The sequence below is a fragment of the Carcharhinus amblyrhynchos genome, chromosome 29 (assembly GCF_965287045.1).
Source record: "Carcharhinus amblyrhynchos chromosome 29, sCarAmb.v2.hapA, whole genome shotgun sequence".
In the NCBI taxonomy this organism is placed as follows: domain Eukaryota; kingdom Metazoa; phylum Chordata; class Chondrichthyes; order Carcharhiniformes; family Carcharhinidae; genus Carcharhinus; species Carcharhinus amblyrhynchos.
Window position 1 is genome coordinate 9,745,610 of NC_137352.1, and position 72,089 is coordinate 9,817,698.

The window sequence follows — 72,089 nt, forward strand, 5'->3', positions numbered from 1 at the left end:
GAACAATGAATTTATACAATTACACTCTCAACCCTGTTGAGAAAGCCACGATATGAAGATGCCAGCGTTGAACTGGGCTGAGCGCAACACTAGGTTAAAGTCCAACAGGTTTATTCCAAATAAATAAAATTTACCTGCTGTTGTGAGACTTCTTACTGTTGCAGAAAGAATGGATTCAGTTCCCTGAATAACTGAAAGTCTGATCCACTGTGCTGTGACTTCCACCATTCTGTTGTCCATCACTCACACTCATGCTGTCCAACACTGCAAGGACAGCACAGTGGTCAGCACTGCTCCCTCACATGTCAGAGGCCCGGGTTCGATTCTGGCTTTGGATCACGTCTGTGTGACGTTTGCATGTTCTCCCCATGTCTGTGTGGATTTCCTCCGGGTGCTCCGGTTTCCTCCCACATTCCAAAGATGTGCAGGTTAGGTTGACTGCCTGTACTAAATTGCCCCGTAGTGTCAGGGGGATTAGCAGGGTAGATGAAGTGAGAGAAATTTCTTCACTCAGAGGGTGGTGAATTTACTACCACAAATTGTAGTTGAAGCCAAAATGTTGTCTGATTTCAAGAAATTAGATAGGTGGTATAGTGGTTTGTTCTGCTCTCTCACAGCACCAGGGACCCAAGTTTGATTCTCGGCTTGGATCACTGTCTATGTGGAGTTTGTACATTCTCCCTGTGTCTGTGTGGGTTTCCTCCAGGTACTCTGGTTTTCTCCCACAGTCCAAAAGATGTGCTGGTTAGGTGAATTAGCCATGCTAAGTTCTCCCTCAGTGTACCCGAACAGGTGCCTGAGTGTGGTGACTAGGGGATTTTCCCAGTGGCTTCATTGCGGTGTGAATGTGGGCGTACTTGTGACTAATAAACTTTAACTTCATATAGCTCTTGCGGCTAAAAGGATCAAGGCATAAATGAGGAAGCAGGGATCAGGATATTGAATGGACCTACCTTGCATTGTTGGTCTTTCTCTCTACCCTAGCTATGACTGTAACACTACATTCTGCACTCTCTCGTTTCATTTGCTATGAACGGTATGCTTTGTCTGTGTAGCGAGCAAGAAATAATACTTTTCACTGAATGTTAATACATGTGACAGTAATAAATCAACTCAAATCAAATATTGCCAATCCTGACAAATTGTCATCCCAAACATTAGTTGGTCCCTTTTCAGATTCTGACTCACTCAGTTCATCTTACACTGGAACTTACAGTGCAGTTGTACAAAAGCTCACTTTGCATCTTTGGTTGCTTAATTCCTGCTGGAGATGGATCTTTTCCACTCATGAACTCATGGCAACTGTAAAAATGAAAAGAAATCATCAGGAAATCATCACATATGGAGTTAAGACAAAGAACACAGTTATGATTGGTTGGTCACAGTGGCTCAGTGGTTAGCCCTATGGGCGGCACTGTAGCACAGTGGTTAGCACTGTTGCTTCACAGTTCCAGGGACCTGAATTTGAATCCTGGCTCAGGTCACTGACTGTGTGGAGTTTGCACATTCTCCCTGTGTTTGCGTGGATTTCCTCCGAGTGCTCCGGTTTCCTCCCACAGTTCAAAGATACGTGTGTTAGGTTGATTGGCCATTCTAAGTTGCCCCTTGGTGTCCCAGGGTTTCAAAGGTTAGAGGGATACATGGGTAAATATGTAGGGATATGGGGCGCGACAATCACCAGGCAAGACTGTTCCCTTCCTGTTGGCGAACACTTCAGTGGTCACGGGCATTCAGCCTCTGACCTTCGGGTAAGCATTCTCCAAGGCGGCCTTCACGACACACAACAGCGCAGAGTCACTGAGCAGAGACTGATAGCCAAGTTCCGCACACATGAGGACGGTCTCAACAGGGATCTTGGGTTCATGTCACACTATCTGTAACCCCCGTGACTTGCCTGGGTTTGCAAAACCTCACTTACTGTACTGTCTGGAGACAATACACATCTCTTTAATCTGTGATCAGTGCTCCTTCCACTCACATTGTTGGCCACTTTAAGACTTGAACAGTAGGTTAGGTGTAAAGGTTTGCATTCTAATCAGTAATCAGTAAACTGTCTGTGCTTTATATGCTCTGTCTGAGGCCAGAACTCTCCATTCACCTGATGAAGGGGCTAACCCGAAAGCTAGTGAGTTTACTATCAAATAAATCGGTCGGGCTGAAACCTGGTGTTGTCAGACTTTTTACTGTGTTTACCCCAGTCCAACGCCGGCAACTCCACATCATGTAGGATGCTACCCCAGCACCAGTGCTTTCAGCAGGGCTGGAGAATGAAACTGGAAAAGGCTTCCAATTAAAAGATTCACACAAGATGATTACAGGTTTAGTACAAATCACATCTGATACGCCTGATGATCTTCTTGCTTCAGGCTCTTCCATGCCTCTATGTGTGCTCCCTTCTTAGGTGAAAGAGTCAGCCTTACTTTGTATTGTGCACATGGTAGCTTCACTCTGCTCCTGCCCTGGCTTGCCTTTGGTCACGGCCAGTTATTTCACACCGAGGGGCCCATGGACCAGAGTTTGAGAATTGCTGATCTAGAAAATCAGATTAGAACTGCTAGGGACTAGTGTGTGAACTGCAAAACCCATGGCCAATCTCCCCTCCCCCACCATGGTATTAATGGAGGAATACAAAATCTTTTGCTCATTGACACAATGGCATAGTGATTAGCGCTACTGCATTACATCTCCAGGGACCTGGGTCCACTTCTGACCTTGGGTGTCTATGCACATCCTCCCCGTGTCTGCGTGGGTTTCCTCTGGCTGCTCCAGTTTCCTCTCACAGTCCAAAGATGTGCAGGAGAAGCGGATTGGCCATGTTAATTTCCCCTTAGTAACCCAAGGTAGGTAGGTTAAATGGATTAGCCATAGGAAATTATGTGGGGCTTACGGGGAGAGAGCCTGGGTAAAATGCATTGTCAGAGAGTCGAACATAAGAACATAAGAACATAAGAAATAGGAGCAGGAGTAGGCCATCTAGCCCTTCGAGCCTGCCCCGCCATTCAGTAAGATCATGGCTGATCTGTCGTGGCTCAGTTCCACTTTCCCGCCCTCTCCCCATAACCAGACTAGATGGGCTGAATGACCTCTTCTGCACTGTAGGGATTCTGTGATTAGTTTCACCCTCTTAATGTTTTGTACACTTGGTAGCCAAACACTTATTTCAAGGACAGTGAAAAAAAACTACTTGTTACAATTGAAGTTTCACATACAGGCATCAGGTTTCATAGTCTCAGATAGCTCCAGTAATTGTAGCTGAGCAGGAGGCTATGCTATTTGGGAAAGTGTTACACCAGCAACAACAGTGCTCAACAAAGTGGGGCTAGCTGATAGCACTCCAGCAGCTGCACCTCAAGAATTGTGTATGTACCTGCCAACAATGTGGAAATCTGATAGGTTAAGTCGGAGTGAGGAAGGGGCTGTTGGATTTCCAACTGCCATTGGCAGTCCAAAGGTGTGCAGGTTAGATTGATCGGCTATGCTAAATTGACTCTTAGTGTCGGGGGATTAGCAGGGTAAATACGTGGGGTGGAATACTCCCAAAAATATTCTAAATGTTGAGTACATGGATACACTGGAGTAATTCACATTGATTTTTTACTGGGAGTTCACACTAGAATCTCCCACACTCTGTACACTGCAGAGGCCACCAGTGTGAATATCATTAGATTTTAGGGGACAGCTCCTATACCCATTGGAGAGGCTGACACCAGCAGGCATTTGCGTGGGCTTGGGTAGGACTGTTGTCAGTACAGATTTGATGGACCAAATGGCCTCCTCCTGCATTGTGGGGTTCCTGTGATTCTATATACACATTGGAGACGGAATCAGCTTTCGGGACTATGTTTGTTGCATTTGGCTTGCTAGAAAACTCTTCTCTATTACAAACCAACCTGTTTGAACTCTAAACATGATTTTAAAATTAGACAAAAGAAAAAGTTTCTTTCAAATCTGGGACCCTTTGCTGTTTGTAAAACATATAAATGACTTGGAGGAAAATGTAACTGGATTGATTAGTAAGTTTGCGGACGACACAAAGGTTGGTGGATTTGTCGATAGTGATGAGGACCATCAGAGGATACAGCAGGATATAGATCAGTTGGAGACTTGGGCGAAGACATAGCAGATGGAGTTTAATCCGGACAAATGTGAGGTAATGCATTTTGGAAGGTCTAATTCAGATAGGAAATATATAGTAAATGGCAGAACCCTTAAGTGTATTGATAAGCAAAGGGATCTGGGTGTACAGGTACACAGGTCACTGAAAGTGGCAATGCAGGTGGAGGAGGTAGTCAAAAACTCATATGGCATGCTTTCCTTCATCGGCCGGGGCATTGAATTTAAGAACTGGCAAGTCATATAGCCGCTTTATAGAACCTTAATTAGACCACACTTGGAATATAGTGTTCAATTCTGGTCACCACATTACCAGAAAGATGTGGAGGCTTTGGAGAGGGTGCAGAAAAGATTTACCAGGATGTTGCCTGATATGGAGGGCATTAGCTATGAGAAGAGGTTGGAGAAACTTGGTTTGTTCTCACTGGAGCAACGGAGGTTGAGGAGACACCTGATAGAAGTCTACAAGATTATGAGAGGTATGGATAGAATGGATAGTCAGGAGCTTTTTCCCAGTTGGAAGAGTCAATTACTAGGGGGCATAGGTTTAAGGTGCAAGGGGCAAGGTTTAAAAAAGATGTATAAAGCATATTTTTTACATAGAGCGTGATGGGTGCCTGAAACTCATTGCCGAAGTAGTGGAAGTGGATATGGTAGTGACTTTTAAGGGGCGTCTTTATAAGTACATGAATGAGATGGGAACAGAGGGATATGGTCCCTGGAAGCATAGGGGGTTTTAGTTAAATCAGGCAGCATGGTTGGTGCAGGCTAACATTTGTCCAGATTAAACTCCATCTGCTATCTCTCCGCCCAAGTTTCCAACTGATCTATATCCTGCTGTCTCCTCTGATGGCCCTCATCACTATCCGCAAATCCACCAACCTTTGTGTCGTCCGCAAACTTACTAATCAATCCAGTTACATTTTCCTCCAAATCATTTATGTTTTACAAACAGCAAAGGTCCCAGCACTGAAAGAAACTTTTTCTGTAGTCTAATTTTAAAATCGTGTTTAGAATTCAAACAGGTCGGTTTGTAATAGAGAAGAGTTTTCTAGCAAGTCAAAGGACCTGTTCCTGCGCTGTAATTTTCTTTGTTCTACCTTGCCTTCCACAAGCACAGAATGTCAATTTGCACAAAGTAAGATCCCTGTTAAATGATATTGGTTTGACCTGAGCACTGGGGGAACTTCCCTATTATTCTCACACCAGTGTTGTAGGATCATTCATTTCGACCTGAAGAAGGAATTAAACTTTGGTTGGATGCCTCATCTGAAAGACAAATGGCGAAATTCCCAGCCACGTGTTTCCCACTGGTGGGAGGTGGGAAATTCCCATTGATGTCACCCCACATCGGCCAGAAATCTGCGGAACGGGGTTCCCTGCTGGCAGGATTGGAGAATCTCGCCGGAGTAAACGGCACGGGAATTCTGGCCAACACCTCTGACTGTGCAGCACCTCTCTCAGTACTGCAGTGTCGTGTCAGCCTGACCTTTAAAGCCAGGTTTAAGTCAATATCACTGGCAAATATTTCAGTAGAGTTTATTAAAGTAACTGAGCTATATAAAATCAGGTGGTGTATTTGATTAAAACTGAGGCAAATGTTTATGTACCAGCAGTGGGTAAGTTCCCCTGGGAGGGGAGGACACATAAAATTAGATGGGCACACACTCCACCACCCTATTGCCCACCCTCGAGCTTGTTTTTTATTCATTCCTAGGACATGGTTGTCGCTGGCTGGCCAAAATTTATTGGCCATCCCTATTTGCCCATGAGAAGAGGGTGCTAAACCATCTTCGTGAACTGCTGCAGTCCATGTGGTGTAGGTATATCCACAGTGCTCTTAGGAATGGATATTTGACCCAGCGACAGTGAAGGAATGGTGGTACATTTTCACATCAGGATAGTGAGTGGCTTGGAGGGCAACTTGATTTGATTTGATTTATTATTGTCACATGTATTAACATACAGTGAAAAGTATTGTTCCTTGCACGCTATACAGACAAAACATATCATTCATAGAGAAGGAAACGAGAGAGTGCAGAATATAGTGTTATATCATGGAGAAAGATCAACTTAAAGCAAGGTAAGTCCATTCAAAAGTCTGACAGCAGCAGAGAAGAGGCTGTTCTTGAGTCAGTTGGTACGTGGTCTCAAATTTTTGTATCTTTTTCCGGATGGAAAAAGATGGAAGAGAGAATGTCCAGAGTGCATGGGGTCCTTAATTATGCTGGCTGCCTTGTCGAGGTAGTGGGAAGTGCAGACAGGGTCAATGGATGGGAGGCTGGTTTGAGTGATGGATTGGGCTACATTCAAGATCTTTTGTAGTTCCTTGCCGTCTTTGACAGAGCAAGAGCCATACCAAGCTGTGATACAACCAGAAAGAATGCTTTCTATGGTGCATCAGTAAACGTTGGTGAGAGTTGAAGCTGACATGCCAAATTTCCTTAGTCTTCTGAAAAAGTAGAGGCTTGTTGGGCTTACTTAACTATAGTGTCGACATGTGGGGAGGTTAATTCTGGATTCCCCATGTAATTCCTGGGATTAACAACGCAATATTATCTCAGAAGACCTTTGGAAAAGGTAAGACATCTCTTGGCAGAGTTAAAATTAGACATGATTGTGCATAGAATGTGCCTGATTTCGTTCGATCTGCCAAAGAACACTCATTGGCATGAAGGGCCTAAGGATGGTGTGTGGAGGCATCGATTGACATGAATTAGCACTAAATTAGAATATTGGCTATAAATAGTCAGAGAGATGTGAGGGCTATAGCAGGTGTGAGGGGACATAAGTTTGGGTAGAAAGTCATTGGTTGGCATGGATGGGGCTTGGGGGTGAGGGTGAAGGCTGTTTTTTTTTATTTCAATTTTGTTCTTATTTGATTGAATGAAGTTTCAGAGCGCAGACAGGTCTTCCACCCAGCCTACTCCTGCACCCAGCAGCCTCTGCATTCATGCCAGGGGCAACAGACCCAACTTCCAAACCACACTCCTGCTTCCTTTTCCACCCACCTCACAGCCGACCCCAACCACGATGAAAATCAGAGTTGCAGGTGGCGTGCTTTAAAAGTTGGGATTGCAGAGCAAGGAGTTCCCCAGTCTCTGTTCGCCTGACCTGGGAGCGACCATCTGAGCCTTAGGCCTGAGGCAGAGTGAATGCAATGATGGAACATGATCACACTGCTGATATCGACATTACCCATGGCCTTTCCTTGCATGAATACACGATTAATCATGCTTGAATTTGACATTTTCTGTCAAATTCACCTCCAATGTTTGAGTAACAACACCTTCGAAACTGATACATGCCTTGACTTGTATTGTGAAACTACCCTAGTTACTTACTGGCTAACTTTGCTGAAGATAGGGAGACTGTTTTTGGCAGTAAACAGGGTAAATGAAACTACCATAGAAACATAGAAGATAGGAGCAGGAGGAGGCCATTTAGCCCTTCGAGCCTGCTCCATCATTCATCACAACCATAATGATCATCCAAATCAACAGCCTAATCCTGCTGTCTCCCCATAACCTTTGATCCCATTCACCCCAAGTGCTATATCCAGCTGCCTCTTGAATACATTCAAAGTTTTGGCATCAACTACTTCCTGTGGTAGTGAATTCCACAGGCTCACCGCTCTTTGGGTGAAGAAACATCTCCTCACCTCTGTCCTAAATAGTCTACCCCGAATCCCTCAGACTGTGACCGCTGGTTTTGGACCTCCCCCACCATCGGGAACATCCTCCCTGCATCTACCCTGTCTAGTCCTGTTAGAATTTTATAAGTCTCTATGAGATTCCCTCCTCATTCATCTGAGCAAAAACAATCCTAACCTAGTCAATCTCTCCTCAGACATCAATCCTGATATCCCTGGAATCAGCCTGGTAAACCCTCGCCACACTCCCCCCCACGAGCAAGAGTATCCTACCTCAGAAAAGGAGACCATAATTGCACACAATATTCTAGGTGTGGCCTTATCAAGGCCCTGTACAATTGCAACAACAGTAAGAAGTCTCACCACACCAGGTTAAAGTCCAACAGGTTTATTTGGTAGTAAATGTCACTACCTTTTGGAGCTCTGCTCCTTCGTCAGGTAAGTGGGAGTTCTGTTCACAAACAGGGCATATAAAGTCCCTTTATAAGTCCCTTGTCAGGCCCCACTTGGAGTACTGTGCGCAGTTCTGGTCGCCTCACTATAGGAAGGACGTGGAAGCTATTGAAAGGGTACAGAGGAGATTTACAAGGATGTTGCCTGGATTGGGAGGCATGCCTTATGAAGATAGGTTGAGGGAGCTGGGACTCTTCTCCCTGGAGAGGCGTAGGTTGAGAGGCGACCTGATAGAGGTTTATAAAATGTTGAGAGGAATAGATAGGGTGGATTCTCAGAGGCTATTTCCCCGGGTTGAAATGGTCGCTACGAGAGGACACAGATTTAAGGTGCAGGGAAGCAAGTACAGAGGTGATGTTAGGGGTAAGTTTTTCACTGAGAGGGTGGTGAGTGAGTGGAATCGGCTGCCGTCAGTGGTGGTGGAGGCGAACTCGCTGGGGTCTTTTAAAAGACTTCTGGATGAGTATATGGGATTTAATGGGATTGGGGGTTATAGATAGGTCTATGGATTGGTAGGTATTGATGTGATTGGCGCAACTTGTGGGCCGAAGGGCCTGTTTGTGCTGTAGTGTTCGATGTTCTATGTTCTATAAAGACACAAACTCAATTTACAGCATAATGGTTGGAATGCGAGTCTTTACAGGTAATCAAGTCTTAAAGCACAGGTTAAAGAGATGTGTATTGTCTCCAGACAGGACAGTTAGTGAGATTTTGCAAGCCCAGACAAGTCGTGGGGGTTACAGATAGTGTGACATGAACCCAAGATCTCAGTTGAGGCATGTGTCCAAAGCAACATGTGCAACGTGAGGCATATGGTAAAATAGAAAGATCCTAATTTGCCTACAGAGCAACAATCCAATTTTCAAGGGCAGCCTTCTTGATATGGCTGTTAGTTGGGAGAGGGAAGAATGCAGTGGGACCTGGGTGTCCTTGTGCACCAGTCGCTGAAGGTAAGCATGCAGGTGCAGCAGGTGGTAAAGAAGGCAAATGGTACGTTGGCCTTCATTGCGAGAGGTTTTGCGTACAGGAGCAGGGATGTGTTGTTGCAATTATACAGGGCTATGGTGAGGCCAAACCTAGAACAGTTCTGGTCTCCTTTCCTGAGGAAGGATGTTCTTGCTTTTGAGGGGGTGTGAAGGGTATCAGGCTGATTCCAGGGATGGCAGGACAGACATATGAGGAGAGATTGACTAGGTTAGGATTGAGTTCAGATGAATAATGGGGGATATCATAGAGACTTATAGAATTCCAAATAGCACTAGACAGGGTAGATGCAGGGAGAATGTGGAATTAATGAACCCTAGAGTCAATGGGAATCAAGAAGAAAGCTCTCCACAGGGTGGCACGGTGGTACAATGGTTACTACTGCTGCCTCAAGTGCCAGGGACCCGTGTTCGATTCAGGCTTCGGGTCACTGTCTGTGCAGAGTTTGCACATTCTCCTTGTGTCTGCATGGGTGTACTCTGGGTGCTCCAATTTCCTTCCACATGCCAAAGATGTTAGATTAGATGGATTGGCCATGATAAATTGCGCCTTAGTGTCAGGGGGACTAGTGGGTTAAATACAAGGAGATGGATTGTTGTCTGTGTTGGCTCAATGGGCCAAATGGTCTCCTACACGATAGATTCTATGACTGCTGAATAACCTGAACCTTACTGTTGAATCTTACCCTCATGTCAAGATTCACTACATCTGGCCAGTGTTGTTTCCAGTGGATCTAACATTATCTCACATAATGATCAATAAATGTGTTTAGATATAGCCAAACTCACTTTGAAGTCCTTCCAAATCGCATTACATTAGAATACAGTGATGAACCCTACACTGGTTGCAGTCATACCCAGCAGAACAGAAGATAGTTGAGGTTGTCAATCATCTCAGTCCCAAGACATCCTTAGGGTAGTGTCTTAGACCTAGTCAGCTGCTTCATTGATAACCTTCCCTTAGAAGGTCAGAGGTGGGATGTTCACACGCAATGTTCAAAGCCATTTACATTTCCTCAGATACTAAATAAGTCCATGTTCATATGGAGTAATCTGGACAATATTCAGGCTTGGGCTGATAAGTGTTAAGAACATTCATGCTAGGGGAGGACCATCTCCAACAAGGGAGAATCTTATCATCACCCTATGACATTCAATGGCATAATCTTCACTGGATCACCAGTATCAACATCTTGGAGGTTGCCCTTGTCCACAAACCAAACCGGACCAACTATTCAATACTGTAGTTAAAAGAACAGGTCTGAGGCTAGGAATATTGCAGCAAATAACTCATCTCCTGCCTCCCCAAAGCTTGTCCACCATTTACAGAGTGTGATGGAATATTCTCCACTTGCCTGGAGATGTGTGAGCTAGGTGGATTGGTCATGGTAAGTTGTCCATTAGTGTTAGGGGGATTAGCAGGGGAAATTTATGAGGTTACAGGGATAGGGCCTGGGCAGGATCGTTGTTGGTGCAGGCTCGATGGGCTGAATGGCCGCGATTCTAGGATTCTAGGATTCTATGACTGCTGCTCCAACAACATTCAAGAAGCTCGACACCATCCAGGACAAAACAGCCTATTTGATTGACAGCCCTTCCAGCACCTTAAGCATCCATTCCTTTCATGACTGATGCATAGTGGCAGCTGTGTGTACCATCTACAAGATACACTGTAGCAAATCACCAAGGTTCCTTTGACAGCACCTTCCAATCCCATGACCTCTACCACCTCAAAGGACAAGGGCAACAGATACATGGGAACACTGCCAACACTTGGAAGTTGCTTTTCAAGCCACTCACCATCCTGCTGTGAAAATATATCACAATTCCTTCACTGTCGCTGGGTCAAAAATCTGGGAACTCCATTCCTAATTGTGGAATATGAGTTCCTGTGATAATTGCCTATCTAGGTGACACTCATATCCCAAGTCCTTGATAAAGCAGACCCATGAGCGGGTCCTGTGCTCTATCCCAGGCAGGATTCGTGTACATGTACCACAGGCTTGTGGTTTAACTTTTGCTTTGATGAATAAATGCTGTTCCTTTCCAGTGGGCTTCCTGAGTTATTACAGAGCACGTGACATGATTTGAATGGCCAGCTGTCTCTGTAGATTGGTAACTGTGAATCTTGGCCCAAATCCAGTCCTACCCTCGCTAAAAATGGTAAGTGTTGTGTTTGGAAGCAGGATGTTGGATTTCCAGCTTTACCTGTATTTTCAACATGACAGAGAAGGCGGAATTTTATTGGCACGTCTGCCTGAGGTTCATACGATCCCACCTGAGGCCAACGGAGAATTTCATTCTCCGAGACTCGTAAAATTCCGGCAAGAGCCTCTCCGTCATGGTGAAAATTTGGGCCTCAATATCAATAAATCAAATTATCTCAAACTGGCATTTCTTTCGCTGCTGTCGTTGAAATGGAACAGGATTTCTGATTGACTGCTCCTTTATGGGTGGCCCGGTGGCACAGTGGTTAGCACTGCTTCTTTGCAGTGCCAGGGACCCGGGTTCAATTCCCAGCTTGGGCCAATGTCTGTGTGGAGTTTGCACATTCTCCCTGTGTCTGCGTGGGTTTCTGCCAGGTGCTCCGGTTTCCTCCCACAGCCCAAAGATGTGTGGGTTAGGTGGATTGGCCTTGTTAAATTTCCCTTTAGTGTCGGGGGGGGTGGTGGTCAGCCAGGGTAAATGCATGGGGATAGGACATGGGTGGAATTGTGCTCGGTGCAGGCTCGATGGGCTAAATGGCCTCCTTGTGCACTGTAAAATTCTATCATTCCATGATTCTTCAATTATTGGGATTTGTTAGTCCACACTATTCACTCCAGTGTGGTAATGTACTGTTCAGGAAAACCAGCTGGGTGCAGAAATTATTTAAACCACGGTCTACCCAGTTCCCCTTCCCGACTTAATTCTGGTGGACATGAAGCTTTTCTCTCTATCTTCAGATAGCAGCCCCTCCCATTCATTGAAAAAACACCTTCAACTTAAAGCGAAGACTCACTGTATATCATTTATACATTTCTTATCAGTGATTCCCTTGTTTTGTCTCACGCTTATGCTAAAGATGGAGTTAAGTTCTGCTGGACATTCTCTATCCTTTCAAACTGTTCATTGAATGATTCCAGTGTCAAAGAATGTTAAAACAACTATTGGAATTCTACCTACCAGTATTCACAGCTGGATCCCAGGAATCCTTTGTGACCCCAATATATTCGAAGTGGACAAGTGATGGAACAATTCTTTTCATGGTCAGATGTACCTATTGGGATAAAGTGGGATCATTGAGAATTCAGGGCCTATTTAAAATGTCAGAGTTGTCAAGAGGAAATAATCTTCATTATTGTTGGAAGTTCAACACAGCCAGCTCTTTGAACATTTATGGACGGAATTACGTGACACGTGTCAAAACAGGCCAGATAATCTTGGTCTATGTCCTTCACGCATCCTCAGTCCTTCTGGATTAGTACAGGGTGACTTGTATAGATAGTTATATAGATGTACAGACACAATGAAAACTTGAGTTTATCTAGCACTTTTAATAGAGTAAAATGTCTCAAGGTGTGTCACAGTAGCATTACCGAAACAGATTTGGTACCCAGCCTCATAAGGAGGCGGTCGGGCAGATGTCCAAAAACCTTGGTCAAAAGGATAGGTTTTAAGGAGAATCTTAGAGACAGTATGAGAGGTGGAAGGTTTAGGGAGGACATTCTGATGTCTTGGGGCCTTGGTTGTTGAAGGCAAGATCTCTAATCATTGAATCCCTACAGTGCAGATGGAGCCCATCAAGTCTGCACCAACCCTCTGACAGAGAATCCCACCCAGGCCACATCCTTGTAACCCCATGTATTTACTCCACTAATCCCCCTAACCCATACTAAGGGACAATTTAGCGTTGCCAAGCAACCTAGCCTGCGCATCTTTGGGAAGAAACTGTAGCACCTGAAGGAAACCCACACAAACACAGGGAGAAACTCCGCAGAGACCGTCACCGCAGGTTGGAATTGAACCCGGGACCCTGGCACTGTGAGGCAGCAGCGCTAACCACTGTGCCACTGTGACTAAACTCTGGAATGTTCAAGAAGGCAAAGTGAAGGAACACAAAAGTTCCTGAGCATCGTATGTGGGGGCGGGGGTCACAAAAATAGGAAGGGGGAGGCAATGGAGGAATTTAAAAACAAGGATAAGAATTTTTAGATGGAGGCATTGCCAGACTAGAAGCCAATGTAGGTCAGTAAACACAGGGACATTAGAGGACATTAGCGGGACATTTTCATTAGGCCACAGGACCTTAGGCTTTAATGAAAAATTGTCCAACATAATCATTAGACCCTTGTAAAGAAAACACATTAACATAGATAATAAAAGGAAAGGGGACAGGCCAAGTAACTAAAGCTATTAAAAATGTATATAAATAGAATCATAGAATGCAAAAGCAAAAAAGTTATTAGCATCATCTCTGACACTTCCCTTCCCTTCTTTGACCTCTCTGTCTGCATTTCTGGTAATAGACTACCTGCCAATGTTCCTTACAGGCCACCAACCCCCACAAATTCCTCAAATATTGCTCCTCAAACCCCACTTCCTGTAAGGACTCCATTCTCCCAGTCTCTCTGCTTCCATTGTTCCAGTAAAAAGTCTGACAACACCAGGTTTTAGTCCAACCTATTTATTTGATAATATACTCGCAAGCTTTCGAGGGGTTACCCTCTTCGTCAGGTGAATGGAGAGTCCATTCACCTGACGAAGAGGGTAACCCCTCGAAAGCTTGCGAGTATATTATCAAATAAATAGGTTGGACTAAAACCTGGTGTTGTCAGACTTTTTACTGTGTTTACGCCAGTCCAACGCCGGCATACCCACATCATGTCCATTGTTCCAAACATGTTCCCTTCCAAACAAAACTGACATGTCTTCCCTTTGTGCTGTGTTGAGGGTTCCCCTGCAATGTGGTTGGCAAGGCTCTCAGCTGTGCCTGACATACCTCCTGCATTGCTAACCTCAACCCTCCCCTTCGCTGCCACTACTATGATAGGGTCCCCCTTGTTCTCACTTTCCACCCCACCAATCTCTGTATTGAAAAGATCATCCTCTGCCATTTTTGCCAGCTCCAACATGATGCTACCACTAGACACATCTTCCCCTCAGCCGCCTGTCAGCATTCCACAGGACCACTCCCTCGATGACACCCTGGTCCACTCCTCCAACACCCCTAACTTCTCATCACCTAGTCACCATTCTTCCCTTGCAGTTGCAGAAGATACAACACCTGCCCCTTTACCTCCTCCCGCTTTACCATCAAAAGCTCTAAGCACACATTCTAGGTGAATCACTGTTTCACTTGCTCCTCCATCAATTGGATCCATTGTATTCACTGCTCCCAATGCTGTCTCTTCCATATTGGAGAGACTAAACCAAAACTGAGTAATCACTTTCCTGGAATACCTTCATTATGACCACAAACATGATCTTGACCTGCCTGACCCTTGCCATTTCAACTCACCCCATCTTGCACTCATGCCCACATATCCATCCTTTGCTTACAGCAAGGTTCCAACAAAGCCCAGCCCAAACTGGGGGAACAGTATCTCATCTGAGAATCATGGAATCACCAGATCCCTGCAGTACAGAAGGAGGCAATTCAGCCCATCAAGTCCGTACTGGCCACAATTCTACCCAGACCCCATTCCCGTAACCCCACACATTTACCCTGCTAATCCTCCTGACTATAGGGTCAATTTAGCATGGCCAATAAACCTAACCCACACATCTTCTGATTAGACATTTTACAACTTTCTGGTCCAACTTTGAGCTCAACCTCAGACTGCGAAATCTCTCCTCCATGTTGACCCATTTTTAAAAATCCAGCTCCCCCACCATCCCCCTCCCCGACCCCAGAAAGCCATCTGCCACTTGTTCTTAAGTGATTGCTTTCACAGAGCTCTGATCCTTTGTCTGCTATTAACACATTTTGCTATCTTGTCTTTATGCCACTATCAGCACCTTGATTTGATTTGAATTAATTTATTATTGTCACATAGATTAGAATTAGACAAACCAGCAGCTGCTGTGTTTATAGTGGTTAGATTTTTTAGCCTCCAAACTATCAGGAAGGTGTTCAGGATGTTGGAAACCTGACTATTTACTTCCAAGATAGAATAGATCGGGTCCAAAGTTGACATCCAAAGAAAGCTTATCAGCATTTCTACCTGGATACAAGGCCTACATGATTCACATTTCCATGGAGATGGGCTTTGAGACAGGAAAGTTTTCTAAGACATCCCTGAAAACTCACAGACATGGGCAGTCTTCCAGAATCCAGAGAGGGAGGACAGCTAAGAGGCCAAAATTCTGCATGGTTCATTGGTCAGAAATGAAAGTGGGAGCTTACACTTGGGCTGAATTGTGAGGATTTGAAATTCAGCTGGAAGATTCACTTAGCTTGTGCTAGAGGGAGAATCTCGAAGAAAACCTTCACCATAAAAGGTAGCTCTGCGTGGAAAGTTACCAAGTGAAAAAACAGAACTAAACCCTTAGGAGCTTGTTCTGGGAGAATTCAATATTGACTTAAGGGACAACGTAAAGTAAAAGTAAAGTAAAGTTTATTTATTAGTCACAAGTAGGTTTACATTGACACTGCAATGAATGACTATGGAGTAGAATTTTTGATTGTGTTAAAAGTCAAATGGGAAAATTTTGTTCTGTTGCTTAAAGTATAAATCCCCTGCAAAAGTAATGTTTAAGCATAGTGTTTTAGTTTGTTTGTTATGTTACAATTCAGGTCAGAAATTCCAAAATGTTTTATGAAGCCTGACTGGATCATAACCTTTGCTATTTGAATGTGACTAGGGTGAGCATGAGAGTTTTTACTTCAGGACTGATTCAGGGAATTTTTATCAAAGAAAATGTATTTAAGAATACATGTATAGAAAAAAAATAGAAATAACTTTTACCAATTACAAACAAGAAAGGAAAACAACCTTGGTATTGCATAATCCCTACAAATACATAAAAGGTTTTAAACAAACTTCCCTATACAAGGCACTTGCCACAGGTTTAGCACATAAAATACAAATCCTCATGTGATGGTGGAAATTAGTCCTTTAGTTGGATGCTGCAGTTTCTTGATATACACACAAGCTTGGAGTCAGCACCAGGAAGAGAGAAGGAGACCCAAGATATTGGGCAGCAAAAACACCAACAGCAGAATTCTCACTCCAGGAAGTCAAAAAGCCTTGGGTGCAGCTAACAGCAGAATTTCCAAAACCAAGGAGAAAGAGAAACACTGTTTTCTGTCTGATGTCCATACCCTCCTTCTAAACTAAAACTGCAGCCAGCCGCCGAACCAAAAATGAAACTTTGAATTCACTATGAAGAAGAAAAAAACTGTCCAAAGCACATGACCTGCCAACCAGTCTCCCTCCTAACAATGCAGGGCCATAGAACAATCTGGAAAGTTCCTGAGGCCCAGAGTAAAAAAAAACCATTTAAGCCACTGAAGCAGCAATAAAACCTCTTCCAGCAGCCAGCCCAGCAACAAGGCAACCAATAGTCCTGTTTATAACTGCAGAGAACATGATTTAAAAAAAAAAATTCTTAAAGGTGTACTCACGTTAGAGTTACAGTAAAAGTCTGAATACATAATATCCTGCAATGTCATCCATTCAGTTATTTCACAGAAGCTTGAATTTGTTTTGAAAGTTATCAGTCTCTTTGGATCCTTCCATTTTCATGATCTCCAGGTTTAAGGTTGCCAGAATTTAAAGAGGTTGATTAAACGTGAATTTTCTATCACATACACAAAGCCAATTGCTAGATTAATTAACTTTCATTTGTATTAATTCAGAACATGCTTACCTAATTATGCATTATGTGATCATTATAGGTGTGTGACAATTGGCTGCCTTTGTTTTAAGTATTTATTAGTGTCACAAGTAGGCTTACATTAACAATGCAATGAAGTGACTGTGAAAATCGCCTAGTCGCCACACCCTGGCACCTGTCCAGATACGCTGAGGGAGAATTTAGCACCTAACCAGCACGTCTTCCAGACTGTGGGTGGGAACTGTAGCACCTGGAGGAAACCCACGCAGACATGGGAAGAATGTGCAGACTCCACACAGACAGTGACCAAGACGGGAATTGAACCAATTTCCTGGCACTGTGAGGCAGCAATGCTAACCACTGCACCCCTGTGCAGCCCTTAGACCAGCACGTGCTCCTTCAGTGCTGCTAACTAACTCAACAACCTCTGTTCAGGACTGAATCATAGAATGCCCACAGCACAGAGGGATGCCATTTGGCCACGCTGACTCTCTGTGAGACCAATTCACCTAGTCCTTCTCCCCTGCCTTTTCCCTGTAGACCTGCAATGTTTTTCTCTCTGAAAGTATCATACATCCAATAAGAAAATCATGTTTGTTAAGAATGTTCATGGACTGAGAACCTCAACACCAAGTCATCCTGAAACCATCTACTGTCAAATATTGTCCCATTTTTGTGTGGTCAGTTTTTGTTTGATGGGTAAAAGTTACTCAAAGATTACTGAGGCAGCCACAGAGCTAAACGGAAAGAAGGAAGGAGTTGCATTTGTATAGGGCCTGTCACAACCTCGGGGCACACCAGCGTGTTTTGGAAACATACATGCCAAAATTCTACCACCTCGTCCGCCAGGGAATCAGAGCAGGTGACGGACGGACAACAGAAATGTCCATTGACTGTGAATGCTTATCTCTCTCAAGTGAGGTCGGAAAATCCTGCCCAGAAACTAGAAGCAGAAGTAGGCCATTCGGCCCTTTGAGCCTGTTCTGCCATTCATTATAATTATGGCTGATCATCAAGTTCAATATCCCGATCCCCCTTTCCATGTAGACCTACCTCGTTGCAAAGGAATTTCATTACAATGTCGGAAATTTGACTTTCAACAATTAATTAAAGATCAGCCCTGATTGGAACTAGTGAATATTAACAGTCAGCATAATTACAATGTCAGTCTTTTTAAAACATATATTGTACCTAAATAGTAATTAGTTTTGGAAAAAATTGCCCTGTACCTCGTGAGTTGTCGAACAATAAGCAATGAAATAGGAGCAGCATCGTGCCAGTGTTGTTTCTCTTCCAGTTCATGCCGTTTTGTTCCTGATATCTTCTCTGCTCCTCCTCAAAGCGACTGCCATTAAATTTAAAAAAGCCAAGTGACGCACAGTTAGAGCTTAGCCGAGTTCCTGCTTATTCTGAGTCAAATCTTTATTTCTTGGAAGTGAGGAACAGGGTTGCAATCTACTTCATGGAACTTAATCTGCGTTATTACCTATTCATTTCAGCTGGGTGTCAAATAACAAACTGGTCACAATCAGGTATCGTTTCCATTAGGAATACCAGACTACCAGCTGCTGGGCTCTTTGATACTGAATTGTACTAAGTGCAAAAGTATCATTGGTGTCTATATTGTGTGGACTTCTGAGCGATCCTAATATGAAATGATAACCAAAATATTTGATATTATTACAGTATTGCTGTTGGTTACAGAATGTGTCTCTCAAGGGAGTCTTTGCCATTTTTTGTATGCTAATAGCAAGTCTTAACTACTTATAACTTTATACATATAGTGAAAAGAATGGAGTGAAAATTCCCAATATTCAGCAATTCTAGAGAGATTGCGTGCATTCCTTTAGGAAGTCCACAGATCCTTAAAAGCGGCAGTACAGGTGGAAAAGGTGGTGAAGAAAGGATATTGCATGCTTGCCTTCATCAGATGGGGCATCGAGTACAAAAGTAGGCAAAATTATGTCACAGTTCTATAAAACGTTGGTTAGGCCACATTTGGGATCCTGTGTCCAATTCTGGTCACCACACCAGCAGAAGGATATGGAAACTTGCTTGGAAAAAGTACAGAAAAGATTTACCAGGATATCGCCTGGTATGGAGAGTTTTAATTATGAGGGGAGATTGAATAAACTGGGATTGTTCTCCCTGGAAAGATGGAGGCTGAGGGGCGACCTGAAAGAAGTTTATAAAATTATGAGGGATATAGATAGGGTGAACAGCTGGAAGATTTTCCCCAGGGCAGAAATGACAATTTCAATGGGGCACAAGTTCCAGGGAAGGGCGGGAGGGTTCAGTGGAGATGCGTGGGGCAAGTTTTTTACACAGAGGGTGGTGGGGGCCTGGAATGCATTGCCAGGTGAGATGGTTGAGGCAGATATGTTAGCGACACTTAAGACTTATTTAGATAGACACACGAACAGGTGGGGAATAGAGGGATATACAGGCGGTTGGTCTAGATAGGACAATGTGATTGGCACAGGCTCGGAGGGCTGAAGGGCCTGTTCCTGTGCTGTACTGTTCTTTGTTTTTTGTTCTTTGCTTACAGTGTAACAACATCAACTCATATTTATGAAACACCTTTAACATAGTAAAATTTGCCAAGGCTTTTTGGCAGCATTGCCAAAGTGTCGCACTAAGATGATGCATATGGTGATATTAATACAGATGACCAACATTTGGCCAAAGAGGTATATTTTATGGAATGTCTTAAAGAAAAAAAGAGAGGTGGAGGGGGGGTTCGGAAAGGGAATTCCATTATTTACAGCTCTGGCAGCGGAAGGCATATTTGTTGATGGTGGAGCAATTAGAATGGGGCATGTGAGGGTTGAAGGACCACTGATATCACAAGGGGCCAGATGAGCTTCCAATGATAGGGAGAGAAAAGGGCATGGAGGGGTCGGAAAACTGGGATGAGAACTGCAAAATCGAGTCGTTCCTTAACCACATTGAACACCTACAAACATTCAACCCCTCCATCACCAGCGCTCAGTGGCAGCAGTGTGTACTTTCTACAAGATGCACTGCAGCAATTCACCAAACCAAGACAGCATCTTCCAAACCCATGACCACTTCTATCTAGAAGAACAAGGGCAGCAGGTACATGGGAACGCCACCATCTACAAGTACCCCCCCCCCCCCCCCCCTCATCCCCCACAACCCCCCCAAAGCCACTCACCATCCTGACTTGGAAATATATCGCTGTTCCTTCACAGTCACTGAGTCAAAATCCTGGAATTCCCTCCCTAATGGCATTGTGGAGCAACCCACAGAACATGGATGGCAGCGATTCAAGGAGGCAGCTCACCAGCACCGTCTCAAGGGCAACTAGGGATGGGCAATAAATGCTGGCCAGCCAGCGATGCCCATGTCCCACAAATGAATAAAAAAAAATGCCAACATCAGTCAGTGAACACTGAGGATGAGCTACACTTGGCGCCAGTTGGGATAAGGGCAGCGGAATTTTGGGTGGCCTCACGCTTATGAAGATGAGAAGTTAGCTATGAATGTGTTACAATAGTCAAGAAAGGAATTGGTGAGAGTTTCAACAGCAGGGCATCAGAGGCAGGGGTAAAATAAAATGATGTAACTGGAAGTACTCTAACAAATGCATGTACTTCACAGTAACCAGAGGAATATAATAATTAAAACAAGAGAGCGAAAGAAACACAATGGGATATTTTTAGCAAAAGTTTTTATTCTTGCTGATTAAGGTAAGACAGCAAATATAAAAATTACATGCAAATGTCCATCACATTTACACCAAGTTTACCCATAACACAGGAAATGCTTTATATATGTCATTTTCTTATTAGTCAGGATGGAAAAACCCACTTTATATTTAAAAATGTTGTCCAATACCAAACCACCTATCAAGTCAGTCCTTTCTTGTATAAGCAATTTTCTATAATTCTGATTCTATAAAAATCAGAATTCCATATTATAATAAACCACCATGTGTTATATAGTCATTTATATAAAATATGTTCATTCATGTAATCCATATGCTCAAAAAGGTAAGGCAAAATAAGATATGGCCCGCGAAAATGACTTCCTACCAGCCATGATCACCCTCCATTTTAGTCTCTGGAGACTCCCTGTTATTTGTACCTTGTTGGTAGTAGCTAGATAAAGGCGTCAACTTTTCACCAACTCTTGGTCCCTTTTCTAGCAAAACTCTCTGACGTGTTGACCCAGCTAGCGAAAGATTTGGCCTGCTTTGTCCAAATATCTTTATTGCTGTTGGGCCAAGTTTAATAAGAATAATGCTTCCGCCGTGATAGGAATGAGCCCATTCAATCCATAGTGAAGTTTTTTTTGGTCATTTAGGAAAAAGGAAAAAAGTCCCACCCCTCCTGTTGAACTTGGGCTGACTGGCGCATTCCATTCCATCACAGGATGCACGCTGGCGACAATGACTGGTTTCTAACCAAGGAAGGGTTACAAATTCCAGCGCTCCTTTTGTTAGGATAAAAGATGGGAAACATCGCTGACTAATTCAATTTGGACAGTATTCTTGATTTCCAAACAGAGTGGAGTGAACTTTCCCATCCTGTCTACCATGTAGGGAATTGTAGCAGGTGAGGGGTGGACCACGGAAAGGTCTGTTGACCTCGGACGGGATGATCAGGTTTCGGGGCGAGTGTGGTCAGAAAATCCCACCCAATAAAATGTAATTTCAATAAATTATCAGTTTGCTTCCTTTCTTGTGAGGGGACAGACCTGCTCAAGGCTGACTTACTCAATGATGTTGTGACTGGAGAATCAAACTCTTTTCTAACTCTAGCTTCAGCTTTACGCATATGATACGCCAGATATAGAGAAACCCTCCACTTTTAACTATCTCAATGAGATCTGTTTAATCCCATGCTCAGAAAAGTGGTCCTTCCTGCACCAGTAACACCTTGTCCATTTGTCACATTGCAATGATCACATAGTGGCCATTTATACAGAATTAGTTATGCCTTTTGGACTCATGCTAATGGGCAACAGATTAAGGTTGTGTTTTTAAATTATTTCTCGGGATATGGGTTGTCACTGACAACTCTGAGATTTGTTGCCTATCCCTAATTGCCCTCTGAGGAGATGGTGGCGAGTCTTTACCCTGAACTGCAGGAGTGTGTATGGTCCAGGTAATTCCACACTGCTGTTAGAGACTTTGACGCAGCGACAACGAGGATCGCACATTCCCTTGGAATCCTCAAAGCCAGCAGCGATTGTATACCTCCATACTCTAGACTAGCTTTGAACCCTGGATGCCAAAAGTTAAAAAGACAGTGAGGTGACATACTACAGCCCTCAATTTCTTCCCACAGTACTTTTGAAAATGTTACAACTTGAGGCTAATGATCACTGTGGGAATGATATTGGCTGGTGGTATGGAGGTTGATTAATTACACCACTTTCAATACTCAATTGCAATTGCCAACAGATTAACTTGCAGGCCCTAAGTTGAAATTGAAATTTCATCCAATAAGGTTTACTCGCTGGCTGGAATTTCCTATTCCACCCACCATGGGAGTCATAGTGGGAAACATGTAAAAATCTGTTGACCTCGGGCAGGATTTTCTGGTTTTAGAATCATAGAATCCCTACGTTGCAGAAGGAGGCCAACAGCCCATTGCGTCTGCACCGACAACAGTGCCACCTAGGCCCTATCCCCGTAACCCCACAAATTTACCCTCTAACCTACGTATCCCAGGACACTAAGGGGCAATTTAGCATAGCCAATGCACCTAACCTGCACACCTTTGGAGGAAACCGGAGCACGCAGAGGAAACCCATGAAGATACGGGGAGAACATGCAAACTCCACCCAGACAGTGACCCGAGCCAGGAATCGAACCTGGGTCCCTGGAGCTATGAGGCAGCAGTGCTAACCACCGTGCCTTCCCTGTTCTTTGGGTTTTGGGGTGAGCATAGATGGAAAATCCTGCCAACTGGTTTAAAACACACCAGGGAAATACAGGATAAAGAGCACTGAAATTTGCAAGTGAATGAAGTTCACCAAGTGAATGAAGTTCATCAAATGAAGGGACCAAGATAACTCAATGTATGCAGGGAGGAAACTGGCACGAGGACACATTGTCTAACTGTTTCGAAATAGACATTAATAAAAGATTAATGCTGGTGGCCAATTATCAAGCCATCCCTTAATTGGATATTTTACCTGTTCAGAATGGTCAAACATTTCTTTGCCACTTTCTCAGCACATCAATAAGCAACCAATCATTTCCCTCAAAATTCACAGGGCAGGATTTTCCAGCCTCGCTTGCCCTGAAACCGGAAAATCCCTCCTGAGGTCAATGGACCTTTCCATGGTCCACCCCCTTGCCCCTTCTGATTCCTGTGGTGGGCGGGATGGTAAAATTCCGGCCACAGTGTTATATGGGCATCATTATGGGATGAATGAACAAGAGGAAGCTTAACTTTTAGTCCAAAAGTAGGACACACTACTGAAGAAACAACTAGCAGCGTACATGTAGGCAGGTTTATTTTAGATATACAGGGAACAAAAGGAATGCTCTTTTACTGAAACAATATATACAATACAGATTGCCAAACAATGTAGCCAACAATGGAAGTTTCACAGAAACCAGCTAATTGCAACAATGTGTTACCATATTCATAACAGTGATAGACAGGAAACTAAAGTTGAAATTGTCTCGTTTGGTGGTTAACATTGGCGGGGAGCTTCCTGGGAAAGTATTTTTAGAAGCGGCTCCCAGTTTCTTTCGTCTTATTTCAATTTGGTGCTGATTTGAAGCAATTGATTAATCCAATGCATTAGCAACAAGTCAAATTCTGATTAGTGTTAAATTCAACATTACCTCATAACTTAATGCAGACAGGCTATGTGCAATAGCATGCACATTCTCAGGAAGTCAAAATACCTGGAATTGTCTGCCGTAGGCAGCTACTGTGTGGTAACACATTGAATCCAAATCCTTATGCTCTGTTTTGTTCAAGTAATCTTGAAAATAACAAGCCAATTTCAACTTATAGTTTGCTCCAGGACTCTTCACGAGATGTCACATTTCTCTGTTGTAATGTCTGTAACATTTTTAACCCTTGTTGCATTTTTTAAGAGCCTGAGCTGGGCTGGAGCAAAGAACGTCCTTGCAGTTAAAAAGTGAAAGGCATTCGGTTTACAATCGCTCCAAATTTGTTATGTGTTTCTCAAGCACTGGGAAGACAAAATGTCCAGAATCTGGATTTGTATTTATGTATCATTTTATTAAATGTCATTCATCATTGCAAATTGGTGTTGCCGAAATTGTTCTCAACACCAACAGTTCGCAATAATGAATGACATTATTGATTTCAGCAAATCCATGTCATTAAATGGGGTGTGTGTATATATTATGTATGTGGTATTAAAATGCAAACATACACACACAAATATATATATAAAAGTTCACAAGCTTTGCTTCCAACCTCGGCTCAGGCTTCACAATTTCTTGACTATTACTTGTCAATTTTTGGACTGTCTCACTGACAGTCGATGTTGAGTCTCTTGTTGAGCTCCTGCAAGAGAAGCAAAAACAGAGCATCTTTTAATATTTTGGAGTGCATAGGTGTGAACATTGTAGACCTTAAGAATGATTGACATAAGAACATAAAAGCTAGAAGCTGGAGTAGGCCATCTGGTCCCTTGAACCTGCTCCGCCATTCACTAAGTTCATGGCTGATCTTTTCGTGGACTCAGCTCCATTTACCCATCGCTCACCATAACCCTTAATTCCTTTACTGTTCAAAAAAATCTATCTATCTTATAGAGGTCTATAAAATGAGAGCATCACTCAACTAGATAGTCAATATCTCCTAAAGGTAGGGGACTCTAAAATTAGAGCGCATAGATTTAAGATGAGAGGGAAGAGATTAAAAAAGTGTCCAGAGGGGCAATTTTTTCACACAGAGGCTGGTGAATGCCTGGAACAAACTGCCAGAGGTAGTAGTTGAAGTGGGTACAATTTTGCCTTTAGACAGTTACGGGGTATAGAGTGATATGGGCCAAATGCAGGCAATTGGGACTAGCTTCAGGGTTTAAAAAAAAAGGCATCATGGACAAGTTGGGTCGAAGGGCCTGTTTCCATGCTGTAAACCTGTAAGACTCTATCCTTGACTTAAAAACATTCAACAAGATAGTCTCAATTGCTTCATTGGGCAGGGAATTCCACACATTCGCAACCCTTTGGGTGAAGAAGTTCCTCCTCAAGTCAGTCCTAAATCTGCTCCCCCTTATTTGGAGGCCATGGCCTCTAGTTCTAGTTTCATCCACCAGTAGAAACAACCTCCCTGCTTCTATCTTATCTATTCCCTTCATAATTTTATGTTTCTACATATGGTTACACTAACTTAAAACATGCTCTGATTTCTGTTGGCTTTTGCAGCCCAAGAAAATCATTTTTTTTGTATTTTAACCTACCTCACAATACATTCTGGGCTGCAGGAAAATGTTACAAGGATGCAGATCTGTTAACTCAGTATTTTGGCCCATCACATCGAATGCTCCGAAAGGGGAAAATTCCTTTTGGATTGTAAAAGAATATTGATAAATTCACTGATCTAAGTACATATATTTTAATTTTATATAGATTTAGAAACAAAGAAGCAGGAGGAGGCCATTTGGCCCTTCCAGCTTGCTCTGCCATTCATTACGATCATGGCTGATTGTCCAACTCAGTATCCCAATCCTGCTTTCTCCCCATAACCTTTGATCCCATTCTCCACAAGTGCTATAGAAACATAAATATATATAATATAGGTAGGCATGGTTTAAAAGATAGACCACTTTAATAAAAGTTTGGAACTTAAATAAGATTTAATATTTTAAATTTATTCACAGGACAATCCATCACTTTGGCTGGCCCAGTATTTATTACCTGTCCCTAAGAACTCTACATTTCAGAGTCAACTACTTTGCTCTGAATAGGGGATGATATGTAGGCCACAGAGTACTTAAAGACAGTGGGATAACCCCCATGACTTGCATGGGGAATCACTGATTGATCTCCCTATAAGACTCATAGAAAGTAAAGGTTCATCTAGACTCGAAACATCAGCTCTTTTCTCTCCTTACAGATGCTGCCAGATGTCTGAGATTATCCAGCATTTTCTCTTTTGGTCTCACAAGGTCGCTGGTGATTGGTAATTAGCTTACCAGGTGGAGCTTGTATTCTACAAGTCCTACAGGGACGTTAAATCAGTACTTCCCAATGCAAGTCCTGGGGGTTACCACAGATGGCCGAGATCTGGAGTCACATGTAGGCCAAACCAGTTAAGGATGGCAGATTTCCTTCCCTGAAGGACATTAGTCAACCAGATGGATTTTTGCGACAATCGACAGCAATTTCAGATTTTTATTAAATTCAAACTTCATCATCTGCTATGGTGGGATTCAAACCCCGTTCTCCAGATCTTGTCCTGGGTCTCTAGGTTACTAGTTCAGTGACAACACCACTATGCCCCTGTCTCCCCCAGTAATTTGTTAAAAGCTAAAAAATCAATCTTCCACAATAAAAAAAGTCTTCTTCTTAAAAATGAAGTTTTATTTTCTTTTGGGTGTAAAGTTAAATTTAAAAAATCAGACTTGAGAATACAACACATGGGTGTGAGTGTAATAGGCCAGCTCAAGGCATTGGTTCTCTCTCCCTCAAACACCCCAGTGCCTTTTCGGGTCAATGTGCCTAACCAGCACACCTTTCAGACTGTGGGAGGAAACCGGAGCTCCCAGAGGGAACCCACGCAGACATGGGGAGAATGTGCAGATTACACTCAGGTAGTGACCCAAGCCGGGAATTGAACCCGGGTCTGTGGCGCTGTGAGTCAGCAGTGCTAATAATTATGCCACCACGTGGTTGACTCTTAGCCGCCCTCTGACAACTAGGGATGGGCAATAAATGCTGGCCAGCCAGTGACAACAATGTCCCACAAAAGAATTTTAAAAATCTTCCATTTTCGTTTGGGGCTGGGATTTTCCGATGCTGCTAAAAGTGAATGAAATTTTGGCTGGAAGACCATATTTTCCATTCTCGCTCGGATGCCGCTGCTCGGAGAGCAGAGGATCGCAGTCAATGTAAATGATTGAAATTTTACCTTTTCTTACGTCAACAGAAATTCTCACTAAAATTTTAACATGCCAACAGCTGCTTGGTTGATTTTATTGAATAAAATGTACCTCGTGATTGGTGGTTTTCATTCGATCAATGTAGCCATAGAGGAAATTCAGAACCTCGCTGTCATTCACTTCCTCAGCCAAATCAATGGCGTTTCGTCCATTCAGATCCTTTAAGGAGGGAATAGAATGGGTTACACATCTGAGGAGATTCCTCAATCTTCTCCCGTTATCCCTCCCCTTCTCTGTCAAAACTGTTGACCCACATTCCATAGGTACCCTCAATTCTTCACTACCCATGGAACAACGCCCCCAGGCTGGAGAGGGTGTGGGCAAGCTTACGAGGTGTGTGCTAATGTCAAACCCCCATCCTTGCACAACCTGACAGGAGCCGAGTAAAGGTCTCTAGAAGACTGGTGCAAATCTGGTTTATTCACTATGGTTAGAAACTTTATTTTACACCAAATTTGACACATTGCTATGTCTGTTTGTGCGTTCCATAAATTTCTTCACTGTGAATTAATGAAGAACACAAGGTATGATACATTGTTGCTATCATAGAAGAATCGTAGAATCCCTACAGTGGAGAGACCATTTGGTCCATCGGACCTGCACCAACAACAATCCCACCCAGGCCCTATCCCTGCAACTCCTGTTTTTACCCTACTTGTCCCCTTGACACTAAGGGGCAATTTAGCATGGTCAATCCATCTAACCCACACACCTTTGGACTGTGGGAGGAAACTGGAGCACCCGAAGGAAACCCACACATGACATGGGGAAAATGTGAAAACTCCTCACAGACTGTGACCTGAGGCCAGGATTGAACCCAGGTCCTGGTGCTGTGAGGCAGCAGTGCTAACCACTGTGCCACTGTGCTGACCTATGCTTTAAAATCCAAGGGTAGCTTTTCCTCATTCCTCCAATTCTGGCCTCTTGCATATCTCCAATTTTCACTGCTCTATCAATGCCGACTGATATTGTCACTGGACTAGTAATCCAGAGACCCAAGTTAATGGTCTGGGGACCTGGGTTCAAATCCCACCACAGTGGATGGTTAAATGTGAATTCACTAAAAACCTGGAATTAAAAATCTAATAATGACCATTAAATGATTGTTGTAAAAACTCATCTGTTGTCCTTTAGGGAAGGACATCCTCACCTGGGCCTGGCCTACACATGACTCCAGATCCACAGGTTGATTCTTAACTGCCCCCTCAAGAGCAATTAGGGTAATAAATGCTGGCCCAGTTGACGATGCTCACCTCTGATAAAAGAATATAGAAAAATTCTGTTCCTAAACCTCTCAACTTCTCTCCCTCTTTCAATTTGTTTCTTAAAGTTGGCTTCTCTGATAAAGCTTCTGATCATTTCATTATGGCTGAGGGCCAGCTGTCTGTTATCACACCTCTAAAGCACCTCGAGGTGTTTCATGATGTTAAGACATGTTACATAAATACTTTATTGTTGTTACATAACTTGGTCACGGACAAGCAGAAATTGCAAAATCCCAGGCAAGGCACCATTGAAGTATTCCTGGTCGCAATCATAAGACAAGATTTCATCTTTAAAAAAAAATCCAATCAATATTGTATTATGATCCCAATGATTTTCAGTGACAAATTGCTCCCATGGAACCTGTAATCAACTCAATGAGGCCTTTCAGGTTGGCCTCTTGGAGTACGAGCTCCCTGATTGAAGGCATAAATGCCTGCCCAATCGTGGACCCTCACCTGTATCTGAATATGGGAGCGTCAGGTCCATTGGCACTCCTGATTCTGACTGTGTAACTGAAGCACTCTTAGGAGTGGAATAGAGTTTGCAAATAAAGGGAATCTGGTGAAGGGACACTGGCCTCTGAGTTCAGAACTCAATGAAATAAAACATGCTGGGTTGGAGAAAGAGGCAACCACCTTACCTGCACGAACAGCGAAGATCCCATCCTTAGCAAGCACCTCATCCCGTCCAGCAGCTGTTCCTTCCTCAATGTGAGGAACCTCCTGGTGTCAGAGTTCATGTCTGAGCTCTCAAATTCCTTCACTGTTGCAGCGTGAGCCAGCACCATGCAGTGTAATGGGGTCAGAACTTTACAACAAAATGTAGGCGATTATTATTCAAGTTTGCTGGAATCTCTGCACATCAAACGCGTGGGTTTCATCTGAATTTTCAAAAACGCATGCAGTGTGCGATCCATTCAGAGCTACAGAGTGAGATTTTACGGTCTCGCTCGAGCTAGACCAGAAATTCCCTCCTGAGGTCAATGGACATTCCCGTTGTTGGCCCCTCACCCGCTCCGATTCCGAGGCGGGCGAGGCAATAGGGTTCTGGCGACAGTCTCTGAGGTTGGAGCAACCCAATGGGGTGCTTCTGCAGTTCCTGTGCAAGTTATATTCGCTGGAGTTTAGAAAAATGAGAGGGGATCTTATCGAAACATATAAAATTCTAACAGGGTTAGACAGAAAGAATGTTCCCAATGGTGGGGGGAGCCCAGAACTAGGTGTCATAGTTTGAGGATAAGGGGTAAACCTTTTAGAACTGAGGTGAGGGGAAATTTCTGCACCCAGAGGGTGGTGAATGTGTGGAATTCACTCCCACAGAAAGTCTGATTTTTAGAAGAAATTAGATATAACTCTTGGGGCTAAAGGACTCAAGGGATATGGAGGGCAGAAAGGAGATCAGGATATTGAATTCAATGATCAGCCACGATCAAAATGAATAGTGGAGCAGGCTCGAAGGGCCAAATGGCCTACTCCTGCTTTTAGTTTCTATGTTTAGACTTGTTAATCATTTGTGATGTGCACACAATAAAACAGTAAGTAACAGATGAAAGTATAAATCATGAAGGTTTTAAGACAATTTGGTTCTAGTTTCTACATAAGCGCCATATTTTTTGAAATCTTGTTCAAATAGATTTTTCAGACCTCCCAGCATCCCTTCCCCTATGTACCTCTCCTAACCACTGCCACGGTGTGTTTTCTGGCGATGGACACAGCTCACCATTGGCTTTTGGTGGAATCTTCTGGTTCCGCCTATATCAACAATGTTCTATGCAGCTCCCCCACCCTGCTTCCCGGGAAAATAACAAAGGGGAACGCCATCGGCGGAACTGAAAGTTCCTGCTAGCGGATAAGACCGGAAAATCCCACCCAATTTTTGAAAAAGATTTTCCAGTCCCTGCCAAGCGTTTTCATAAAGCGCATATGTGACCTTGACCTAATAAGTATAAATTGTATTGTGTTAAAACATGCTGAACTGCACTTTTATATGCCAGCTAGCTTCTACCATTTGCACATCCGAAGCTAATGGCCAGGATTCTCTGACCTCACCGGCGGCTGGGATTTTCCAGTCCTGCCGCAGTGAATGAAGTTTTGGCTGAGCGCCAAGTTCTCGCCAGCAGCGGTGTCCGAGATTGGAGAATTCCAGCCTCTAAGTTTTAAAGTTGCACAAGGAATTTAAATGATTAACTTTACAATTAAATTTTGAGCCTAAGAAGGGGATACTTACAATTATTGTCGACAGCGTCGATGTCCACATCTGTCCCGTTCATCAAGGTTTTTTCTATGACCTGAAAATGATCAATAATGACATTATTGGTGGGAGGGTGAATGCGATTGTGATAATTACTCACAATCTGAGATATTCTGGACTGTCTGGAAGTGGCACGGAACTGTTTTACTTACGTGTAACACGCGGAGGAATCCGTTTTCTGCACACAAATGTATTGGTGTTTTCCCCAAATAGTCTTTCTCATTGATTTGGGCACCAAGTGAAATGAGGTCATTCACCATCAGGTGCTGATTTCGTTCTGCGGCTAAGTGTAACGCTGTCTGTGAAAAGCATAGACAGTAAAGTGTCGGGTTTTTGACAAGAGAGGGGATTAAGGGTTATGGGGAGAGGGCGGGAATGTGGAACTGAGCCACGACAGATCAGCCATGATCTTATTGAATGGCGGGGCAGGCTCGAAGGGCTAGATGGCCTACTCCTGCTCCTATTTCTTATGTTCTTAAATACTGCAATACATCACCTCAAAGCACCAGCTGAACCCTCCACAGAAAAATAAAGTGCTTTTTTATGATTCAGAACTGTTGCACTTTTACTTTAAAATTTACCATGAATGTATGTGGGTCGTAACTTCCTGGGAGTGCCAATCAGTGTCAGATTGCCACTCTGTACCCACTTCCCTGAGCTAAATTTCTTTTGTGTCTGTCTTGCCCGACCTTGTGGCAGTTGAGGTTCATGTTGCGCAGCTTTCACTGGGGCCCAGCATCACAGTCTAACAGAGTCAGAGTGAAGGAGGGTGCTGGCCACTTTTATTGCATTAGCTGCTGTGAAGCAAGGAAGTTTCAAGGTCCTATTCCAAGGATAGGCCAGGGAGAAGGCAAGGTAAGTGGATAGGATTTAATTGGGGGGTGGGGGGGGTAGATACGGGATAGTACAGAAGAAGAGTGGGGAGGTGGTTAGACATCAGTGGGGGAACGGGAGGGTCAATCTAGGTCAGATCAGCAGACTGGGGGGGTTGGGTCAGTTTGGGAGAGGGGTCCAGCTGGCTCAGGTAAGAGGCTGAAGGAAGGGTGGGGGTGGGTCTAGTCGGGTGGGGTGGGGAGGTGGGACGGGGTTGGGGGGGAGGGGGTGGGTGCTGGGTAGTGGGAGGGTCCAGCTGGCTCGGGGATGGGGTGGAGCAAGATGATCGAGCTGGAGTCAAATCGGCTGGGGGGGTGGGGTGGGGGGGGAGGGGGGAGGGGGGGCGGGGGGAGGCTTCAGTTGCAGCCGAAATCAGATCAAGGGATCGGGGATGAGAGTTGTGGGTTTGGGATGGGGGTGGGGTGAGAGTCGTGTGCAGTTTGAGGGAGGGAGGGATTGAGGGGTGGGGGAATCTCAAGGTGGGGTGGGGGGATGTGGGGAATACCGGTGGGGGGGTTGGATGCCATGATGGATGAGGGGCGGTTTATCGGAGGCTGGGGGTGTTCCCTGGGGAACGGGCTTGTAGGGATCCAATGCAGGGATCGGATTAAGTCTTTAAAGTAAGTACGCAGAGATTGTATTTTTTCTAAACCCATAAGAGAAAATGCTGGAAAATCTCAGCAGGTCTGGCAGCATTTGTAAGGAGAGAAAAGAGCTGACGTTTCGAGTCCAGATGACTCTTTGTCAAAGATTTTACGGCATTTTCTCTTTCGTATTTTACCTAACATTTTATGAGTAAGTATTAGTGTAACGCTGGCATGGCCAGTGATTTAAACCACTTTTTGGATGGTTCCCAGCACAGTGCAATTGCCCAGATCAAGTTAACCCTTCAGGACAATTGCTGTGCCTTACCTGGGAACCTCCTTGAAGGATCCCCCAGTGCATTTCTGGGGTACCGCCAGATGCCCCAAAGTTACGGCCGACACTGCCCTCTCATTTGGGTCTTTTTATTAAAATATTTTTACATTTAACTGACAGGTAATTTGTTGCAAAAAGAAGTTAACTTATTATATTTTTAAGATTCTGGATAATATATTTTGTTTTTATTCTTGATCAACACAAATCAATACACTCTCTCACTTTCTCTGACAAGCAATTTTAATTTGGCGTTATATAAAAAAATGTAATACCCTTTTTAAACTGATTGCTAGTACGGTTGAAGAAAAATGCCTTAACCTGAACAGTAACCAATGTAAACTACATGAGTTACTGTAGTTATTCCATGAAGAATAAAACTATTCTTAAACCCGCAATATAGAAATGTGGAAAATAAAAGCAGGAGGAGGCCATTCGGCCCATCGAGCCTGCTGTGCCATTCACTTTGATCATGGCTGATCATCAAATTCAATCTCGTGAATTCAATCAACCCGATTGTTGTGGGTTTGTTAACCTTTTCGTTTATTTGTTTGTAATCCGAAGGCCACACGAGGAAGCTCGGAAGATTAGTTTGAAAAGGGTAAAGTACAATAAAAAGGAGCTTTCTTTGAAGACTTCTGATTACTTACTCGGTCTCTGATGTTCTTTGCATCAAGCCTACCCATGTTTGCCATTCTACAAGCTAAGCTATATACCAAGGCTCTCTTCCCCTGAATAACAGCATTGTGTAGCATTCTGTCAAAATTAAAAATAAACACAGGGTACTGTCACTGATAATGATACAAGGCATCAGAACAAAAAATAAATCAGGTGATTCAAAGCTTTCAATGAAGTTATTCCTTCTACCTAAATCCCTGGCATTAAGTTCAGTTATTGAGTCTCATCCTAATTGCAATCCAAATTACTTTTTTGGAATTAGGGCAATGAAATTCGTCACGACCAGCAACATATTGGGTGACTCATGTCCAGGTGGTTCAGTGGAAATGTGATAAACCATAGGCAACTTTAATCAATGCTATTGTACGATTTAATCTCCACTTTTTGAAAGGTCAAATGCACATACACACAGAAGCAGGTTGGATTTCAGTAACAGGGCATACACCTCATTTGTAAAGCTCTGAATCACACCTATTCCTTGGAAAATTGCACAGTAAACAGTCCCACTCACCTACGCTGCTCATTAAAGCCAAAGGAAATATTTGAATTTACCAAGAGAAAGAACCAGGGGTTGTTTCTGCTATTGCACATTTATTCGGGAAAGCGCGGAAAGGAAGGTGAGGGCTCTCTCCTGAACTGTGTCATTTTCTGTTGAGTGCTGGCAGTGGGCAAGATTCCCCATCCATTCCTTCAAAGAACCTTAACATAGGACACAGCAATGGACTCCAGGCATTTAAAATCTGCCTTTGATATAGCAGAGACACAGCACAAGGTGCTTCTCAGATGAGATACTGGCAAAAGTGCATTTTGTTGCAGGACAATAGAACTGTTTCTGTAATCTGAATACAGAAAGAAAGGTGGTTCTTTGACAGCAATTTGTTGCTGTAATCATTTAGCACTGACTGTGCCACAACAGCAATGTTACAACATCCAGAGTTACATCGGTACACGCATAATATTAACAATCACAGAATCCCTACAGTGCAGAAGGAGGCCATTTGGCCTACCAAGCCTGCATCAACAACAATCCCATCCAGGCCCTAAATCTATAACCCCACACATTTACCCTGCTAATCCCCCTGACACGAAGGGGTAATTTAGCATGGCCAATCCACCTAAACTGCACATCTTTGGAGAATGTGAGAAAACCGGAGCACCTGGAAGAAACTCACGCAGACACGGGGAGAACATGCAAACTCCACACAGAGAGTGACCCAAGTCTGGAATTGAACCCGGGCGCTACGAGGCAGCAGTGCTAACCACTGTGCCACTGTGTTTTTGTATTTCGAATGATTGGCTGATTTCCCTTTATCTGTTCATCAAAGGCAATTTATTTTGCTACGGAGGATAAAGCATGGAGAGGGAATAGTTGGCCAGTTCAAAGAGTTAGCAGGAAGCAAATTAGACAAATGGCCACTTCTGGTGCTGTAAAAATCTATCATGCAATCTCTTCAGACAACTTTGGATCTAAGTCTTAATGCAGTCACTTACGTATTGCCGTTCTTGTCCACAAAGAGTATTTCCTGAGCGGATACAGTGCAAAGACTCAGCTCTACATGTCGTAGTTGGAACTGGAAGAAAGACAAGGCTGAATCATCCAGAGAATGTTGCTGTTGTGCGGAGTCGGGAAGATGCTTGCTTTCAACGTGGGAATACATACAGTTCTGAAGACCGTTCAGTTCACCTTGGCTAAAAAATTCTGCCTCGGATGACGGGGAACAAGGTAGGGACTGTCCCGTGACGTTTTGAGAACCGCGGGGCTGACACCCGTCACGTCCATCTGTGAAGGCTGCCAAATGGGCAGGAGAAAGGTTCAAAGGCCCCTCTTCCAAAGCTTCCGGGCGTACAGATACCAGACTGGGAAGAGTTTTATCGTCCTTGGAGAAGTGATATGGAAGGTAGTCTGAGGTTCCTTGGTCAGCTTGCAGCTGTTGGCTGCCGTTGAGTGAATCCCAGAAACTGACAGGGCAGCCAGTGTAATATCCCAGCTGGCAAACCATTCCCGGTATGTTCTGTTCGGTCTGGTAGGAGCGTGTTTTAGCTTGCTTCAGATCGGTCTCCAGAACCTCCACCAAGTCTTCCAAAATTTCTTCAAAATTCTTCGACGGGAAAGTGTTTGTTTTTTTAATCTTAAAAAGATGGGCGGAAAAGCTGTCATTAGATTTCACAATCAATCACTGATTTCAAAATGTCCTTAATAACCTTAAAACCAACGGTAAATTCAGCCTCGATATTAGCTCTGTAAATTTGATTTTTGATTTGATTTATTACTGTCACATGTATTAGCATAGAGTGAAAAGTATTGTTTCTTGCGCGCTATACAGAGAGAAGGAAAGGAGAGAGTGCAGAATGTAGTGTTACAGTCATAGCTAGGGTGTGGGGAAAGATCAACTTGATGCAAGGTGGGTACATTTAAAAGTCTGATGGCAGCAGGGAAGAAGCTGTTCTTGGGTGTTGTGAATCGGGAAACTGCACTGCAATATTATTACATACAGAATAGACTGGAGTTTAGCCCCACTTTAACATAGCACTTCGTAATGCAAATTAAATCCTATCATGGGAATTTATGCATTTGATTTCAGCTTAAGAAAAATCAGGAGTGAAACAATGTATAGTGCTAATATTTCAAAAAGGAACCATGGAACTGTCAAAGGTCAACAAATCAAGTCCTACAGCTGGCGAGGCGATAGCCTAGTGGGATTATCGCTAGACTATCAACCCAGAAACTCAGCTAATATTCTGGGGGATCCTGGTTCAAATCCTGCCATGGCATTTGGCGGAATTTGAATCTAAAAAAAAATCTGGAATTAAGAATCTACTGATGACCATGAAATCATTGTCGGAAAAATCCATCTAGTTCATTAATGTCATTTAGGGAAGGAAATCTGCTGTCCTTAACAAAAATAGCAAAATGCTGGAAAACCTCAGCTGGTTTGACAGCATCTATGGGGAGAGAATAGAGTCAATGTTTAGAGTCTAGATGGCCCTGCGTCAGAACCAGCTCTGACGAAGTGTCGTCTGGACTTGAAACATTGGCTCTATCCTCTGTCTATAGATGCTGGCAAACCTGTTGAAATTTTCCAGCATTTTTCTGTCTTTGTTTCAGATAGCAGTATCCACAGTATTTTGCGTTAATCTGTTGTCCTTACCTGGCCTGGCCTACATGTGACTCCAGCCCCACAGCAATTTGGTTGACCCTTGACTGCCCACTGAACAAGGACAACTAGGGACAATAGGGCAATAAATGCTGGCCCATTCACAAAATGAATTAAGAAAAAATTGTTACCAAACCCCAACTTGTCATCCTTATCGGACCGGGCTAATGGGTGACTCAAGTCCCATGCCAACAGGATCTCTTAACTTCCCTAGCCAGCCCCTTCTGCTGCATCACAACGCTCAAGAAGAAACAAGCCTAGTGCCACCTTCTCTGGGAAGCCAGGGATGGGCCATCTTTGTTGGCCTTGCTGCCATTTCCAAGCTGTGAACCTGAGCTGCCTAACAGTACTTACCTGTATGTTCCGTTTAGTAGTATACGGATGACCTTGGGCTGTCTCTCGGACCACACGTCTTCTCACTGCAATAAAACCACCAATGAACATGTTAGGCACGATATCAGATACATTAAAGAAGATACATTTTACAGTAATTGATTCCTCTGAGCCACTTACAATTATTCGATTTCCAGGCCACATCCAGCTGTAAGAAACAAAATAAATGTTTTTTTATAAATCATAATTTCAAACCAGTTTTCCAGCAAGTATTGAAGTTGAATTTTGCGATTGCCATTATATCCCCCAGAAAAATCTTTCTGATCTGATTTCCCCCCAACCCTTCTAATATTTTGCTGGCACATTGATTTTGGTAGTTAAAAGACTGAACATTTGTTTCTCTTCTGTTGAAGAAGGGTTTGCTTTACAGGTTCAATGGACTTCACTTGCGACTGGACTTCACTACCCCTGGACTCAGGGGTAGGTTCTTTACCCAGAGGGTGGTGAGGGATTGGAATGCCCTGCCTGCTGCAGTTGTAAATGCGCCTAGTTTGGGGGCGTTTAAGAGATCCGTGGATAGGTTTATGGATGGAAAGGGTTTGGTTTAGGTTAGAGGGTCATTGCTTTTTAACTGGTCGGCGCAACATCGTGGGCCGAAGGGCCTGTTCTGCGCTGTAATGTTCTATGTTCTATGTTCACCTCGTACCTGCACATCACTGGGATCCTCTCCTCTGGCTATGCGATAATTACGCAGGAGGTCTCGAACTGGCCGGCGGACTCTTACTCCCAAATACTTCTTCTGGCACTGCGTATTTCTGCAATTCTTTGAGTCTGAGAGAAATAAGTTCTGGTTCAAGGCCAGTGCAAGATTTTTGGTATATTTCCCACCATCAAAAGTCTACCCTTAAAATGAGCAGTCAATTGTATCATTCAGAAAACATCTTCAAAGCTGCACTGATTTTGAATAGAAATGACAGTACTGTTCTTTAGTTTGCACCTTGTTCAGGTATACTAAATGTTAATCAGAGTACTATCGCTATGACAAAAACAAAAAATGCTGGAATATCTCAGCAGATCCGACAGCATCTGTGGAGAGAGAATAGAGCCAATGTTTCGAGTCTGGATCACCCTTCATCAGAGCCATCCCTATAATTTGATTATTTCACTTATTAACGTCGCAAGTAGGCTTACATTAACACTGCAATGAAGTTATTGTGAAAATCCCCCAGTCGCCACAATCTGGTGCCTGTTCAGGGTACACTGAGGGAGAATTTTAGCATGGCTAATGCCCCAAACCAGCACGACTTTGGAGGAAACCAGAGCACCCAGAGGAAACCCACCCAGTCACGGGGAGAACGTGCAGACTCTGCACAGAGAGTGACCCAAGCCGGGAATGGAAGGTAACCAGTTTTGGAGGTGTCGGTTAGAGAGATCATTAGTTTCTTGAGCAATCAACTTGGTGACAGGCCATAGAGTCATAGAAGTTTACAGCATGGAATCAGGTTCTTCGGCCCAACTTGTTCATGCCTTTTTTTCTGTGCTGATGATACAAATAAAACTACATAATTCCAGAGGCAATCAATCAAATAACTAAAAAGTAAAGACCAGGGCAATAAAACTCACACCAGTTTGCTGCACTTTGTTTATGTTGATTAGATGGGGTCAGCTTCCAATTCAACATTTCAGTTTTTAATGCAGATATTGTAATAAATTGGTTTCAAATCAATTTATACCCGTTCTGTCGCTTTGACAAGGGGTCGTCTGGCCTTGAAACATCAGCTCTTTCCTCTCCGTACAGATGCTGCCAGACCTGCTGAGATTTTACAGCATTTTCTCTTTTGGTTTCAGATTCCAGCATCTGCACTAATTTGCCTTTCTTTCGTTTATCATTTCTCACTGAATGACTGACTCACACGTAATTTTCACTTGGCGATGATAAAATCAGAATAAAGCCTGTCAGAGACATTTTCCTTCCAGCATAAATCAAAACACTCCCAACACTCTGCGGCTGACTGCTATGTTTTGGAGCTTGGGCTTTGACCCCTGACAATTACTTCCCTCCTTACAGATGCTGCCAGTCCTGCTGACGTTTTCCAGCATTTTCTCTTTTTTCTGGCTTGGCAATTATAAATTGTGTTCTATGTTGCTGCATTGACAGCCTGAGCAGAGAGACCTTACCTTTAAGGCTCTCGTTTGCACCTTCCGTGACGGTGTCGCTGTGTTTCAGGAGGCAAAGCTCTGAGATTCCAAGGGGGTGAGAGGAGGAACTCGGCTGGGAGCAGACGCCCGTGGGGGTGGGTACTTCCCCGGCCAGAGGGGACCGATTGCTCCTTCGGTAGCAATCATCGATGTCACTGTCATTGCTGCTGTGGTCGTGCAGGCTATCCGGGCTTAACACCTTGTAGAGCATGCTGTACTCTGGTGCACCCAGTGAGGTGCAGCGCCAGTCGTGAAACCGCGGCAGAGACTTGGGACAAGTTCACCTGGCCAGGTAGAAGCAGGTTATCTCCACCTTGCTGCAGCTACCCGCTGCTGACGGGAGCAAGTGGGAAAGGCTAACTCTACTCTAATGAAGGCTTTCCCTTTTTTATGTATACATATATAAACAGCTCCTTTGCAGGGGCGGGATCTTTGATACCAGCACCTGCGTCAACTTCCTGATTATTTCTGCAGCAGTCCTCGGATTTACTCTGAATTGTTGTTGCTGCAGGCATGCGTTGCATCCTACGCAGTCTTGGAATTCCAGCACCTCGCCTATTTTCCAAGACGTGTTTAAAAAACAAAAGGCAGTTTTTGGAACTTAGTTCTGAGTACATTCCTAAGGCAATGTCAACCGAGGCACCTTTCCAACTGAATTGACTCTTTACTAAACCACTAAATGCACTATTTCTTTACAGACAATTTCAAGAGCAGCTTCTTTCCTGCTACCAACACACATTTGAAAGGATCTACCTCACATTAAGTTGATCTTTCTCTACACCCTATCTATGACTGTAACACTACATTCTGCATCCTCTGTCCTTCTCTATTTGTCTGTATAGTGCACAAGAAACAATGCTTTTCACTGTATACCAATACATGTGACAATCATACAAATCAAATCAAGTAAAATCTCATCATCACAAACTTTGTAACACATTCTATTTATAGACTATTATTTTCACCCTGTTCATTTTTGTTATTTGTCCAGGTGATGTGTACACCACTGGTATTAATTGCCCATCCCTGGGCAGCATGGTGGCCTCACAGTGCCAGGGACCCGGGTTTGATTCCTGGCTTGGCCACCGTCTGTGCGGAATCCGCATGTTCTCCCCGTGTCTGCATGAGTTTCCTCCAGGTGCTCTGGTTTCCTCCCACAGTCTGAAAGACGCGCTGGTTAGGTGCATTGGCCGTGCTAAATTCTCCATCACGAACAGGCACCGGAGTGTGGTGACTAGTGGATGTTCACAGTAGCTTCATTGCTGTGCTAATGTGAGCCTACTTGTGACACTAATAAACATATTTTTTAAAACTTTAATTGCCCTGGGGAAGCTGGTTGTGAGCTTTGGCTATGAACCAATGTGGCGTAGGACAATTGCTAACTTGTTCAGCATTTTTGCACGATAATGTTGACTTTATGCTGCAGAGTGATTGGGGCTTATTACCTTTGTATCTTTGATGTCAGAGAATCATAAATCAGTTTCCGGAGAATGAGCTTTTGTTTTACTATATCTGTCATTGAAAGTAAAAGTTTATTTATTCGTCACAAGTAGGCTGACATTAACAAAGAAGTTACTGTGAAAATCGTCTGTTCGCCACATTCTAGCGCCTTATCAGGTGCATTGAGGGAGAATTTAGCATGGTCAACACACCTAACAGCTTGTATAACACAAGCTCCAGCATTGCAAGGTTCACTTATGTTTCAAAATTAGTGGCTGGCAGCAGGGTACTAGGTGGCACGATGGCACAGTGGTTAGCACTATTTTCCACAGCGCTGAGTACCTGGGTTGAATTCCAATCTCGGGTCACTGTCTGCGTGGAGTTTGCATGTTCTCCCCATGTCTGCATGGGTTTCCTCTGGGTGCTCTGTCTTCCTCCCACACTCCAAAGATGTACAGGTTAGGTTGACTGACAGTGCTAAATTGATCCGAGTATCAAGGGCTTAGCAGGGTAAATACCTGGCGTTATGGGAATAGAGCCTGGATGGGTTGTGATCGGTGCAGACTCGATGGGCTGAACGGCCTCCTTCTGCACTAGGAATTCTATGAATCTAAGGTAGTGATGTTACTGGGCCAGAGGCCCCATGTACTGCTTCAGACACAGGAGTTAGGGAATCATAGAGTCCTTACAGTGCAGAAAGAGGCCATTCGGCCCATTGAGCCTGCACCAACAACAGGCCGTATTCCCGTAACCTCATGTATTTACCTTGCCAATCTTTCTGACATTAAGGGACAATTTACCATGGCCAATCCACCTAACCCGCACATCTTTGGACTGTGAGAGGAAACCACAGCACTCAGAGGAAACCCAGGCAGACATGGGGAGCATGTGCAAACTCCGCACAGTTACCCGAGGCTGAAATTGAATTCAGGTCCCTGGCGCTTAAGGCAGCAGTGCTAACCACTTGCCAGCACGCCTTCCTGCAATTTGTCAATTGATAAATTTGAAATGGAATATTAGTCTCATTAATAATGATCAGGAAAGGAGCGGATTCTCACAAAAGACCCTTCCCCGGCAACCTGAATCAACAATGGCCCTCACACGAGGAAATCTGCCCTCCATCCTTACCTGGTTTATGTGTGACTCCAGACTCACAGCGATGAGGTCGACCCTTAACTGCCTTCTGCAATGGCCTAACAAACCACGCTGTTGTATCAAACCATTACAGAAATCTCAAATGGACCACAATGGTTCAAGAAGGTGGCACACCACAACCTTCGCAAGGGCAATTAGGGGTGGGTAACAAATGCTGACCTTGCCAGTGACACCCACATCCTAGAAAAAATAAAATATAACTTATCATGTGAAACACTTTATAATCTATTGATGGCATAATAGGGTTCTGTCTCAGTCTTTATATTAAAGCCTCATGTTGCTTTTTATCTGATTAGCCGATCAGTTTTGGTCCCCTTACTTGAGAAGGAACATAGTTGCATTGGCGGCAGTTCAGAGGAGCTTTACTGGGTTGATCCCAGAGATGGGGGGTTTGACTTACAGGGATGGGGCAGTGTAGGATTATACTTTGGGAGAAGAAGAGGAGATCTAATTGAGGTATACAAGACGATAAGGGGGATGGACAAAGTAGACGTGGAGTGGATGTTTCCTCTTGTGGGGCATTCTAGAACAAGAGGTCATAATTTTAGAGTAAGGGGGTGGCCGATTTAAAACAGGAGGAGAAATTACTTCTCTCAAAAGTCATGGATCTGTGGAATTCACTGCCCCAGAGCATGATGGATGCCAGGACTTTGATTAAATTTAGTGAGGAGGTGGACAGATTTTTAGTTAGTAAGGGTTGGAATGGCTATGGTGAATGGGTAAGTGGAGTTGAGACCAAGTTGAGCTTAGCCATGATCGTATTAAATGGCGGAGCAGGCTCGAGGAGCTAAATTGTCCACTCCTGCTCTTAGTTCTCATTATTCTTCTGCTCCCTTAATCAGGAGAGGGGTTCCTCACTGTGTAACTATACAGAGGCAGTGCCTTGTGAAAAGCACTTGGACCAGTTGGGCCGAATGGCCTATTCCTGTGCTTTACATTCCGTAATTTATTATTTGAAAGACACTATATCATGGTACGTTGTGTGAAAAAATGGTTGGAGGCCAGATGATTTGTGCCAAACAAATTTCTAAAAGTGACAGAACTTACTAGAAGGTCTTGACCCAGTGGCAGCTTCCTCTTCTGTCAACCTTAATTCCCGCTTCAGAGGATTGGGGCTGAATTCTTCACCTGTTGGGCACGCACATGCGGCATCCCAGAAGTAGGCACGAAATGTTCTTCCGGCCTTGATTGGCCCCGGACTGTGATTACACACTGGCTGGCCAAGTGTAAAAGCACATGGGCCACCTAGAATTGAGCCAATTGCATGTTTAATAGGCTTAATTGCCCTTTCAGCTGTTGATGGCAGCATGTGAGAGTTGTGCCTGCTGACTGAAATATCACACGAGGGCACCATGACAATGCCATGTGCGTCCATCATATTCTCGATGATAGTGGATTTCATCATCATCATTTTTTACGTGAGTGAAATTTCCCGCGAGTTCGGGTCGGGCATGCACCTACTCAAGTTTTTTAGAATTCTGGTGATATAGAACGTAGAACATAGAACACTACGGCACAAACAGGCCCTTCGGCCCAGAAGTTGCGCCGTTCACATCCATACCTACCAAGCCAAGCCAAGTCTGTAACTCCCAATCCCATTAAATCCCATATACTCATCCAGAAGTCTTTTAAAAGACCCCAGCAAGTTCGCCTCTACCACCACCGACGGCAGCCGATTCCACTCACTCACCACCCTCTGAGTGAAAAACTTACCCCTAACATCTCCTCTGTACTTGCTTCCTTGCACCTTAAACCTGTGTCCTCTCGTAGCGACCATTTCAGCCTTGGGAAATAGCTTCCGAGAATCCACCCTATCTATTCCTCTCAATATTTTATACCCCTCTATCAGGTCGCCCCGCAACCTTCGTCTCTCCAGGGAGAAGAGACCTAGCTCCCTCAACCTATCAATTGGCTAGAATTCTCCGATCTCACCTGCGGCTGGGATTTTCCGCCTCTGCTGCAGTGAATGAGTTGAGTTTTGGTTGAGCGCCAAATTCTTAGTTCTTGCTGGCAGCGGTGGCACGGCGTATGAGTTTGGAGAATCCTGCCCGTTATCTAAGCTGACACCTCGGAGCAGTACTGAGGGACTGCTGCACTGCAGGCAGTGTCATTTCTGGAAGAGATATTAAATTGAGGTTCTGACAGACAGGAGAGAGAGAGAGAGAGGGAGACAAACTGAATGTCTTTATCCTCACACTATCTCTCCATAAGCAGAGATGTTTTGGAATAATTTTTTAAAGTAAGCTGTGGAGCGTTTCCCCAGACACGCAGTTTGTGTGATCCAATTTTATACGTAACATGCACTAATCTCTCTTTATGATTAAGTTAGGTAAGGTCAGAGCTCTGTACTGTGACAGCTGTACCTCTGGTGGTGAGGATTTCCTGTTCTGCCTAGTGTGTTACTTTATTGAAGGATAAGTAGTTTTTAAATTCCTCCAGCAATATCAAGTCATGCAATCCCTCACGGGGGCACTGCATTTTTAAGTTTCAAATTTATTTATTAGTGTCACAAGTAAGCTTACATTAACGCTGCAATGAAGTTACTGTGGAAATCCCTTAGTCGCCATACTCTTTGCCCCTGTTCGGGTACCCTGAGGGAGAAGTTAGCATGGTAAATATACCTAACCAGCATGTCTTTTGGACTGTGGGAGGAAACCGAGGCACCCAAAGGAAACCCACGCAGACACGAGGAGAATGTGCAGACTCTGCATAGACAGTAACCCAAGCCAGGAATCGAATCCAGGTCCCTGGCACTGTGAGGCAGCAGTGCTAACCTCTGTGCCATCACATTGCGCAAGAGTAGACTCACTGATGATTGTGATTGGCTTTAGGTGTTCAAACTCAAGGTATGCCTGTGGGTGTTTCTTACGAATGTTCTGCAATTGCTGGCAACCTGCCACCAGAACAAACCTACAGGCACTAAGGATTGTAGCCCTGCCCTGTTTATGGTTAGTGAACACATCTTGAGTCAGCATTGAATAGACGTCTTGGACTCTCCCAGACAATTGCCCTTGAATTAATAAGGCACCAATATCTGATGGCCACTTTAGCTGTTCTACAACTTTCTCAAAAGTGGCTTAAAATAAAGCCACACCATACTCTTCAGATTTGGGAAGAAATTCATGTATTTTAGGACTCCAGAGATTGGTTCAAGGGTGGTTTAGAATAGTATCCCTCCAGTGCAGAAGGAGGCCATTCAGCCCATCAAGCCTGCATCAACACTCTGACAGAGTGGGTGGACTTTATGGCCTCTCTCAACCCAAGACCAAGAAATTCTCACTGAGGTCAACGGACATTTCCGTTATCTGCCCTTCACCCTCTCCGATTCCGTGGTGAGCAGGGCGGTAGAATTCCGACAAGTATCTTACGCAGGGCCCTCTCCCCACCCTAGCCCTCTGTAACCCCGTGCACTTACTATAGCTAATGCATCTAGCCTACACTGAGAGGCAATTTTAACATGGCCAATCCAGCTAACCTGTTCATTTTTGGACTGTGGGAGGAAACCGGAGCACCCAAAGGAAACACACACACACACACATAATCACGGGAAGAATGTGCAAACTCTGCACAGTCACCTGAGGCTGGAATCGAAACTGCATCCCTAGTGCTGTGAGGCAACAGTACTATAACCACTGTGCCAGCTGCCACCCACAGTTACCAGGTAGAGAGAGAGAGTCTATCCCTCACAGCTCCATCTGTCTAACCTCTCTTGCCTTTGAGTTGCTGACTTGCTTTCCAGTTTTCAGGGCTGGAATTCTCTCTCTCTCGCTTTCATTCTCTTTTCCTCTCCTGAGCTGATCTTTCTGTCTGCCATTCTCTCTCTTGCCCTCTCCCCCTCCCTCTCCCGAAACTCTAGCTGCATTTTGAGCTGTATTTGGCTAAGGAAAGGGGTTCAGCGTCAGTCCACTTGTTCTGGTTGATGAGTGGGGTCCAACTGCCCAGCCAGCAACTAGACCACCTCACTTCTTTTGACCTAACTCGATATTAAACTTCTACCTTCCTGACTACATTTTTCAATTGTCCTGCGCCTAGGCTGGTTAACTTTTCACCATTTCAATCTCCTTGCTTCACACACTTTTTACTCATTATTCTCCTTATCCACTTGCGACTGCGTGGCCAAATTCTGCTCCAACTCCATTTTCAAGTTTGCTGATGACACCACCATAGTGGGCCGGATCTCAAACAATGATGAGACAGAGTACAGAAAAGAGATAGAGAAGAGGGTGAACTGGCGCAGTGACAATAATCTCTCCCTCAATGTCGACTAAACGGAGGAGGTTGTCATCAGGAGACAGTGAAGGAATGCGATGTTTAAAAGCCAGGATGGTATGCGATTGGAAGACAATTTGCCAGTGGTGCAGTTCCCACGCATCCAGTTATAATTCCTCCTCAGGTAAAGATACACAGTATTCCAGGTGAAAATCATGATTTAAATGAAAGATTTTCCTCCCAAGATGCTGTCCCATGGATCACTAACAAATTTGAGGTTGGAAGTAGTTTGAGAAAGTTGGGCGTGTTTTTAGTTTTAAGGAGGAATGTTCTTGCTATCGAGGGAGCACAGCGAAGGTTTACCAGGCCGATTCCTGGAATGGCTGGTCTGTCGTACGTGGAGAGACTGAGTCGGTTAGGATTATATTCACTGGAGTTCAAAAAAGTGAGAGGGGGTCTCACAGAAACGTATAAAATTCTAACAGGATTAGACAGGGTAGACACAGGAAGAATGTTTCTAATGGTGGGGGGATCAGAACTAGGGGTCATAGTTTGAGGCTGAGGGGTAAATTTTTTAGAACTGAGGTGAAGAGAAATTTCTTCACCCAGAGGCTAGTGAATGTGTGGAATTCATGCCACGGAAAGTAGTTGAGGCCAAAACGTTGTCTGATTTCAAGAAGAAATTAGGTATAGTTCTTGGGGGTAAAGGGATCAAGGGATATGGGGGGGGGGGGGAGGGGGAATCAGGATATGGAATTTGATGATCAGCCATGATCAAAATGAATGGTGGAGCAGGCTCCAAGGGCCGAATGGCCTTCTCCTCCTTCTAGTTTCTAGTTTGTATGACCTCAGAACATGGCAAAACGCTTCACATTGGGTGCACAAGGTGAAACCTTGCCTAATTAAGACCTGGGCACAACACGCAAGACAAATCAAACACATCCAGTGAGTCTACTCTCAATCAGCAGTGAGGAGATAAGAAGTGTCCTTGGCAGTGCTAACCAGCAACACTTACTCTGCACTAATGTGTTCACAAATGTTCAGTTTGGTTCTGTCAGAGCCTCTCAACTCTAAACCTCATTAAAACCTTGGACTTTACACACAATGGTGGACAAAAGAGCTAAATTCCAGTGATAAGGTGAGAATGACTGCCCTGGAATCCAGCGTAACATTTGACCACATGTACATGCATTAAAGAGCCAATGGGATTCAAGGGGAAATGTCTCCAAAGGCCGGAATCATAGCTAGCACATAGGATGTTGTAGTTTGAGACTAATGATCTCAGCTCCAGGACATCACTGCAGGAGTTCCTCAGGTTAATGTCCTAGGCCTAGTCATCTGCTTAGGTGCTACATCGATGACCATGTCTCCATCATGCAATGTCAGAACTTAGATTCACTGCAGATTCATAATTGTTATGTTTACTTATTATTCATTAGTAACAAATAACACTTACATTAACACAACAAACTTACTGTGAAATTCTCCTAGTCGCCACATTCTGGCACCTGTTCGGGTCAATGCACCCATCCAACACGTCTTTCAGACTTTGGGAGGAAACCAGAGCACCCGGAGGAAACCCACGCAGACACGGGGAGAATGTGCAAACTCCACACAGACAGTGACCCAAGCCAGGAATTGAAACCTGGGTCCCTGGCACTGTGAGTCAGCGGTGCTAACCACTGTGCCACTGTGCCGCCCACATGTGTTCATTACCACTCTAAAATTCTCAGAAACTGAAGCAGTCCGATCTTCAATGGGGCATCACATTCTCCTCAACCTGCCTGCTAAAATTCCAGTAGCAGGTGGGATAGGACAATTCTGGCCTTAGAGTGGAAGTGTTAACCAATCATAGAACTCTACAGTGCAGAAAGAGGCCCTTTGGCCCATCGAGTCTGTATCGACCACAATCCCACCCAGGCCCAACCCCTATATCCCTACATATTTTACCCTCGAATCCCTCTAACCTAAGCATCCTAGTACACTAAGGGGCAATTTTAGCATGGCCAATCAACCTAACCCCGCACATTTTGGACTGTGGGAGGAAAACAGAGCACCCAGAGGAAACCCGCGCAGACACGAGGAGAATGTGCAAACTCCACACAGACAGTGACCTGAGTTGGGAATCGAACCCAGGTCCCTGGAACTGTGAAACAGCTGTGCTAACCATTGTGCTACCGTGCCACCCCTTTTAACAGTTTAATTAAGGGGACGCACCTAGGAACCAGTGAGGCGTTATTTCCACTTCTGTATAATTATTTCATGAGGTTATCCTTTTTTTAATAAGATATTTGTCTTCAGTAACTTTCAGTTCTTCCCCATTCAGTTCTTGAATGGCTTCAGGTTCTTTTCGGATGGGATATGGTCCCCGGAAGGGTAGGGGGTTTTAGTTCAATCGGGCACCATGATCGGTGCAGGATGGAGGGCGGAAGGACCTGCCCCTGTGCTTTAATTTTCTTTATTCTTTGTCCTTTCTTTGTTCTCATTGATGTTACAGGACACTGATTTAAATGCTTAAATTCATCTTGTGTCTTGTTCAGTAAGAGCAGAGGTTGGAAACCTGTCACTCCCAAACCGCATGGGACATACTAAGGACTTGTGCAGCTCCTGCCTATAATCTATCAACCTCATTTTGATGGTAATTTAATGGCTTGTTTCATTTTTTTAAAGCTTTTATTAATATTGTACCTGTGGGAAAATTACAATGAAATTGCAAGCACTTTTTAAAATGTGGTTGAAATGTGTCTCTGGTATTTAAGTAACATCATTTCAGCACTTAAGATATTATGTTTTGACTCATTTATTGAGTATGAAGTCCAATCACACCAGGTTAAAGTCCAACAGGTTTATTTGGAATCACGAGCTGTCAGGGTGTCGCTCCTTCTTCAGGTGAGTCATCAATAAAGAAGTAATGCTCCAAAAGCTTCTGATTCCAGATAAACCTATTCAACTTTAACCTGGTGTTGTGAGACTTCTTACTGCGCCCACCCCAGTCCAACGATGGCATCTCCACACCACAATTTAAAGAAAGATTCTTCTCATTATTAAGTTGTATGATCCCTGAATTAGGCATTGGAAGCTTTCTGGCTCACTTGGTAGTGTCCCTGTCTCTGAACCAAAAGCTCCAGGTTCGAGTCCCACCCCAGCACTTGATGGCCATGGAAGCTGTGGCCAAACAGGTTGAGTGTCAACCTGCAAGATCCTTCCAGAAGTGCCAATGGTTGGCAGGAAGAGCAGGAGAGACTCCTGTTCAATCATGCTTGGTTTGGAATCACACCCCTCAAATTATAAGTCTGGTGACAGACTTGTAACCTGTTCTGGAAATAACTAGTTAGGGAAACAGACAAAGGTCTGTCTTGGTGCACCACTAGAATCACAGAATCTTTACAGTACAGAAGGAGGCCATTCAGCCCATCAAGTCTGCACTGATGACAATCCCACCCAGGCCCTATCCTCAAAACCCCACGTAATCTCCCTGACACTAAAGGGAAATCCCACCCAGGCCTGTTCCCCATAACCCCAAGTTTTACCCTGCTAACCTGCACATCTTGGGACAATAAGGGGCAATTTAGCCTGGCCAATTAGCCTAACCTGCACATCTTTGGAGTGTGGGAGGAAACCGGAGCACCTGGAAGAAACCCACGCAGACACGGAGAGAACTCCGCACCGACAGTGACCCGAGGCCAGAATCGAACCCGGGTCTGTGGCGCTGTGAGGCAGCAGTGCTAACCACTGTGCCACCGTGCCACCCGCGAGGTAGGGGAAGAGAAAAAGAAAGAGCTCGGCAACCAGACCAATTAGTCAGAGTTATGCACCAAGATGAAGGCAGGCACAGTGATGGCAGCAACCCAGGTGGCACAATGATGGCAGCAATCCAAGTGGCATGTCCTTCCACGAATTTTTCGAGGTTCTCTGGCTGCCTTCCTGTCTGGTGAAAGACCTTAAAATTTAACCCACAAATGCTCGGATCAGCTTACCCAAGTAAGGTGTTGGATTGCCAGATGTAGAATTCAGTTCTTTCTCCTCTCCCCACCAATGTTCCTTCACTACAGATTGTGGAGACCAACCACCACCGCATAAATCCCAAAACCCAATTGTGACCTCAGTGGAATCCAAGAAGAAGCAGAACTGATTCTTGATTCAGACAAGGAACTGGGTTCGGCAACGTGCAGCAACAACCAACAAAAGATCAGCTTTGCCAAGGTGATGATGAAGAACTAGATAAAATACTAGGAGTAGTGTAAACAAAAGGATGTTAGTGACTAAAGGCCTTTCTATCTCACCATGTTATCAAGATAGTCTGGGTCTACCGGGCACAGGGAATTTTTCCTCTTGATAAAAGCATTATAAGACACCACATTGTTATTATGGAAACGATGGCTCATAATTATATCTAGACTTAAAAAATAATTGGAACAGTAAAGACCATTGAACACACGGAATTCCCCGACACGGTGCATCATTTGATTTGGTTGGAAGGCTGGTTTTGATGTAATATTTTACACAGGCACAGTTGACAAACTCAAACGTACATTTATCGGCGTCTTGCAAATTAAGCAAAAATACAGAAATTATGTTAGTAACTCTATGCAGATAATCAATAAAAATGATTTGTTTCTGTGTTTGTTTTCATCTACGACTCTAACTATGGACCAGCCAAATAAATACTGTGGCTACAAGAGCAGGTTAGAGGCTGGGACTTCTGCGGCGAGTAACTCACCTCCTGACTCCCCAGATCCTGTCCACCATCTACAAGGACACAAGTCAGGAGTGTGCTGGAATACTCTCCATTCGCCTGGAGGAGTGCAACTCCAACAACACTGGGGAGGCTCAACAGGATCCAGGATAAAGTGCCTGATTGATTGAACATAAGAACATAAGAACATAAGAAATAGGAGCAGGAGTAGGCCATCTAGCCCTTCGAGCCTGCCCCGCCATTCAATAAGATCATGGCTGATCTGTCGTGTCTCAGTTCCACATTCCTGCCCTCTCCCCATAACCCTTAATCCCCTCTCTTATCAAAAACCCATCAACCCGTGTCTTAAAAATATTTAGCGAGGCAGCCTCCACCACTTCAACGGGCAGAGAATTCCAGAGATTCACCACCCTTTCAGTGAAGAAGTTCCTCCTCAACTCCGTTCTAAACCGCCTCCCCTTTATCTTGAGGCTGTGCCCCCTAGTCCTACTGTCCTTTCTGAGCGGGAAGAGTCTCTCCACCTCTATCCTATCCATCCCATTCATCATCTTATATGTCTCAATGAGATCTCCCCTCATTCTTCTAAACTCTAACAAGTACAAGCCTAGTTTATTCAGCCTCTCCTCATAGCTCAACCCCCTCAACTCCGGTATCAGCCTAGTAAACCTCCTCTGCACTCCCTCCAAGGCCAAAATATCCTTGCGTAAGTACAGCTCCCAAAACTGCACACAGTACTCCAGCTGCGGCCTCACCAATGCCCTATACAGCTGCAGCAAGACCTCCCTACTTTTATATTCAATCCCTCTCGCGATGAAGGCCAGCATCCCATTCGCCTTCCTGACCACCTGCTGCACCTGCAGGCTGGGTTTTTGCGACTCATGCACAAGGACCCCGAGGTCCCTCTGCACCGTTGCCTGCTGCAGTTTTTCGCCACGTAAGTAATAGTCCTTCCTACCATTATTCCTACCAGAGTGGACCACCACGCACTTGCCAACATTAAATTCCATTTGCCAGTTCCTGGCCCATTCACCCAGCCTATCTAGATCCTTCTGCAGACTCTCCACACCCTCCGCGCAATTTGCCGTTCCACCAATCTTGGTGTCATCAGCAAATTTCGACACCATACACTCGGTTCCCTCCTCCAGATCATCTATATAAATGGTAAATAGCTGAGGCCCCAGCACCGACCCCTGGGGCACTCCACTAGTCACCAACCGCCAATCCGAATAGCACCCATTAACCCCCACTCTCTGCCTCCTATTTGACAACCAATCCTCTATCCACGCTAACACCCTACCCCCCAACTCCATGTCCCCTGACCTTCTGCAATAACCTCTTGTGAGGTACCTTGTCAAACACCTTCTGAAAATCAAGAAAGACCACATCCACCGGCTCTCCTCTATCCACCGCCCTAGACACATCCTCATAGAACTCCAATAAATTTGTCAGACACGACTTCCCCTTAACGAAACAGTGCTGCGTCCGCTCTATCAAGCAATTCCCCTCAAGATGCCTCGCTATTTCCTCCTTGATGACGGATTCTAACATTTTACTAAACCTTAAAATAATCTGTATAATTCAGCTTTGAATACATTCAAAGGCTCATTCTCCACTAGTCTCGGTGGAAGAAAATTTCAAAGATTAACAACCTTCTGAGAAGGCATTCCTCCTTCCTCCTCATCTCCATCCTAAATGGGAGGCACCTTATTTCATACAGTGCAGGAGGTCATTCAGCCCAACAAGCCTCACTGACAACAATCCCACCCAGGCCCCATCCGCATAGCCCCACATATTTACCCTGCTACCACTCTCCCTCACACACCACCCCCCCAGCACTAAGTGGTAACTTAACATGTCTAATCAATCTAACCCACACATCTTGAGTGTGGAAGGAAACCAGAGCACGCAGGCACGAGGAGAATGTGCAAACTCCAAACAGACAGACACCCAAGATCAGAAGTGAACCTGGGTCCCTGGCATTGTGAGGCAGCAGTGTTAACATTTATCTTTCAATGTTTTAATTGAAGATTTTTCATTTAATCACATGACATGGCAAATCCCCTCTTCCTCCCCCAGCACCCCCCCCAAAATCCAGTACAATACAGAATAATAACACCATTCACCACCTTAAACATCCAATTCTTCCATCACAGAGGCACAATGACAACAGTGTGTACCACTTGCACAATACACTGCACCAAGGTTACTTCTGATGTGGAGATGCCAGCGCTGGACTGGGGTAAACACAGTAAGAAGTCTCACAACACCAGGTTGAAGTCCAACAGGTTTATTTGGTAACAAACGCCACTAGCTTTCGAAGCGCTGCTCCTTCATCAGGTGAGTGGGAGATCTGTTCACAAACAGGGCATATAAAGACACAAACTCAATTTGCAGCATAATGAGTGGAATGCGAGTCATTATTCTGTCAATCATTATGCTGCAAATTGAGTTTGTGTCTTTATATGCCCTGTTTGTGAACAGATCTCCCACTCACCTGACAAAGGAATAGCGCTCCGAAAGCTAGTGGCGTTTGCTACCAAATAAACCTGTTGGACTTCAACCTGGTGTTGTGAGACCTCTTACACGGTTACTTCGCAGCACTTTCCAAACCTGCACCCTCCACCATCTAGAAGAAAAATGGCAGCATGTGCATAGGAATACCACATTCTCCTTTAAACCACTCACCATCCTGACTTGCAAATAGATCACTGTTCTTTCACTGTCACTGGGTCAAACTCCTAGATCTCCCTCTCAGCCTTTTGCCTAAGATCAAGTGTAGTATCGACACGCTGCGCTTGGTTGAAGTCATTAGGTTACATTTTAGCTTTATTTGAAGCAATTTTTAAAAGCAGCACCTCAGCATTTTGGTAAGATAGAAATGAGATCAAGCCTTGGAGGAGAAGCTATGCCTACTCCAATCAGCCTGGATCATGTAGATCAAGCCCAAGACAGGAGGTGAGAGCCCTGACTTGTCAGCTTGGATCGGGAATGTCTCAACTTATTGAGACTCTGAATTGGACTCGATTTGATTGGATTGGAATAAAAACAAAAAAAAAGTGCCGTAGGTGTACCTACACCACCAGCACTGCAGCGGTTTAAGAAGACAGCTCATCACCACTTTCTCAAGGGCAATTAAAGAACAATCAATAAATGCTGCCGTGATGCCCACATCCTGTGAAAGACTAAACAAAAGCAAAACATTATGGTCAGTCACAATGGACGAAAGGGTGTTAGAGGGGGAGGCAGTGATGCTGGCATTGTGACTGGATTAGTAATCCATAGACCTGGATTCGAATTCCACCACAACTGATAGTAAAGTTTGAATTCAATAACAACCTGGAATTGAAAGTCCAATGATGACCATGAAACCATTGTCCATTATCATAAAAACCCACCTGGTTCACCAATGTCCTTTAGGGAAGGAAATCTGTCAGCCTTACCTGGTCTGGCCTACGGGTGAATCCAGAGCCACAGCAATGTGGTTGGCTCTTATCATAGAAGCTCTACAATGCAGCAGGGAGCCATTCGGCCCATCGAGTCTGCACTGACTTTCTGACAGAATGTCTTACTGATGCCCTCTCCCCTACCCTAACCCTGCAGCTCCACACATTCACCGTGGCTAATCCATCTAATCTTTGGCCTGTGGGAGGAAACCGGAGCACCCAGCAGAAACCCACACAGACACGGGGGAGAATGTGCAAACTCCACACAGACAGTCATGAGGCTAGAATCGAACCCTGGCACTGTGAGGCAGCAGTGCTAACCACTGGGTCACAATTCTGCCCACTTAACTGTCCTCTGAAATGGCCTGGCAAGACACTCAAGGGCAATTAGGGATGGGTCATATCCTGGCCCAGCCAGTGGTACCCACATTCCATGAATAAATTAAAATAAAGAATTTGGTTTGATCAAGTTACTGACCCCAGTATCTGTCTCTGTCTTTCATTTTAGTCTTTTCAGTGTGGCATGTACAAAGCTTAGCTCTCTTCAGTCCTCTGCCTGAAGGCAGGTCCTCGGCAGTTTATTCATTGAACCACAGTATAAACCTTGATATTTTACTAGGGATAGGGTGCAGAGAAGGCCTCAGGATTTTACGCTGGCTGGAAAAAGGTTTCGGGTTCATGTTGTGGGTTTGCTGTCTACCCAGTTGAGCTAAGCAGGACCCCACCACCGCACAGCACCCTCCTCCACACCCACCCCCACAAAGATAAGGAACAAACCTTTTGTCCCACCAAGCCTGTGCCGATCATGTTGTTCTATCTAGACTGTTTACATTCCTCTATTCCCAGCCTGTTTATCTGCCTATCCAGATAAGTCTTAAATGTCGCTAACATATCTGCTTCAACCATCTCACTTGGCAGTGCATTCCTGGCCCCCACCGCCCTCTGTGTAAAAAACCTCCCCCACACATCTCTACTGAACCCTTTCCCCCCCCCACCTTGAACTTGTGCCGCCTTGTAATTGCCATTTCTGCCCTGGGAAAAAGCTTCCAATTGTTCATCTTATCTGTACCTCTCATAATTTTATAAACTTCCATCAGGTTGCCCCTCAGCCTCCGTCTTTCCAGGAGAACAATCCCAGTTTATTCAATCTCTCCTCATAGTTAATACCCGCTATACCAGGCATCTTCCTGGTAAACCTTTCCTGTACTCCCACCAAAGCTGGTAGTGTGGCGACCAGAATTGGACACAGTTTTCCAAATGTGGCCTCACCAACGTTTTATACAACTGTAACATAATCTGACAACTTCTATACTTAATGCCCTGGCTGATGAAGGCAAGCATGTCGTATGCTTTCTTCACCACCTCTTTCACCTGTTTTTTTCTTATTCCTCCATGGGACATGGGCATCACTGGCTGGCCAGCATTTATTGCCCAATCCCTTGTTGCCCTTGGAGTTGGGATTCAACCACATTGCTGTGGCTCTGGGGTCACATGGAGGCCAGACCGGGCAAGGACGGCAGATTTCCTTCCCTAAAGGGCATTAGTGAACCAGATGGGGATTTTCCAACAATTGACCATGGTTTCATGGTCATTAGTAGACTCTTAATTCCAGACATGTTCTGTTGAATTCAAATTCCACCAGCTGCTGAGGAGGGATAGGCACAGGCTTGGTGGACTGAAGGACCTGTGTTGTCATTTTTAAGGATCTGTGGACGTTTCTGTGTGTCTATGCTCCTGATAGGATAGTGGAAGTTTTTTTTATAATTGCAGTTCCCCGCTGCTGCCAAAGATTCAAACCAAGGATCCTAAAAATGCCAAGCAAGCAATCGGAAACCATGAACATCAAGTTATAGTACTAATTACACGTTTATTCACAGAAAAAGCTCACAATTTGCTGCCACTTTAACATTTCTTACCTGACACTGTCAGATCATTCATCATCGTACAGAGGAACCAGTGCCAGTTCCCACTCAAGCGCACTGAAGTGTCGCTCATATTATCTACTACGCAATCACACCTAATGATTGCACTGAGATTGCCAAAAGCCACAGCGCTGAAGCCAACTCCACAGAGAAATCGTCACAGTGGTATCTGGTTTGTGCAAGCATCCATCAAATAAACCTTCTTAACTCCTGAGAAAATATTTCCTCAGAAGGGATTAAGTTTAGCACAGAAGAAGATGAGACACTCTGCAGGGATGATGAAGAACTGAAAAAGAAAAGCAAAATGAAAGGTCAGATGCAACAAAATAGAGTGTTTTTTATTCATTCGTGGGACACGGGCATTGCTGGCTGGTCAGCATTTATTGCCCATCCCTAGCTGCCGAGGACAATTGCTGGCCAGACCTGGTAAGGATGGCAAATTTCCTTCCCTGGAGGGCATTAGTGAATCGACAATACTTTCACAGTCATTAGTAGATTCTTAATTCCAGACTTTAAATTGAATTCAAATTCCACCACCTGCCGTGGCACGATTCGAACCCAAATCCCCGCAGCATCGGGAAAGATTTCTGGATTAATAACCTAGCAATAATACCATCGCCTCCCCTGAGTTGGCATAAAGGTTCTCAGTTCAGGATTAAAAAGGGATTGCAGCTCCAAATTTTCAAAGTAATTTTTTTTTAATTCATTAGTGTCACAAGTCGGCTTACATTAACACTGCAATGAAGTTACTGTGAAAATCCCCCTAATTGCCACACACCGGCGTCCGTTCGGGTACACTGAGGGAGCATTTAGCACGGTCAATGCCCCTAACCAGCACACCTTTCAGACTGTGGGGGGAAACCCACGCAGACGCGGGGAGAATGTGCAGACTCCACACAGACGGTTGGTGACTGGAGTTTTGCATTCCTAATTAAAGGCTGCACACTGACTCACACCGAAATCCATTCTCCTAGAATTTTAAATGTCTTTTCATTTAGGAAAATATTTTTAAAATAATTTATATTCTTGATGATATCATTGTTGGGGTGCGTTTCTCTATGTTGGCAACCAGTCACAGACATGTGTAATGAATTCTGTGCCCTCTACTGGTTAGACTCAGTTACTGAGTAGCTCTCAATAATCACAAACAAGAACATCTGAAAAATGCAAAGTAATCAGAACGAGTGTATGTCTATTTATATTTCACAGGTGGAGATGCCGGCGTTGGACTGGGGTGGGCACAGTAAGAAGTCTCACAACACCAGGTTAAAGTCCAACGCTTTTATTTGGAATCACGAGCGTTCGGAGCACTGCTCCTTCCCCACTTGATCGTGATTCCAAATACATCTGTTGGACTTTAACCTGGTGTTGTGAGACTTCTTCCTGTTTTTAATAGGAAAGATTAGAAACCCTACAGTGCATTAACACTGCAACGGAGCTACTGTGAGAATCCCCTTAGTTGCCACACTCTGGCACCTGTTCAGGCACATTGAGGGAGAATTTAGCACGGCCAATGCACCTAACCTGCACATCTTTTGGGCTGTGGGAGGAAACTGGAGCACCCAGCGGAAACCCAAGCAGACACGGGGAGAATGTGCAGACTCTGCACAGACAGTTGGAGACAGGAGTTTTGCATTCCTAATTAAACATGTCAGTGTGAAATCTTTAATTAGGAGTGCAACTGACTCACACTGACATGCATGCCGCTTGAATTTCAAATGTCTCTTCACTTTTAACTTAAGATGGAGGCCATTCAGCCCATCGAGTCTGCACCGACAACAATCTCACCCAGGCCTTATCCCCACTTGGGTTACCCTGCAAATCCTTCTAACCTGGACACTAAGGGTTAATTTAGTATGACCAAACAACCTATCACGCACATTCTTTTGGACTGTGGGAGGAAACCAGAGCACCCGGAGTAAATCCACACAGACACAGGGAGAATGTGCAGACTCCACACAGTCACCCAAGTCGGGAATCGAACCCAAGTCCCTGGAGCTGTGAGACAGCAGTGCTAACCATTGTGCTGCCCCTCTGTTATATTCCAAATTCGCTAATACAAGCACGACAGCACACAATAGAATAATGCTTTTGGAGAACCGGCTCCAGCAACATAATCTCATCCACCCCTACTCTGCTCTGCCTGGCTAAACTTGTTCTGTCACTCAATAATTACCTTGTTTCATTCCCTGCAAAGAAAAGGTGTGGGTCTGAGTGCCGCATGGGTCCCAGTTATGCCTCTCTGATTTTGTGGGTTCTGTGAACACTCCCTGTTCCAGTCCTACCTACTCAGGTCAATGCCCACAACTTGCTTCATATTCCATCGATGACAGTATTGGTGCCTCTTCCTGCTTTTATCTGGATCTAAAAAAAATGTTTTTGCTTTGCTTCTAACTTTTACCCCTCTCTCAACTTCATGTTGTCCAACTCTGACACTTCCTTTCCCTTCCATGACTTCCCTGTATCCATTTACGGTGAGAAGCTGACTAATTACTAATATTTGTGACAAAGCCACCCATTCCCACAGCAATCTCGACGACAATTTCTCACACCCTATTTCCTGTATGGACCCCATTCCATCTCTTCACCTCCATCACATCTGTTCTGATGATGCTACCTTTGAGAATGGCTCTTTTGACTTGTCAAATTTTTTCCTCAACCAAAGTGTCCGTCCATTTGTGATTGACAGGGCACTCAACCCATATCTCAACCATCTCCCACACCTCTGCCCTCTCCCCTTCCCCTTTCTCCCAGAACCAGGATACAGTTCCCCTCGTCCTCACTTTCCACCCCACCAGCCACCGCATCCAAAGGATCATCCTCCGCCATTTCCACCAACTCCAACACGATGTCAACGCCCAACACATTTTGCTCTCACACTCCCGTCAGCACTCCACAGGGACCACTCCTCCCTCCGTGCCATCCTGGTCCACTTCTCCATCGCAACGAACTTTCCATTGGCTTCCCACAGAATCATTCCTAGCAACGCCTGACCCTTTACCTCCACCCTACTCACCGTCCATGGCCCCCAATCACTTCTTTCAGAAGAAGCAGTGTTTCATTTGCTCCTTCATCCGTTTATTCTATGGTATTCACTGCTCCCAGTGTGGTCTCCTCCACTTTGGGCATGCGTGACGTTGTGGGAAGCCTTCACTCAGTCCACAAGCATGACCCTGAGCCTCCTTCTGCTGCCATTTTAACTCAGCACCTTGCACTCATGTCCACATGTCCTCCCTTGGCCTGCTGTAATGTTCCAGTGGAACGCAATGCAAGCTGGGGGGAACGACATCTCAGCTCTGATTGGTCCACCCTCTGGACTCAACACTGAGTTCAATAACTTTAGACAGTGACCTTCCCCCTCCCTCGTCATCTAACCCTTGTCCTTAAGATTGCTACACTCTCATTGCAATCTCTTCCAGCATAGGTAGACCAGAATTCTCCTGTGCCGCCGGCCACTGGAAGTTTAGCAGGCGGGCTGCGGAGAATGTGAAACACCGTCAGGTGGGGAATTTTAACTCGAAACATTAGCTCTGTTCAGGCCTATTGGGTGGGTCTTTAGAGCCTCGCTCGATCCAAGACCGGAAAATCCCGCCCAAAGTCCGCAGACCTTCCCATTGTCCGCCCCTTGCCCACTCCGATTCCCGTGGCGGGCAGGGCGGTAGAATTCCGGCGGCTTTCTCTGTTCCAGATCCCAGTGTTTACAGTATTTGTCTTATTTTGGAATGTAATCAGACATATCACAGAGTAAATAATCTCATAATAATGCCACATAACAGAAATAGCGAAAGTTGAGCGACACCTAATGGTCAAAGAGGACTGGAAGAGCTGCATAGCCCCCATTCTTGTCTCCAACATCGAATGCAATCATTTTGTGGCCATTGCCCATTATTTTGGCAGTCCAAAGATGGCCTTTCGATTCTGTGACATCAGCTGAAATGAAGTGGTTTATACACTCAAAGGTTTTCTCCTGCTTTGTGGGAGTGATGTGCCTTTGAATTTTTTGGCCTGGAGCCAGAAGCTTCATGTCACTGCAGACTTTGGCAGGAGTGGCATTTGGCATTAATGGCTGGTCAGGTGACACGGCAATGCAGTCCTTTCCTGGTACAACGCCCATGACTGTGCCCTATCTCTTCACGCTCTGTTCATTGGCAGGCATCTTGAATGCCCTGTTACATCCCCCACGGACTGGCAATTACACTGAAAGGGGAAAATATTTGCTGCTGAATTCTGGCTGGCTGTCCCAATTTCCCCGGTCTTATACCAGGGCCGTGTTACAAACTAAAGTTTAAAGCTGATTCATTGGTCACAAGTAAGGCTTACATTAACACTGCAATGAAGTTACCGTGAAATTCCCCGAGTCACTTGCTCGGGTCAATGCGCCTAACCAGCACGTCTTTCAAACTGTGGGAGGAAACCAAAGCACCCACAGTTTCAAAGCTTGCAGAGGGATTTGGACCAACTAAAAAAATGGGCTGAAAAATGGCAAATGGAATTTAAGATGTGGAGATGCCAGCATTCAACTGGGGTAAACACAGTAAGAAGTCTGACAACACCAGGTTTAAGTCCAACCAATTTATTTGATAGTAAACTCACAAGCTTTCACCTCTTTACCTGACAAACCTCTTTCACCTCTTTCACCTCTTTACCTGACAAAGAGGGGAACCTTGAAAGCTTGTGAGTTTACTATCAAATAAGTCGGTTGGACTTAAAAATGGAATTTAACGCAGACAAATGTGAGGTATTGCACTTTGGAAGGACAAACCAAAGTAGAATGTACAGGATGAATGGTAAAACTCTGAAGAGTGTAGATGGACAGAGGGATCTGGGAATACAGGTACAGAATTCCCTAAAAGTGGTGTCACAGGTGGATAGGGTCGTAAAGAGTGCTTTTGGTACATTGGTCTTCATAAATTGGAGTATTTATCGCAGACACGGGGGGAACATGCAAAACTCCATACGGAACAGTGACACAAGCAGGAAATGAACCTGGATTCCTGGTACTGTGAGGTAACAGTGTTAAGTATTGCGCCACCCTGCTACCTCACGGTGCACCGCCACAAACTAAAGTCAGAGTCGATGGATTTGCCATGCTAAATTGCCTCCCGGTGTCCCAAGATGTGTAAGCTAGATGGATTAGACTCAATGGGCCAAATGGCCTCTTCTGCACTGCAATGATTCTACGATTTTAATGCATGCATTGTATGCAACTGGTATATTGCAGTTAGCTGTTTCAGTGTAAAATAGTCTTTCTTATTTACCCAAGCTTTAATAAAACTCTGCAGCGTCATTGAGGGCTGCATTTTCGTGGTCAATTGGTGACGGGTCTGGGGGAGGGATGGATTGACTCCTGCTGTCAACCCTAGCGGCAAGATTTTACCAAACTCAGCCATAATATGATAATATAGGTCGGTAGCAGCTCTTTTTCAAAGCATACCATTCCAACAATAGTGCCCCGATCCTCAAAGATAGCTGATTGATCATCACCACCCCAGGTGATACGCCTTACACCAGGAATGTCTGATTCATTCGGCCTTTGGCCAAATTAAAGGTCACACTCAACACAATGGAGGAATGAGTCAGATTCAAAGATTGGTTGAGGAAGAACATAACACAAGCAATGCATTAGCCAGCCAGCCACAATGAACTGGGGTGTGTTAGTTGCATACTGCGCATGAATTAGTCATAGAATCATCATTAAATTCCCACAGTGGCACAGTGGTTAGCCCTGTTGCCTGACAGTGCTAGGGATCTGGGTTCAATTCCACTCTCTGTGTGGAGTTTGCATGTTCTCCCCGCGTCTGCGTGGGTTTCCTCCGGGTGCTCCGGTTTCCTCCCCACACTCTAAAGATGTGCGGGTTAGATGGATTGGCCATGGTAAATTGCCCCTTAGTGTCAGGACTAGTTAGGGTAAATGCATGTGGTTATGGGGGTAGGGCCTTCTTCTGTACTGTAAGACTTTATGATTCAGTACAGAAGGAGGCCATTCGGCCCATCGAGACAACAATCCCACCCTATCCTATAACCCCACATGTTTATCCTGCTAATCCCCCTGAAATCAGGGTCAATTTATCACTGCCAATCAAATTCACAACTTTGGACTGTGGGAGGAACCTAGTATCTGGCAGGATTAAGTTTCTCACGACTGTTGGGTATAGAGATAGTTAAATATAAATGCTTTTGATCTGTATTTGGTTTTGTTTGAAATAAGCTCAGCAAATGCTTGAGAATACCCAGGTGGGTTTGGGTGGGGTCTTTCACCGGAAAGATGATTCCTCCACCCACACGCAGCTGTGAGTTTCTGGCAAGAGTAGAAAAGACCCTCAAAAGGCAAAAATGTTCAATCAATGTGGTGGAACTCAGCCACCAAAACTGAAAAGCACAAAGCATAAAAGGTGTCGCCTTGTTGAATTAATTGCCAGATTCCCACGGTAATTTGACTTCTTCAGTGTGCTTCCCTGTAGGATAATTATGGGGAGGCCAATCCGTGAAGAGGAATCTTCCAGTCCTTCCAGCAGCAGAAAGCATGTGGGCAGGGATCAGGTTCCCAGTGGCAGAGCGAACTTTAGGAATTCTGTCCTTAGGACTTATCAAAGGCAATTTGAGCTACCTCATGCAAAATGTTGGCGTGCCCTTTGGCATGTATTTGCAGATCATGCATGCTCATTGAAAGGGCACCTTGCCGGAAATAAGCTTTCCCTTTCAATTAAGTTCACAGCAGCAGGTAATTGGGGTGTTGGAGTGAATCAGTTATGATTATATGCTCTGGAGAGTGAGGGGAGGATCTCATAGATATCTAAACAATTCTAACAGGATTAGACGGGGTAGATACAGGAAGGATGTTGCCAATGGCAAGGGTGTCCAGAACCAGGGGGTCACCAGTCTGAGGATACAGGATTAGGGCTGAGATCAGGAGGAATTCCTTCTCTGGGAGAGTGGTGAGTCTGTGAAATTTGTTACCACAGAAATAGTTGAGGCCAAAATATTGTATGTTTTCAAAAAGGTTTTTTGAAGCGAAAGGGGATCAAAGGATATGGGGGGAAGACGAGAGCAGGCTTTTGAGTTGGGTGATCAGCCATGATCATAATGAATGATGGAGCAGACATGAAGGACTGAATGGCCTCCTCTTGCTCCTATTTTCTATGTTTGATGTTACAGCTGTATATAAGTGGTGTTCACTTCATCCATGATTCTGAGATTGTTGGTGCAGCTTTCATCTTCCTGCTAACTCTTTGCTCTTTCAGATTGGGTGCCAGCCGCATGTAGGCTGGACACGGGAGGCATAAGCAGTGGGGAAGGGTGGGAGAGAGGCTGGACAAGGGTGGAGAAAGGACCATCAGGAAGGCTGGCATGGAGGCACGACTAAGGAGCAGGGAAGGATCAGCGGGGAAGGATGAAAAACTGTACAAGGAATGAGGTCAAACTGGTGCCCAGACTTTCAATCCGATGGCAGGGTGGGCAAGTTCCTGCCCCCCCCCCCCCCACCCCCACCCCCATTCTCCCATTGGATTTGCCCAGCTCCTCATGGATGCGTAACTAATGAGTGAAAAACACGAGATCAAGTATGCTCAGTCACCCATCCCCCATCCCCCCATCCCCCATTCACCCCTCCGCCATCCCCCCATCCCATCCATCCCCCATCTCCCATCCACTGTGGGAGGAAACCAGAGAACCAGCAGGAAACCCACGTAGACACGGGGAGAATGAGCAGACTCCGCACAGACAGTGACTCAAGCCGGGAATTGAACCGTGGTCCCTGGCGCTGTGTGGCACCAGCCTCCCATCCACCCTTCTGCCATCCTCCCATCCCATCCCTTCCCTTCCCCCCTCATCCCACCATCCCCACTCCCCATGCCCCCATCCCCCCTTTCCCAATCCTTCCCAGAGATTACTCCGACTTCTGTCCCTGCTGCTTGATGTAGGCTTCAGAACAGAAGATTCTGCCCATAGTGTTTGAGTACATAAAGTGAAGTTTAAAGTTTATTTATTAGTGTCACAGGTAGTAATGAAGTTACTGTGAAAATCCCCCTAGTCACCACACTTCAGAGCCTGTTTGGGTACACTGAGGGAGAATTTAGCACAGTCAGTGCACCTGAGCACTAATACATAGTGAACAGAATCAGACTATATGTTTATTTGTATATTGCTGAGTTACTGTTTGTCAGAGACTCACTTAAGCACTTCTGATACTGCTGTAAGGTAAGAAACACATCAGTCACTTTGCAAAGTGCGCAGTTCCACCACCAACAACAAGTGGAATAATAATCCGATTATTTGTTCGCAGATGTTGTTTGACATGTTGTTGTTGGGACTGGAGTGTGGTGGCTAGGGGACTTTCACAGTAACTTCATTGCAGTGTTAACGTAAGCCTGTTTGTGACTAATAAATAAACTTTAAAAAATTTGAGGGGAGAAATTAGCATGGCCGATGCATCAGCGCACCTTTTGGACTGTGGGAGGAAACTGGAGCACCTGGAGGAAATGCATACTGGTGGGGAGAAGGCGCAGACTCCGCGCACAGTGACTCAAGCTGGGAATCGCGCCCGGGTCCTTGGCGCAATGAGGCAGCAGGGCTAACTTGGTAAAGAGTACCGGATAGGAAAGGGATCTTTCTCGTCAACCTGCAATGGCAAATGTGGCTTTGGTTTAGCAATTTATCTGAAAGAACAGCATCGTTGACAGTGCAGCACTCCCTCAGTTTTACACTGAAACGTCATTGCTGATTCGGAATGGGTCTTTGACCCACGGCTGTTTGGCTCAATGGTGAAGATGCTAAGACTGAGGGATAATTAACACCAGTAAACCTGTACTCTCCATAATCAGAGTGTAGTAAGAGTCAATCTCAAAGTATAGCACAAGAATGATGTGCAGGCTAAGCCATGCTACCATGAGATAGCATGTCCCCATCCTTGAGAAAATCACATGTTATTGAATTAATGGATTCCTATGGCATTCTGGGAACATCCATGATCAGTTCACTAATTGTAACAATATGCAGATAGGATGGGGTGAAGTAGGGTGGGAAGAGACTTCTGTGCAGCTACTATGGGCCAGCTGGGCCGAATGGCCTATTTCTCTGTTGTAAATCCCTATTAATTCAGTTTCACCTACCACAGTGAGAACTGAACCCAAGACCCTCCAGTTGCTATATTCAGGCCCAAAATAAGTTTAAATTTTTAAACTTAAATATATTTTAAGTTTATTTATGAGTGTCACAGTGGGCTTACTTCAACACTGCAATGAAGTTACTGTGAAAATCCCTTAGTCGCTACACTCTGGCGTCTGTCCAGGTACAAAGTGAGTGGCATGGTAGCATAGCGGCTAGCACAGCTGCCTCACAGCGCCAGGGACCACGGTTCAATTCCCAGCTTGGGTCACTGTATGTGCGGAGCCCACACATTCTCCCCATGTCTGTGTGGGTTTCCTCCATGTTCTCCGGTTTCCTCCCACAGTCCGAAAGACATTCTGGTTAGGTGCATAGGCCATGCTAAATTCTCCCTCAGTGTACCTGAACAAGGGCCGGAGTGTGGTGGCTAGGGGATTTTCACAGTAGCTTCATTGTAGTGTTAATGTAAGCCTAATTTGTGACTAATAAATAAACTTTAAAAAATTTGAGGAGAGAAATTAGCATGGCCGATGCATCAGCACACCTTTTGGGCTGTGGGAGGAACCTGGAGGAAATGCATACAGACGGGGAGAAAGCACAGACGGGGAGAAGGTGCAGACTCTGCGCAGACAGTGACTCAAGCTGGGAATCGAGCCCAGGTCCCTGACGCAATGAGGCAGCAGGTCTAAAGTGGTAACAATATGCAGTCAAGACACAGCAAATTTCAGAGCTCACATACGCTGCAGAGCAGCTAGTAATCTGTTCAAACTTGTTGACCAGGCACCTTACAATTAGGCATGGCTGGTCAAATCTGTGCTGGTAAAGGAATTTTGTGTATTATTTAGAAGCATCATTAATGATAAATGAGGCAGAGAATCATTCAGAATGGATTAGGGGTGAGAGTCAGAAGGTGGTGCCTTCTTGGATCACTGCAGTCCGTGAGCTGTGGGTTGGCCCGCATTAAGGAGGAGATTCCAGGATTTTGACCCAGTGACTGCGAAGGAACGTCGAGATAGTTTGAAGTCAGGATGATGAGTGGCTTGGAGGGGAACTTGCAGGCGGTGGGGTTCCCATGTATCTGCTGCCCTCGTCATTCTAGATGGAAGTGGTCGTAGGTTTGGAAGGTGCTGTCTTTGGTAAATTGCTGTAGGGCATTTTGTAGATAGCACATGCTGTTGCTCCTGGCTTGATGGGCAGGTTAGCCTCCTTCTTTGGGTGGCACTGTGGCACAGTGGTTAGCAATACTGCTTCAGTGCCAGGCACCTGGATTCGGCTGACTGTCTGTGTGGAGTTTGAACATTCTTCCTGTGTCTGCGTGGGTTTCTCCTGGGTGCTCCGATTCCCTCCTATACTCCAAATGATGTGTGGGTTAGGTTGATTGGCTATTCTAAATTGTCCCTCAGTGTCAGGGGGATTAGCAGCGTAAATTTGTGGGGTTATGGGGATACAGCCTGGGTGGGATTGTGATCGGTGCAGACTTGATGGGCCGAATGACCTCCTTCTGCATGGTCAGGATTCGATGATTATACTAAACAAAAAGGTTGGGAAGATTTCAATACAAACACCGGAAAATGATTCAAACTCACCCTGCTCCTTTTAACTCAGCAATATCCTGGACACAAAATCCCAATGAAGAGTTACCTCTATCTCAACATCAAGGCTTCTTTGGGCAGCATGGTGGCACAGTGGTTAGTACTGCTGCCTCACAGTGCCAGGGACCCATGTTCAATTCCCGGCTTGGATCATTGTCTGTACGAGTTGGCATGATCTCTCAGCGCCTGTGTGGATCTCATCCGGGTGCTCCGGTTTTCTCCCACAGTCTGAAAGGTTGGGTGCATTGACCCGAGTTGATGCCGGAGTGTGGCAGCTATTGGAATTTCACAGTAACTCCATTGCAGTGTTAATGTAAGCTTTACTTGTGACTAATAGATAAACCTTTCTTGTTGAGGCTGGCTGAACCGCTAAAGGTTTTTCTTCTGTTGGATTTCTGAGCTAGACTTGTGTTGCCCTGCTGGTACCTCTCCCCAAGACACCAAAACCCGCAAACTAAATTCACAATTACTTCGTCCTCAGAGCAAGCACATGAGTTCCCCAAAACTCGGCTTCCAGGAGACTTGCAGGACTTCCCAATAGAGAGTTTTGAACTCCTTCCTTCATTGTTTCTGGTGTTCTGGTTTCTGACCTGCCCTTTTGTCTTTCCTTGTGGTTTAAGGTGCTGGGGAGTAGGTACAGAGGAGATGTCAGCGGTAAGTTTTTCACTCAGAGGGTGGTGGGTGAGTGGAATCGGCTGCTGTCGGTGGTGGTGGAGGCGGATTCGATAGGGTCTTTTAAGAGACTTCTGGATAAGTACATGGGACTTAGTAAGAGAGAGGGTTATAGGTAAGCCTAGTAGGTAGAGACATGTTTGGCGCAACTTGTGGGCTGAAGGGCCTGTTTGTGCTGTAGTTCTTCTATGTTCTATGTTCCACTGTACAGAGTGCTCTCAGTCTGCTGTATACATCGAGAGCGCCAGAGGAACTGACACTCCTGTTTAAATACAGAGTGTGAGGCTCCATGATTGGACCATTAATTTGGCCTTAATCAAGGAGTTCATATTCAAGCAGTTTAATCTCAATTGCCTGAATAAAATCGTTACAGAAGGATAATATCCAGCTTGGAGCTAAGATGTTGCTGAGGTGCTACAGTGATTAGCATTGCTGTCTCACAGCTCCAGGAATCCGGGTTCGATTCCCGGCTTGGGTCACTGTCTGTGTGGAATCTGCACCTTCTCCCTGTGTCTGTGTGGGTTTCCTCCAACTGCTCCAGTTTCCCCCCCACTGTCTGAAAGACGTGCTGGTTAGGAGCATTGGCTATGCTAAAATTCTCCTTCAGTGTATCCAAACAGTGGGAGATTTTCACAGTAATCTCATACAATCCCTACAGCGCTGAAGGAGGCCATTTCAACCACCGAGCCACACCAACAACTATCCTACCCAGGCCCTGTCCCCTGAACCCTGGGTCTTTACCCTTGCTTGTCTCCCTGACACTGAGGAGCAAATTGGCCAATCACTCTAACCTGCACATCTTTGGGGTATGGGAGGAAACCTCATTGCTGTGTTAATGTAAGCCTACTTGAGACAGTAATAAATAAACTTGAATGATTTTTTCATTGCACTTTATTTTGTGCACAAGCTGTTCATTTTAAAATGTGATTAAAATGGTCTGTTTTCATCGAGCACTCCATCTCTGTTGATTCAGTAATTTCTCCTGAAATTTGGGATCTCTCTTTCTGTGCTTGCTTGGCAATTAGATATGGGTTTGCTTCTATTCAACAGGTGTTTGGCGCTATTACCTTATCTTAGGTCACACCTACCACATTACCTGACCCTATTTGCGGACACACCTACCTCATTATCTGACCTTCAATATTGCCTGACCACAATATAACTTGACTGCTCTACTGAATATCAATAAATTCCATTTGATCTTTCACTATATAATCTCTATATATATCGATATCAGTAACAGGGGAATTTATAATGGGGGCAAAGAAATGGCTGAATAAATACTTTGATTCTGTCTTCACAAAACAGGATACAAATAACATACCAGAAATGTGAAGGAACGCAGGGTTTAGTAAGAGGCTGGAATGGGAGGAAATCGATAACAGTCGGGAAATGATGTTGGGGAAATTGATGGAATTAGAACATAGAACATTACAGTGCAGTACAGGCCCTTCGGCCCTCAATGTTGCGCCGACCAATGGAACCAATCTAATGACCCTCTAACCTAAACTATTCCAATGTTATCCATATGCCTATCCACTGACCATTTGAATGCCTTTAAAGTTGGCGAGTCCACAACTGCTGCAGGCAGGGCATTCCACACCCTCATTAACCTCTGGGTAAAGAACCTACCTCTGAAGTCCATCCTATAATTACCACCCCATAATTTAAAGCTATGTCCCTTTGTGTTAGCCGTCACCATCCGAGGTAAAAGGCTCTCACTATCCACCCTATCTAACCCTCTGATCATCTTGTATGCCTCAATTAAGTCACCTCTCAACCTTCTTCTTTCTAATGAAAACAACCTCAAGTCCCTCAGCCTTTCCTCATAAGACCTTCAATTGGAGTTTAATTCGATTGGAGACTGACAAATTCCCAGGGCCTGATAACCTACCCAGAGTCCTCAAGGAAGTGGCTCCAGAGATAATGGATGCATTGGTGGCCATCTTCCAAGATCCTATCAACTCCAGAACAGTTCCTACAGATTGAAGGGTAGCTAATGTAACCCCACTTTTTAAAAATGGAGGTAGAGGAAGAAATGGGGAATTATAGACCAGTAAGCTTGATGTCGGTAGTGGGGAAAATTCAAGAGTCCATTATAAAAGATTTAATGTCAGAGCACTTGGAAAAGAATGGTAGAATCAGAAAGAGTCAGAATGAATTTATGAAAGGGAAATCATGCTTGACAAATCTACTAGAATTCTTTGAGGATGAAATGAGTAGAGTTGATGAGGAAGAACCAGTGGGTGAAGTTTATTTAGACTTACATAAGGTTTTTGACAAAGCCCCACATAAAAGATTAGGGCATAAAATTAAAACACATGGTATTGGGCATTATGTACTGAAATGGATAAATAGTTGGCAGACAGGGAGCAAACAGTAGGAATTAATTGGTTTTTTTTCCAAACTATAGGCCATGACTACACAGGGATCAGTGCTGGGACTCTAGCTATTCATAATATATATTAATGATTTGGATGAGGGAACTGAATTTAGTATTTCTATATTTGAAGATGACACAATGCTGGGTGGGAAGGTGAGCTAAGAGGACGCAGAGATGCTACATTGTGATTTGGACAAGTTGAGTGGATGGGCAAGTTCATGGCAGATGCAGTATAATGTGGTGAATGTGAGGTTTATCCACTTTAACAGAGCCAAAACAGGGAGGCAGATTATTATCTGAATGTCGGTAGATTGAGAGAGCAGAATGTGCAATGAGACCTTGGTTTCCTTGAATACCAGTCACTGAAGGTAAGCACGCGGGTGCAGCTGGCGGTAAAGGAGGCAAATGGTATGTTGGCCTTCATAGCGAAAGGATTGGGATACAGGAGCAGGAATGTCTTGCTGCAATTATACAGGTGAGATCATACTATTTGGTTTTCTTTTCTGAAGAGGGATACTCTTGTTATAGGGGGTATGCAGCAAAGTTCACCAAGACTGATTGCTGGGATGGCGGGAGTGACGCATGAGGAGAGATTGAGTCAGTTAGAGTGTATTCGTCAGCATTCAAAAGAATGAGGGAGGATCTCATAGAAACTTATAAAATTCTAACAGGACTGGACAGGGTAGATGCAACAAGGATGTTCCTGATGGTGGGAGAGTCCAGAACCAGGGATCACGGACTAAGGATTTGGGTAGGCCATTTAGGACTGAGGTGAGGAAACATTTCTTCACCCAGACAATGATGAGCTTGTGGAATTCATCACCACAGGCAGTGGTTGAGGCCAAAACATTGTATGGTTTCATGAAGCAGTTCGATGTAACTCTTGGGGAAAAAGGGATCAAAGAATATAGGGGGAAGGAGGGAACAGGCTATTGAGTTGGACGATCAGCCATGACCGTAATGAATGGCAGAGCAGTTTCGAAGGGCCGAATGGCCTACTGCTCCTATTTTCTATGTTTCTAGATAGTCCTCATTTTCCTCGTGTGTGTCTTCGGCTACCATTCTGATCATTCCACCTCTCACCCTTTTCCTCTCTCATAGGTTGATTCATTGTGGAATCCCTGGATCTAAGAATATGAGAACAGCTAGTAGATCAATCTTGACCAATTGGGCCAGTGAGCTGACAAATGGCAGGTGGAGTTTAATTTAGATAAATGTGAAGTGAGGCATTTTGATAGATTGAACCAGGGCAGGACTTACTCAGTTAATGGTAGGGCTTTGGGGAGCGTTATAGAACAAAGAGATCAAGGGGTATAGATTCATAGCTCCTTGAAAGTGGAGTCGCAGGTGGTGAAGAGTGGTGAAGAAGGCATTCAGGCATGCTTGGTTTCATTGGTCAGAATGTTGAATACAGGACTTGAGACGCCTTGCTGAAGTTGTACAAGACATTGGTAAGGCCGCACTTGGAATACAGTTCTGGTCACCCTATTATGGAAAGGATATTATTAAACTAGAAAGAGTGCAGAAAAAATTTACTAGGGTGCTACCGGGACTTGATGGTTTGAGTTATAAGGAGAGGCTGGATAGACTGGGACTTTTTTTCCTGGAGTATAGGAGGCTTAGGGGTGATCTTATAGAGGCCTATAAAATAATGAGGGGCACAGATCAGATAGATAGTCGATACCTTTTTCCCAAAGATAGGGGAGTCTAAAAGGGCATAGATTTAAGGTGAGAGGGGAGAGATACAAAAATGCCCAGAGGGACAATTTTTCACACAGAGGGTGGTGAGTGTTTGGAACAAGCTGAAAGAGGTAGTAGTAAGGTGGGTACAATTTAGACTTTAAAAAAGCTTTTGGACAGCTGCATGAGTAAGATGGGTATAGAGGGATATGGGCCAAATGTGGGCAGTTGGGACTAGCTTATTGGTTTAAAAATAGGAGCGGCATGGACATGTTGGGCTGAAGGGCCTGTTTCCATGCTGTAAACCTCTATGACTATATGACTCTTGTAGAACACTTAGCCTCGCTATGTCTTTTACCCATTTAATGAGATCAAGATTGATCTGCAATCAAACCCCACATTCCTGTTTATTCCCTGTGCTTCCAGACAGTTTGCAATAGACAAGGTTAAAAATAATAATAATTGACTTGTAATCAAGGTGCTTGATCATTTCAATAACACCCTGACAGGGCCTACCCTGTACCTATCCTCCACTAAAGAACAATTAGATATTCACTGATCGCATTTAGGATCCTGGCACCACATTAACTGGTTGGGGCAGTGTGACTTCAAATTAGAGCCTTCCACCGCACACAAGGGACATCCCTGTATCCCTAATCAGTCCAAAGATGTGCAGGTTAGGTTGATTGGCTATGCTAAGAAATTGCCCCTTAATGCCCAGGGATGCGTAGGTTAGAGGGATTAGTGGGTATAATATGTAGGGATATGGAGGTAGGGCCTGCGTGGGATTGTGTTCGGTGCAGGCTCGATGGGCCGAAGGGCCTAATTCTGCACTGTAGGGTTCTATGATTCTATAACACCACATAAGCTGTGCAGGAAGAAGCCGGTGGCGCAGGGAGTGCTGGTAGAGTGATGCCAGGTCTCATAGGAGGCAAGCATTGCAGCACCAATCGATTTTGCGACCCATGTGTTTTTG

At 44.7% G+C, this 72,089-nt stretch overlaps 1 protein-coding gene and 1 long non-coding RNA gene across 2 annotated transcripts; both read right to left on the reverse strand.

Annotated features, from left to right (window-relative positions):
* Positions 1-23,497: 23,497 nt before the first annotated feature.
* Positions 23,498-29,291, reverse strand: LOC145359888 (uncharacterized). The gene is made up of 3 exons (XR_013889645.1): positions 29,057-29,291; positions 27,202-27,309; positions 23,498-24,548 (listed from the first exon to the last, which is right to left on the reverse strand). It is a non-coding gene; the product is annotated as an uncharacterized LOC145359888 (long non-coding RNA).
* A 1,319-nt stretch (positions 29,292-30,610) lies between these two features.
* On the reverse strand, positions 30,611-39,194 carry LOC145359786 (uncharacterized). Its single transcript, XM_080214563.1, has 8 exons — positions 38,799-39,194; positions 37,327-37,451; positions 36,801-36,828; positions 36,642-36,706; positions 34,624-35,261; positions 33,105-33,210; positions 30,819-30,965; positions 30,611-30,703 (listed from the first exon to the last, which is right to left on the reverse strand). Exons 1-8 carry the CDS (start codon positions 39,028-39,030, stop codon positions 30,611-30,613), a joined length of 1,434 nt encoding a protein of 477 aa, XP_080070689.1. The 5' UTR covers positions 39,031-39,194.
* Between the last annotated feature and the right edge of the window lie 32,895 nt (positions 39,195-72,089).

Excerpts from the sequence above, each read along its gene's own strand:
- LOC145359786 (XM_080214563.1), bottom strand. The coding sequence starts at position 39,030 with ATGCTCTACAAGGTGTTAAGCCCGGATAGCCTGCACGACCACAGCAGC. Across the intron at positions 35,262-36,641 it reads CTACTAAACGGAACATACAG|ATTAAAAAAACAAACACTTT; the intron begins GTAAGTACTGTT and ends CATCTTTTTAAG. Across the intron at positions 30,966-33,104 it reads CAAAGAACATCAGAGACCGA|ACAGCGTTACACTTAGCCGC; the intron begins GTAAGTAATCAG and ends TGCTTTTCACAG.